Source organism: Hippoglossus stenolepis, chromosome 16 (assembly GCF_022539355.2).
Source record: "Hippoglossus stenolepis isolate QCI-W04-F060 chromosome 16, HSTE1.2, whole genome shotgun sequence".
Lineage (NCBI taxonomy): Eukaryota > Metazoa > Chordata > Actinopteri > Pleuronectiformes > Pleuronectidae > Hippoglossus > Hippoglossus stenolepis.
The window spans coordinates 19,422,523-19,493,815 of NC_061498.1; the positions used below are offsets into that span (position 1 = coordinate 19,422,523).

The window sequence follows — 71,293 nt, forward strand, 5'->3', positions numbered from 1 at the left end:
ATGTACGCAAATGTTGCAGTTGGCCTTCCGTTCACAAGAGAAATCGCAGCGTGTCTTTGCATGGAGTTCTACTTCAGTGAACTTTGACCCACGACATTTGCTTCACATTCACATATGCATCCCAGTTGTCTCAGTTTCTCAGTTTGGATGAAACAGGTTACAGATCGATATTTCTGTCCTAGCAAGTATCTGCAAATAAATTTTATCTCTGCAACAAATTGGGTAGTTAAAACGATATTAATAGAAATGATTGAAAAAGTGTCAGCATGCTAATGACCCGATTTTAAAATAGATGTGTGAAAAGGTATATCCTCAGTGATTGTATAATAGCACTCACTGGAGAACAGAACCAATGTGAGCTGCTTTCCTTCTGATGAAAATCCTCTCCTCCCCCCTCCCCTTATGGTCAAACGAGGGGAGGGGGCGCACTCTCACACACGCACACACACACATTCACGGCAGCATCCACTGCTGATGTCAGACTCCAGTCATGTCGACCCTCGTCAGCACCATCATCTCCATGGTTTTTCTACTGAGACGTAAGTAAACCGGCTTCGTCCGTCGTGTGTGTCCTTTCCTTCAACTTCGGACTGTGTGTGTGTGTGAGCGTGTATGTGTGTGTGTCTGTGTGCTCGCATGCTCTCTGCCACATTATAGGCAGGTTTGCCGGTGAGAATCAGATCTCAGTGTTTCTAAGCGGGTCAGGATGGGACTGTTTGCGCAGGGATGGATGGTGACGGGGAGAGAGGCTCGGCAGTGACGCTGTAATGAGCTGTTAAATCATTACAGTCATGACTGGCCTGTGAGCAGGGGACCACAGACAGAACCGACAGGGACACTGCACTGAGGACAAATTCCTCCGAGCTCCACGGGCTGGACGGGAACTCGTCAGTCCCACAGACGCGCTGTGTGGGGACATGCCAGGGAGGGATGGATGCGCAGCCTGGTTTCAGTGTGCGTGTTCTGGTTTGGGGACCTGACTGTAACACGCAGAATGAGGACATGTTGTTTTCCCTCAGTGCATCGACAGAAAGCATGGATGCACGTGTTGAGTTCAGGTGTTGTCGGATTTTTTGAACACGTCTGAGCAATACAGTGATTTTCTGGAGCCATTATAACTCCTTGTTTATTCCACACTGACAAAAATAAACCTTTGTTGTTCAGCAGAATATTATTTTCATTTTGTGGGTTAGAGGCATGTTTGAAGACTATAGTAACTGGTATGTTAAATGATCTTCACATACTGGTTTGCATGCTGGGCTGCTAGGGAAATAAAATAAAACAGCCATGTACAGTCTGCTGTGTGCACTGTGCTTAAAGGTGACAGGATACAGCCACAATACACTTACACAGAGAAAGAGCTGTATGTCCCAGTGCCCTCTAGTGGTAAACCCAGTCATTCTTATTTACTTGTGTTCCAGCTGACCCACTAATCCATTAACACCTTATCACCCAGGCTGTAACATGTAGAACATAATCAATAATTAATATATCAACAATATTAGTTTTATTTATTTGTTTATATGTTACACACCCAAGTGCTCAGATCAATAATAAGAATAATTTAACCTATACTGCTCTTGTGTATGGGACGTGACCTAACAACAGCATAACACAGCTCTCTCTTTTGCAGTGTTTAGCTCCGCCTGCAGTTAGAGTGATTTTTTTTTTCCTTCAAGTGATGAAGTAGAATATTCACAGTTTATATAATATGGTTGAAATAGCCTAATATGCCATTTGAAGTATATAAATGGATTTTCACCATTCATAGACTGTCAGTGGCAATTTGGGGTTTAGTATCTTGCCCAGACACTTCAGAATGCAGACTTGAGGTGCTGGGAATGGAACTACAGACCTTCAGGTTAGTCTTTACCCCCAAGGCCACAGCCACCCACCATCCAGCTGTAAAAAACAATGGAATGGTCAAAGTTTTATTCATATTTAAGGTGTATTGATTGATTTACAACATCAACTCATGCATTGCATATTGGGTGGCTGACACAAAGTTTTGCATGCAAGATAATTTGAACAATCATTAATTTGAAAATAACACAACGTATAATACAATCCCTTCATACTAAGCACTGGTGCATCACAGTGTGAAAATACCTCTGTTCTGAACACCGGGACTTTTCATCCACCAGTGATGTATTAGGGTTAGTAGGCCACCCATTTTATTTTTCACAATATGTGATTTTAGCTGGAACCCAGTGTCTTACTCTGTAGCCTACAATTAGTGTCGAACGTGACACACTGAAAGGATCAAAGATTTTAGCAGAGGGAAAAGTTGGTTAGGTATGTCTCAGAAATAAATCTCTAATTTCTATAGTTGCTCAAAAGTCAAGTGCTAATGTTGTTCATGCAATTTAACCTCAAACTAAAATCTTGTTTTGGTGCTACGCTGCCTTTAATATGAATTTTATAGACTTTCTCTCAGCACCTCCGACTCTGACTGACTTCCAGCGTCCCTGTACCGCAGGGGCGCATTTCACCAGACGATGTCCTATATCCCCCAACTGCATCAGCAATACCTTTGGTTTTCAAGAGGGTGACTGAAACTTATTTGGCCTTACCTGCTGTTTTTTCTCTGCACACCGCATCTGAAAAACTAAAACTAGCTGGTGGTGGGTGGTCCGCTCAGTCATTCTCTACAGCAGCTGGATAAGGTCCAACAGGGCCACGAGTATCACAGAGCTTTGCTTCACATGTGGTTGGCGGTAACAGCAGCGCTTTTTGTTTCAGAAGGTAGAGGGAGATCAAGGGGCTTGAAGAGCAAGTGCTTCAAGCTGGTATTTGTGTGTACATGTGTGGGAGGAGAGGGCAGAGGATGCCCTACACCGTTTGTATCCAGTACCTGACTACAAATACAGAAAGTACGGTAAGGAACAAAAATATGTCTGTTAGCCGTGATATAGTTTGGCTCATTCTTTTAGGAAGATGAGGGAAAGCATTTAATCAACTTTCTTAATGTTTATACAAACTAAAAGTTGAATGGAAACATTTCAACTGAAATCCAACAGCAGCTTCTGTTTCATGTCACTTAGCCTATATATGTATTTGAAGTTTGCTCACATCAGCCACAATAACTTCCTCCTAATTCCACAAATGTCTGTATATCTCTGTCCATGTGGAACGTATGTCTCACAAACCGTTCAACTTATCAGCTTCACACTTGGCATGTGTGTTGTTAACTGCCCCAGGTGCAGTGTCAAATTTGGTGCGATTTAGACACAATACGGTCAATATTTAAAATTTTGAATAAACAGACGAATAATTGCTTATTTGTCCGATTATTCAGATTTGAATAATCGCTGCCAGAAATTCTTTTTATTTGATTATTTTTATTTTACCTTAACAGACTGAGACACAGACACTGAGCAGAGGTTCTGATCCCGGTAATTGTAAAATTCATAGAATCACTACCTAAAAGTGAAAGCACAACAATTGTGTTGTTGCTGTAGTGCTTCATATCAAGCTGAATTACAGAGCTTTTATTTTGAAAAGTAATGAATTTGGGCCTGAAGATTATGTCGGTTCTTAACAGCCCTCTGAAATATCTGACATGGAATGTATGAAAAAAATAGCAGTTGAGTCAATCACTCAAGCTTAAATATAAGCCACACACATTAACAGTGATACGATAAATTCAGTTCCATTTGATGAAAAACACTGACTATAAATATTTATTGCAGATAAACCAGGTAGGATGACCTCAAAGTTTTCTAACTTCACTCTGAACTATAGACTGTTTATAAAAAGCTCTTCACTCAACATCCAGCTCACAAACAAAAAAAGTGACGTAAAAAAGTATATTGTAGAACTGTTTGAGGAGGATTCCCTAATGACAAGGAATCCTTCTGAAGTAGCTGCAGAGCTTTAACACAGGACAAGGAAACTGGCAGGTTTACAACGGGCTCTGCACTAGTACAACCAACGGCTCATGGTTCCTGCATGAGATGGTTCTAAGACAAAATACACATTAGTCTGTTCAAATAGGATAATGTTTAGAAGGTTTTCCATCACCAAACACATGTCAGATGTTTGACATGGACTTGTATCGCAAGGGGAAATTAATATAGTCAGTGTTATCACAATAAATGTGTGTGCACATTTTGTACATGTAGGAAACATCACGTGATCAGAGTAGTAGGACAGAAAGTTCTCCTAGCGACCTCATTTCCATTGACTCTCCCACTCTTCTCTCTCTCTCTCTCTCTCTCTCTCTCTCTCTCTTTCATGTCATATTATGTCATCATCCTAATGCCCTCTCTCATCTCTCTCTGTGTCTGAGCCTCTTATTTAATGTTGTCCTCTTTGTGGAGGGTAAGTTTACTCCATGATTTAAAAAAAGAAAACAGAAATTATTATTGTATTTATTCCTCAGGATAATAAGCCCATAGATAAATGTAAAAAGACTAAGGATATTGAAATGACTACTGTAAAATGACAATCTGAAAATGTGAAAAGGGTAATTTAAAAAACCGAAAAGTTCAAAAACAATGGGTTGGTCCTGCTGCAGTATGTGGACACCAGTAGTGTGGTGGGGTCAGTTTACAGTTCATGAGCACACCAGGAAGCAGAGTGATTTCCCTGTGCTTCTGCTTGGTTGAAGGGAAGTTCATGTGCTGTGGTTACTGTTGTCTGGATGTTGAGGAGCAGTATAATCCTTTGATGAAGACGTTTGTATAATTGCATCAATCTAAAAGGCTCATTCTAATTGACCTCATGTTGCACGTCGCATCATATCAAAGCTGTAGGGACAATCATAGCAACATAATTAATGATAATGCTACATAATCCATGACTTTAATGCTTTAACCACATAACGTTTTATATTTTCATGCAGATTTGAACCCATCAGGAGAGTTTGATTTAATGTACTTACTCTACTGTGTGTGTGTGTGTGTGTGTGTGTGTGTGTCCCCCACGCACACTGAATTAGCCCTTAGCTGTGCTCACAGATAAGGTGCCATGTCCTTAAGGACTGTCTGTTTTGTCATCTCTTCTCACTTTGCTTTTATCTTAACCAGGCAGCTTTTTTTCTTTCTTTAACTTAATTGGGCCTTGGTGTAGGTATACACACCATTGTCACTCTGTGACTGGGAGACAGTGGTGAATCATCAGATTCTCCCACGGTAACAAACAGGTCTGGATTCAGCCTCACTCCTCTCTTTCCTCCCCTGACCCAAATCCTCAATGAAGGTCATGAAGGAATAAAATGAGGCGCTCAGTGTGGTATGGTCCAGCTGACAGTTTATGTAACAGCAGAGCATCAGAGGATGTGACACCACTCTGAACTCGCCACTGTTGTTTCCATTGAGGTTTGTTTCTCATGTTTCAGGCAAGTTGAAATCAGCCTCATACACATAAATGATTATGTGAGCTGTTGTCCTGGCTCCAAGCTCTAAAATAAATCATAATGAAACATACGAAATAAACCATTACAGGAGGAGATGTCTAGTTCCTGAGTCCTGGTGAAGCAGGTCCTCTTACCTGGACAAACTGGTGCTGAGCTCCTCAACACATTCAGAGTTCGTTTCAGAGAGGACAGGCTATCACTCTGATTCGATGTTTGTTCAGTGGTTGTACTTTGAACATATCCAGATTCATCTGCAAACACTCTGTCCTACATTTCTGAGTTTTATTCTATTGTTGTTTATGTCCATATCAGTTTCCTGTCCAGCAGTTGAAGTCCGTCCATTTCCCTGAGTGGGAGGGAAGTGCTACCTCCTGAAGCACAAACACAAAATTGCACACAAATGTTCCATGTATAGTAAGCTACTACTAAAATATGTAGTATAATTATTGATTTTCTAGAAATTTCTGGCAACTGATAATTCTGTAGAATGTTGGAAGATTTGGCTGCAGACCAGCCTCTCTACCTGATAAACCATATGATGAACAACATGATCAGTTATAGTTCCTCTCTCATCAGGGACAATACCGCTCTGAGTCTTGCTCCTCTTAGACATATACCAGTCCTTTTACTGGTCACTCTCCGTCCTCTACCAGTCATCGCTATGTGCCTGACCATGTTAAATAGAAAAACTATTTCCAAAGAGTTGCCCATAATATGGATGGAATTATAATCAGCTAAAGTGGGATTTCTGCTGTGTTTGTCCTTTTCCAGTTTTTCCTGTTTTCTAGATGCACAGTTTAGTCCACACTGACTGCTGTTGTGCTGACTGTGTCACAAGGTTTAAAAACATATACTCAGTGTAAAGTAATGTGAGTTGGCAAATTCTGGGCGTAATGCATGTTTCATTCATGCTCTAACATGAATTTTGCTGAGCTCATGTGTGGTCTTGATTTCCCTAAATTGTGCACAAGCAGCAAATGAATGTTAAATTTAACGTGGCTTAAGAAACCCAAGCTGACAGCAGATGCTGTACTAGCAGCTTGAGATGCAGACAAACACATTCGATCTGCATATGTACATATACATATATGTACATATATGTACATTTAGTCCCTTGCATAGTTAACGCTGTAAATTGTTGGATTCTACATGTCCCACAATGACCCTGGATTGTGTCTTTCATCAGACCATCTCTAAACATCTAACTCCAAACCAGGCTTTATTTTTATTTTTAATATTTTATATATCAAATCCCCCCTGAGCTGTAAAGAAAATATTTTATAACACAAGCTGAGTATTACTCCTCGTGATGAGTTAGCTTTCAGTTAATGAGTAAAATTGGTGGAGTGCCCCTTTAATTCGTGAAGAAATTGTTGTTTTTCCCCTGAGTAGAATTCTTCTCCATTTCTTTTTTTTTTACCGGAATCCCTTTGATGGATTTTGAGAATTTCTGCTGTTGGACAGAATTATGAATCATGATCTACTAGAAACTTTTTGTTCGAAGTGGTAAACTATCTAACTAAGTATGGAAACACAATCTTAGCTGACGAACACAGTAAATTAAAGGAAATGCTAAATGTTGCATTGTGCATCAACAAAGATGTCATCACTTCACATGCTGATGATGAGGCAAATCACTGGGTTTTGTGTTTGACTGCCAGGGATTGTGGGTAATGCGAACCGTCAGTCCATTAATAAATGAAACAACCATATGATAAAGACATATGGCCCCGCTCTGATCTGCCCTTGGCTGACACACACAGTGTGTGCAAGGAAAAGGCAATCGAGCGAGTTCGAGTGAACCCAGTCGAAAACTGTGAGGGAGATGTAGGCTATGAGGTGGACACACAGACAATAGACACAAGTAGTATGTGGGCTGAATGTGTGAGTATGTGGGTGTGTGTGTGTGCTTGTATGTGTATGTGTGTGTGTGCTTGTGTGTGTGTGTGCTAGCATGCATGTGTGGGAGCCAGTGTGTGGGCTGTAAGAGGGGGAGTTAAGTAACTGTGGAGAGATGTGAGACCTCTCTTCCTCTCTGCTACTGCACATGTCTTTAGGCTCTGCACACACACACACACACACACGCACACGCACACGCACACGCACACAAGGACACTAGAAAGGGAGAGTTGCTGCAGTTGAATCACATCATCTTTTCTATTCTTTTATGTTGTACCATGCTGGGTTCTTACCTAGAACCTTGGGTGTCTGTCAGGATGTTTCAGATCATTTCAAAGGTTTTTTCCTTTTTTGTTGCATTGTAGCACCGACCGGTTTCCTGTTGACGAACACACCACAATGTGCACACGTCAGACTTGTAAAAATCACATTGCCTCTTTGTTAAGACAGCTTATTGTGCACATTTTCAGTATTCAGAAATGTTGCTGAAAGCCAGTCAAAACGCTAACACTATTCGAGTGTTAAGTAAAGTGTCACAAAACTGTTATCAGTTATTACTCACTCAAATGAGAAAAAGAAGGATTCCATTGTTTCTTGCTTTTCTTTTTTTATTTAAACAGCTCCTAATCCACCAAACTCACAAGCGACATCTTTTGTATTTGAACAGAAAAGAAGCGGTCAGCCATAGGCCTTTACTCGATCATCACTCCCATTAAGAGAGATGTGACTGCTAAATTTAGACATATGTGGCTGTACCCTTAAAACTAAAATGACCAAAATAGCATGCCCATAATAAACTGAAAAATTCTGCTATCAACTCCCAGCATCAGGAGAAATCCTACCTACGTAAGTACCTGGTGGCCATCCATAAAGATTTGACTGTTTTCGGCAGGCGGATGGGATTCAGCATAAACTCAGTAGATACCACTTTAAATGAGTGTGTAGAATACAGAAGAATGCAGTTCTCTACAAGGTTGTCGTCTCCCACACCCCCTGCTGACCACCTCCTTTAGTCAATATTAACAAATCGCCAACTGGGCTGTGGTTAATATTTCGGTCGAATCTGCCACCTACCCTGCACCTTAATCATATCCCAGACCAGTCTACCCACTGAGCACAGAGAGACCACCCTGATGTATAACCAAGTATTGTTTCAACCCAGAGCAATGTCATACAAACATCCCCTACAATCAGCTCTGGACAAAAACACATCACTCGTCGCTGCTCATTAGGATTATTATTGTTAGTGCACAATAATAACTTAAATGGACCCGAGAAGAACTTATCAAACTTTTACTCATCACAGATCTTCTCTGGACAACAAACACACACACACACACACACACACACACATACACACTTTCTGGCTGTCAGCTCTGGTCAGGACATGTGGATTGACAGAGTGAGCTTGTGATGAGTCTGTCCAAAGTCCAGTCCAATTCTTCACTGGATTTTCCAACTAGACCTCCTTCTTTTCCTCCCTTACAGCTAACTGATGATGGATCTATACGGCAGAGGAGAGCTGGGGCTGCTGGGAGGAGGGGAGAGCCTGAGAGATGACATGGGCGGATCTGGGATCACCTGGTCGGCTAATCGACTGTCAGAGGACATGTACCCATCATCAGGATTGGCCTTGGCCGCAGCCTATCACGACATTAAGACCCGGCTGGCCAGTCTGGAGAGGGAGAACAGCAGCATCAAGAGGAAGCTGAAACACTATGAGGTCAAGGTGGAGAGCGGCAGCAGAGAATACACACACAGCTTGCACACAGATTTAAATCTACAACAAAGAATACAAATTAAGAGCATGAAGAATTTTTTACAGTGTGAATGAATTCTTTCCTGAAAACTCCTCCTCTCCTCTTATCTCCTCCAGTTTCCCATGATCAGTGAATTTGGAGAGGAGAGGATAGTGTGTTGTTCCTGTGAGCCCATCATCAAGGATGCCAGTGTCATTCAATCAGAGACGACTAACCTACAACAGAGGATCAACTCTCTCACTCAGGAGGTACGTATTAATAATATCACTGCAACCACTAGTTATAGTGGATCTCATAGTTTCTCTCATAAATTGCTCAAGTTATATTAATACCCTTAGTTCAGTGACAGTTGCTTAGGTTAAAGGTCAAAGGTCAAGGTAACTGTGACCTAACATCCATGCCATTCTTGTGAATGTGATGTATCAGGGGCGGCTTGGGGATATTTCATTACATCTGGCACAAACGTTATCTTGGACTCAAAGACAAACTGATTAAATCTTGGTGGTTGAAGCATAAAGGTTTAATTCACTGTGCACTCACAAACCCCATTTTTGGCTCTAACTCAAGAATTCACATGCCAGTTGTGAAAAGATTTCACACAAATGTCGCTGCGCTCATACCAGAAGCAAAGCGAGGACATTACATACAAGGTCAATGCAAAGACACGGATAAAGTGCGTGAATCGCAACAATGGAAGGGTTAAGAAACACAAGCAGCCAGCTGATCGTTGTGAGAACTCAATTTCACAATTTCTGTAGGTCTTTTACTAAAGGGTGGATTTTTCAAAAGATAGTGGTAATTTTAGTGTGCATCTACTTTTTCTTTGATAACAGGGTTGACCAAAGTTGAGGTTGGTTTAGAAACTGTCTCCTGACTTTCTTGTCCTTTCTGATGTTTGACGCTGATGTTTTCATCGGTGGTGTTATGATTTGAGTCTGAAATAATGGCCAGAACTTGCACAGTGTAACCCCTCAAAGGGTCTATGGTGACTGTTTACCTCTCTCAGCTTCAGAAGAGTAAGGAGAGAGAGGAGAGGCTGGAGGAAGTCATCCAGGCGTATGAGAAGATTCACTTGGAGAAGAGCAATGTCCAGAGAGACCTAGACAAAATGGTACAGACACACACACACACACACACACCTACAGTCATGTTATTTGTTAGATAGAGCATTTTATGCCATTGTATAGCCGTTTTGGTTCCATGTGTGCATAAGTGTGTGTGTGTGTGTCCGTCAGACGACTCTAGCGGAGCAGCATGTAGAGAGGATCTGCAGCTTGGAGTCGGCTCTTAGACAGAGAGAGACGTCCCTTCAGAAAATCGGCACTCAACTCCGCAGCAAAGAGGCCCGTCAGTCTCAACTCCACGCCAGCCTGGACGTACCCAGAGGTGTGTTCTATCTGGACAGAGAGAACACTACACCCAATCAGATATAGAATAGTAGGAGGAGTAATGCAATTAAGTAGTACAACTCGTATAACTAAGTATAAGTATGAGAGAGCCAGTCATAATAGTCGGCGTATACCAGACAATTACTAGGTGCTCATATCACTAGTTAAAAAAGCAGGATGACCGAAACTAACCTCTTTCTACCACAAGACTTGATTCAACTGGTGCCTTGATTTCACCACTGCAGCTGTTTTGAGACTCCAGAGAATTGTGTCCAGACTTTCTCCAGAGGTTTCCTTTCACACATGAATAACGCAGCAGGAGATTCTCCTCTCAGCCGCGTTCACAACAACACAGAACTCTCCGGAGCCTTCAGGTGAGGGGTGGTGCAGCAGGCAGAGACAGGATGTAACATATAAATTCTGCTGTTGCGATCACTTGTTTGTGTTTACAGCACATCGGTTTTCAGCTTTCTTTGTCTTTTCGTCTTCTACATGTATGGCACCGCTTTGTCATGCAGACATATTTGTTTTCTTCATTTTTGCATTTGTTGCGTGTTAGAAGCGTCATCAACCCCCCCCCCTCACCTGCTAACGGTGAATCCTGTGGAGGATCTCCTGCTGTGTTCTAACATCAGCTCCTCCAGAGTTTCTGCAGACTTTCTCCGCCCGGCCCCCTATAAAGTCTTCAGGCTCTCACTGATTGAGTCTGCTGTCACTCTGGCAGATGTTATCCGCTACAACCAGCTTGCAAATTTAGCTAAAATCTCAATGAGGTGGTTCAAATTCTATCTCTGGTTTATACATTTCCTGTGACATTAAGTAAATAAAATAAGATATGACCCTAAATGTGGTAAAAGTTATCATTAGCTACAGTTCAGTCATAACTACTATTTAATATTGATTGCAAACTCCTCATATATAAAAATGCTGTACTCGTGATTGAGGTATTGAAGTCTCTTGCTCACTGGTGTCATTGTACTTGAGAGAAAAACAAGGAAACAGACCGAAGCTGTTTGGTTTTTATCAGAGGGCCGCGGGCCGACGCTGCAGAGCTCCCGCAGTCTGGACGCCTTGTCAGACCTGAAACTGCAGCGACTGGAGGCAGAGCTGGATGGGGCACGGCACCAGGCCGAGGGAGCCTGTCAGAGGGAGAAGGAAATGAGGGTTGAGCTTCAGAGGCTGCAGCAGGAGGCATCTCAGCTGCAGAAAGCACAAAGACAGGTACAGCTGATAGACGTGATACACGAGTCACTGTTTTCCATATCTCTGCAAATGGAATTTCATTGCCTGCAGAATTTGACTGATATCCAATTTGTTGAGCATATAGGTTCTCGATCCTGGAAGTACTGTCGTTCTTTGATTTAACACTCGGGGTTTAATGTTGGATATATTTTAGTTCATTAACCACATTTTAGATACATTTTACAAGAAGACAGAGCTGCCATCAGTAGATGGTTGCACAGTTGTCATAGAGGTGGATGAGCTGGCTGGCCATCACTGTGCTTAAGCATGCTAATTGTCCGGTTTGGGCTCCAAGATACAGATATAACAATTAATGTAATAGCTCTATGGAGAATTTAAAGCTGGCCCACATGTAGGAGACAAATAAGATTATCTTCATGTATTGTTCAGTGCTGCCGCCCTAACCACCGCTCTGGATCTGTCCCTCTGTCAGTCACAGGAGTTGGCCCCACACTGTGAGCACTGCGACGTAGAATGGATAAAGAAAGCTGGAGATGAACAGTGAGTCTTGCTTCAGACAAAAGCTTATTTTTGGAAGTGCTTGTTAGTCTGTCATTTACATGTATTTACTGTATTCATTCAGTCCCTCTCTCTGTGTGCTGCAGGGTGAACCTGGCGTTAGCCTACACCGAGCTAACAGAGGAGTTGGGTCGGGTTCGCAATCTGGCTGCAAAACAGAGTGACCTTCTACGACACGTCTCCCAGGAGCCTGGTAGGTCACCTGACTAGGTTACAGGTTCAGGGACTTCACTGTGCATTTTGCATACAGTTCAAGTGGGTCAAAACATATTTGGACCAAAATCGAACCTGAAATGTTCCATATTCAACTGTTGGTGTTGCTGGTTAAAACAAACTAATGTCAACACTGGTTGTGTCAAATGATAAACACATGGAGGGAGTTTGGAATAAGTCCGTATTTCTGTTTGGATTAGCTTCACCACAGCATGTAGCCAGCGAGGCCACGTCAAAGTCAAGTGTCACATCGTCTCTAGGATGCTGGATGTCAGTCAGACGGGCAGCCTACTGACAGAAAATACTATACTACTATACTATGTGCTGCTACTATGCAAAATTCATAATTTTTGCAGTAATTTGAAATGGTCATGATGATTTATGATGATCTAATAGATATCAACAACATTTTAAACTAAAACAGAGAAGATATGAGCCAAAACAGAGGAGGGACAGCAGCTGCTGCACAGGCGACAACACTGAAGTCAAGTATGAAAACTGAATGGATGGAATGAGACAGCGGACGTGGACGAGAGAGATGTAACCCATGACCAGTTGATCATAGCTGACAGTAATAAAGTCAATTGAGACTACAGCCATTTCATACAAGAGGAAGGTAAATACAGTGATCAGCCAATGTGATGGCTGTTAAACTTCTTTTACACCAAGCAGGTACATGTGGGTTATTGAAATGCAGTTAAACTCTGCGATTGACTCCTTTGCCATTGTAGAGGAGTTGTCCTCTCAGTTTTTTCCCGTGTCAGTCATGTTCAACGTCACAAACACACAAACAACTGAGGCAGTCTTTCACCTTGTCTTGCCAAATTAGCAGAGTGTCACCGGGGTGTCACATTCCCGTCCCTTCCAGTTGGAGCCAATAAAAATCCACGTCTACTGCAGAGACATTTGACCAGGGAGTGAACGTCAGATGTTTCCATTGCAGACATAAGCCAGATGTTAGTGGGTTTTTTGACCATGTGAAAAGGGGCTTTAGTAGAGACACCTATCTGCAGTGCACTGCACACACACATCACTGACAAGATTAGAGTTATGCAGACTTACATTAGTCACCCATTGCCATGTGTTGTAAGATATTGTGGAAATGAAGCAAGGCAGCTTCATTTCCACTTCTAACAAAGTGTTCATGTTACAAGGGATCTCTCATTGAGTCTTTCCCTCCCAGCCTTGCTTCGGAGAGATCTCTTATAACTGAGGGAAACTGAAACAGGGAGTGTGGTGCCAGTGGTGTGGTAATGAGATGAAAGCTTAATGTGTTTCCCATTCTCTCTTTCTCTCTTAATCCTTCAGGCTCTCGTCCTCCCGCAACTCCTCAGCGTCTCTCCCCCACCTCCCCCCAGCGCCCCTCACTCTCCCCTGAGAGGCTTCTGCCCACCCCCTCTCCTCCACTCTCCCTATGCGACAGCCCTGCCTCTTACTCTCAGCAGCCAACCAGCAGCCGCCTACGAGCAAAGTTCCAAGGTCGCCGCAGTTACTCGGAGGTGAGTCATTTGTGGGGTAATTGGACTTGGATTTATAATAACTTTGTAATGAAATGGATTATTGCATCGTGGAGTCATTTGAACATTTGACAATCTCCTGTTCCCAGGTGTCCGACCCATCAGCCATCCACAGGCCCCCAGCACGCTTGATGAGAGACCCGGTTTCCACTCTCCCCAAGCCCAGGCCACTCCTGGGCGAGACACAGGGCTACAGCCAAAACAAACATCAGCTCCGCACCGCCTTGTTGGGCCTTGTCAGACCAGCCTCAGCTCATGGAGGGGAGAGGGGGGGAGGAGGGGGAGGAAGAGAGAGAGCTGGGGGCAGCAGTTTGACCAGCAGTCCTCATCACTGTGCACTGGACCTGGGATTTCCAAGGGCTGCCGAGGTGAGACATTTGACTTTATTGAGTGAGTGACGCCCTTATTGTTACCAACCTTATACGGCCCCCATCATTACTTTTAGTAAATTACTTACTACAAGAAGGAAAGACTTCCGTGAAGTTGACATAGTTCAGAGTGAAAAATGAAGACAAGTAGATTTACTGCCAGGAATTGTGGTACAGATGTTGAGGTTCCTGTCAGGGTGAATTCTACTAACTTTGGTGCTCCTCAATATTTCCTTGAGCACTACCCTCCGCTCAAACGTTCGATCTGTCCAATATTTTAGTCTACTGGGGCAGCACGGTGATATAGTAATGTCTTCAAAAATGATCTTGGTTCGAATCCTGGTTCGGTTGGGTCGTTCTGTGTGGTGTTTGCATGTTCTCCATGTGTCTGTGTGTGTTTTCTCTGGATATTCTGGTGTCCTCCCACACGCCAAAGACATGCAGATAGAGGTTAGGTTGGACTGGAGACACTAATTTGAGCGAATGTATGAATGTGAGTGGTAGTTTGTCTCTGTATGTTGGCCCTGTGGCCTGTCCAGGGTGTACCCCGCCTCTCACCCAGTGTCAGCTGGGATTGGCACAAGGACTACCACAACCCTTAAAGGATTAGCAGTATAGATAATGGATAGATGGATGATTTTGGTCTATAACAAAATACCCTGAAAGTAATTCCTGGCTCTTTGTGGGAACTAGTGTGTTTCTTTTGTAATATTCTAAGCTCTTGACCTGATTTAAGTGCTTTAAGATAATGTATGTTGTGATTTGGGGTAGAGTTGAATTCACTTCGATCTGCTCTTTAAAGATTAGCAAATGTCAGCATGCTAACGTGCCATATTAAGATGGTGAAAATGGTAAACAGTATGTTTATAATGAAAGCAGCTTTGTTAGCAGAACAGAAGGAGCTCTTGTTCATGGTGCAGGTCAGGCTCCATGTTTCAGACTAAACCCAACCAGAGTCCCAGAGACTGACCAGAAGCCAACAGGCATTTTCTTAATTATGTTTGAACCTGACTAAAGTCTGACACAGTTGATGTAAGCTGAAGCATGTCCAGTTACCTTGTCACGCAGTTACCATTGTTTTAGAAAGGTGCTGGGTAGATAGCCTATCACCCAAATAGCCTTTCGAACGTTTGGTGCCTGTTGTTTTTTTAAATGATTTGTCTGAACCTGGTACGACCCATTGGTTTCCATCGTGCCCTGTCGGGTCTTGTTGGTCTGGAGTCAGGGATCCACCCACTACACCGTGTGTAGGATGAGCTTGGGCACAGTACTGAATGAAGCTTATCCACATTTACAAGGTGGTCATAGCCCAATACAAAGTTAATAGAGTGACGATGGTAATACAGAGGAAAATAAATCCGGAGCATACAAATACACTGAGGGTTACGTTAACTCGCATAGAGTGCAAATAAAATATAAAATTTGGTATCACCTCTTATGTAGATACATAGTTTGATTCTCCTCAGACCTAATTGTGGTGTATAGATTTGAATCTCATAGGGTAGGGTAAGAAAAGCAAAGTACCAGTACAGAAGCTGAATGCTGAATGTCCTATTTTCTGATAACTAATTACCTTTCTGTAAAACGATTTAACCTCGTATGTACAATACAATATGTGATCGTTTTTCGGGGCTGTTGAAAGCATCACACAAATTTCTGTAATGCAATAAAAAATATCGGAGTAATCATGCTGCTCTCTCTTACTTCTTCTTTCATTCAGGGGCATCACTTCTGTCGCCTTGATGACCCACCTGAACCCACCCCACTGGTGACACCTCCACAGTCCTCTGATGATGAAGAGGTGACAACCAATGATGTTTGTGACTTTTAAGCTGGGTTATTTATTGTTAAAACTGTGTGTGTTGTGTACCATTACAGGATGTTTGTGCATACCTGTCGCCGGCTGACAGCCCACCTCGGACTCTGGGTGCAATTGGGATTCTCTCATCATCACCAAGAGAACAGCCCCTACACCCCTCGTTCCCGTCTCCACGGAAACAGCCCCACCATCCCTCCTTCTCTGCCCCCGAGGGCCCTGCCACCCTCTCCTGCCATCTGCCTCCCTACATGAACACAGAACATGCTCAGTCATGGCCTTCTATTAACGTGAGTAGATACAAGGATTACATTTAGCTGCACCTTGTGGGGCAAATGGGCCATTGCCGCAGCCAAAGGGCAAAAATAACAGCAGTTCAGTAAATCATTCAAACTTATAGATATGACATGTGTGTCCAGTTATAAAGCAAATGAACAGGAAAGCATTAACACAAAGTTGTATGACTTCTCTCTGCACCTTAGACTGTCTATAACAAGCTCTGCACACAACTTCCAGCACACAAACAATAAGAAGTGACAGTAAAGAACAGTTGAAGGCGAACTCACTAATGACAAGGAATATTTCTGAAGCAGCTCCGGAGCTTTACCACAAACCAAGAAAACTGGCAGGTTTAGAACAGGCACTGCACAAGTTAATGTGAAAGTCACGTTGAGCCGTCGCTTTAACAGACAGATCAAACTAAGCAGAGTCACATTCTCCATGTTTGTTGATCCGATTTGGGGATTTCACTCTCTCTTCAGGATCAGTGGTTTCACACCTGTGTCTTCCTCTGTCTGCAGTTATGGATGGAGTCGGAGGAGAGTGCTGTTCGCAGCTGTCCTTTGTGTCAGCTGACCTTCCCAACTGGTTACCCTGATGACGCCCTCATAAAACACATCGACTCACACTTGGAGAACAGCAAGATCTGACTTGTTGTTTTTTTTTGCCTCCACCCGATTTCCCCAGAGCCAATCTTGACTGATTTGAACACGGTAAAGATTTAGCGAGCCTGCATGCTTCTTTCAGGGCTCCCAGTAAAACTTCTACATAGAGACAGAGCAAGTCTGTTTTTCTACACTCCAGACTCTTCATCTTTGTTCACCTGACATACCTGTATTGCCTAATCTCACACAAAGCACCCTATCAACAATTCTGTATCAAATGGTGTTTTGTCTCTCCTTTCAAAACCAAACTCTGCATTTGTACATATGTGAGTGCTGAGGAAATAGCAGACATAGAAAAGACAGTACTTTATATCTCAGATTCACCGACGCAGACAAAAGCTGCTGATGGTGTGAAAGACAAACTGTACGGTGGTCTGAGAGCAGCTGTGGAGACAGATGTGCTGAAGAACACCCGACACATGTAATGTCACCTGTTGCTTTCATGTCCCAGAATGCATCAGAGCACCCGGATGTCCCCTCTCCCGTTGTCTCGGAGGATTAAAAGGAAGATTTAGTGAAGGTTTCTGGACCCAGATTGAACTCTGAACTATCTCATGAGGTGAAGAGTTAGATAGTAAAAAGTTATTTGAGTTAGTTAAAGATGGGATAACAGAATATAAGCACCATGTGGTCTGGAAAAGACACAGTTTAAGGGCAGTTTAAACAAGTCTGGGGCTAAATAAATAAGGCTAAATAAGTCTGGACGCTGATGACAGTTCATGGGGCTATTGGCTGGTGAAGTTCCAAAGCAAAGTATATGTAAAGTTAACTGTGTGAAATGCTCCAAAGGTAAAAATGTGATCCATAGAAAAAACATCATGTACTGCCATCCTCTGGTCTGGTGTGGTGATGAAAGTGCCTTGCTCAAACCACATTTATTTTGAAAGGGCAGAAAACTGTGGAAGCAAATATCTGCGACTACAAAACAATTGACTCCTCATATACTGCTGACCTTACATTATTAGAAACATAATATTAAATATGTCATAACTACATTTTTCTAGGCAATAATTAAAAGAGATCGTAGCGCACACTTATTACTGCTTTTTAAAACTGTTGTAATGTTTCTCGCAGCTAAAGATGCTGAACATTTCATAATCAAGAGAAACTTTCCTGTCGTAGTTGTATTTGCAATCAAAAGAAACCTAGATTTATCATTAATGATTTATCAGATAATTATGACTAAATATCTTGAAGTTCATAATCATGATATAGCATGTCATAAGATCTCCTCACAATTATTGTATCAGGTAAATATGGAATCTGTAATTTTGTAATAATATCTGTTAATGGCTCATGAACATTTAGTTATAAATACAAGTTTATATATCATATAATTAGGCTTGATAAATCCATCCATCATCTATACCACTTATCCTTTAAGGGTTTTAGGAGTGGGGCCAATTCCACCTGACCTGATAAATCATAACTTTATACTTCCTTTCCTAGAATTATAGGAACATTTGCCATAATTATGAGATCATCAAATCCTTGTTATATTTTATCAATCATATCTAATCACATTATGCAATGATATCTTATATTCAGAATAATGAGTTGGTAGATCAACTCTAACTCATAATTATTTGTTGAATGATGAACGATAAGGCCTGTAAAGTTTCTCATGATTATTATGAACAGTCCAGAAATCCTGTTTATAATAATATAGTACAAGTAAGAATAATTCTTGTTTACATTTCTATAATAGCAAAGGGAGAAAAAAAAATAAGCGTGGTTTCCTGTTTTGAATCACATTTTTACACTAGAAATATTCCACATACGTGACTTTACCCACAGGGTTCCTGATGTACTGAGACTACAGAGCAGAGCGACGATGAGCCACCGGCAGTGACTGAACATGTCATCACGTATCATCACATGTGGGCTGCTGCGTTGGAATGACAAAAAAAATGCATCAAATCTTAATGAAGCAAACCAATAAAAAAAAAACGTTTCTCTTCATTTTGACACAGTGAGTCAATCCTGGGACAGCAGAGATTTTACATCTGGCTCTTGGTGGATTTACATTGTCATCGAGCAAGGGTTCACTGCCTTGCTTCAGGGCACTTCACCAGAGCTCGAATCCGTGGGTGGACGTCCACTGGCTGCTGGGAAATCAAGCTGGAGGGATTCTGAGTTCGCCCTCGCCCGCTGAGATTTTCAAAGCTAACAGAGAGCTATGGGAGAACAGAGCTGACTCCAGATCAGCCTCCTCTCATTTTATCCTAACCATCGCTCGGAAATCATCATCATCAAGCTGCCATGTTGATCTCTGAGTGTGTGGTGTTGTTAGCGTACATATAATACACTTTCACAAACCGTGTAGCTCAGATAATATCAACCTCGGCGTTATTCGACACCGTCACATGCAAAGCTCAAACTGCTGGCCACTCTCCCCTTTTCCAACGAGGGATCAATCCTTCAAGATGCTCGACCTGAGACTGTCAGGTTTGGTTCATCCAAAGAATAAATAAACCCCTGGTGGTATTAAGCCATGAAGATACAGTAGTTTTGGTTTATATAACGAAACAGTCCAACTTGAAGGTTTGTTTTTCCAGCTGCTACCTGAGCTTGTAACTGCATCACATGGCCTTCATTCAATGGCTCTGGCTAATTGTGCTAATGAAAACACTGTGATACAGCTGAAAGCTCCAGAAAACACTGGTAGGAGGAGTTCAGCAAGGATGGATTTTGTCAGATGTCTACTAAAGATCAAGAATAAACTTTCACGTTGGTTTAACTTGTTTTGACTTGTGTCATATTTTCCCTCTGCTCCATTATAAATGTGACTAGATGCCACTAGAGGTTGGTGAGAAAATGTAGCCGTGTGAATTTGCATGATCTCGGATTCTCTGCTCTGCTCCGTTTGAATGCTGCCATTAGCCTCAGTGTGCTGATCTACAACCTTCTGGATGCAGCCAGCCTGAGGACTCGGCCCAGGAAGCACTGGTTTTCTGTGTTGCACTCAAATCACATCTGTGGTTCATTTCAATACTAAAATTCAGTATATTAATGAGAAAACATACTGGAAAACCTTGCATTGAGACTTTTCTGTAACAGATGCACTGGTGTACAGAGTAACATATTGTGCAACATTACATTAATTGAATTAATATACAGTAATACTAGGTAGGGCTAAAACACGTTTTCAGGATACGTTTTTTACAGAGAGATGTCACTTTAGCCTCTCTTCATTACTTTTGTGTTAGTTTGCTTCTACTGTCCCAGCGGATTCTTAGCCATGTTATTATTGTACTGAACATAATTGGTGTTAAGGTTCTTGTCAACAAAGTGGTGTCCTTAACAGACCTACATCTCCACCCCTACAGCTGCTAGGAAGTATGGTCAGTCTCCATTTGATTTCCTTTTCACTTCCGTTTAAGTTTGACTAAACTGTGGTGGGTTTTCAACTTTTCCTATTGTGTGACTGCTCACATTTATTGTACAGACTATCTAGGTTTGGCTACCTAGGCTTGTGGGTGCACTTTATTTGTAAAACTTTCAGTAATGCTAAAGGAATAAAGGACGGTGTTATTGAAGTTTTCTGGAAGCTGGTGAAAGGAGAACTCAGGCAGCAGCTGATGTCTTACGAAGATTTTAATGTAGACTTGATGCATCAAGGAGACCAGAGGGTGGAACAATATACAAACGCTAACAGACTAACATGAGCAATTGTCACCTCCAAGTCTGAAGATGTCTCCCATAGCATCCACCTATATCTTCCTCTACTTGTGTCACCCATTCTAACAGCACATCCATGAATGACTAGAATTGCTGTCACCTTCTATGTTACATGTAGGTGTTCGCCTCCTATTGGATAGCTAAGTCTAAAGTATGCATAACTAAATCACATTGTGTCCTTATGTCTTGCCACTGGTGAAATAGCAAAAGAGTTGAAGTTGGTGCCTCTCTGTCTGGGTATCTGAATTAGATATGAAAGTCCCCAAGCGTAGACAATACAATGTGGATACTGTTTAGAGAGAAGGGAGTATCTCGCACACGCGCTTTTTGTTAGAACAAAAGTGTGCGTTGAGTCTATGACGGCCTTCTAAGACCCAAATCTTGAATATAAATATGTAGAAAGCGCATTTAAAAACCGTGTATATGGCCAGATGAAGTTTTTAATTGTGAAGCAGCAGGAAATATTGAGCGAGCATTAGCAGCAATTCAGAGATACAACTGTTTGAAAGTGAACAAACTGGAGAATACCAATGAACCGAGGAAGTATTTCTACTTTTACATTAGTAAATCATTTGAATGCATAATTCTTCTGACTGCCTTAGATAAAACTCCAGAAAGCCCCCAGGGTTCTTACGCTTTATCTTTAGACTGCTCTACTCTGCATGTACAACTTTCTTCAAGCATCTGGAACATAATCCATTTATTAATGAGACACTACTTAGTTACAGTAGGACAACTTAGTTGGAACAGGACACGTGTTATTCTTTTATTGAAGATTTATTAACACTATAGGATAATTGATCAACCTTTTTGGATTGCTTATTAGAAAGTGCAAAACTCATGTAAATGTACAGAATCTAATATATATATATATATAATAATCAGATTGCAATTCTATATATCACTACAACACAAATGTGTTGTAGTGATATATAGAATTTGTCCAGATTCTACTTAACGTTATTTACAGAAGATGAAGCTTATTTGAACAAGAAACTGTTGATTATGGAATTTTTTATTTGAAACAAAACCAAAGAAAAAAATATTTGATTAAACAGTAGTCTCTTTTCCTTATTAAAATCCATTGTTGAAACATCAATAAAAAAATATTTCATTGCATCAACTAAGAATAGTTAGCTGTCAAATTTATGTAACCGATGTGCCACAACTAAACATCAGAGAATACAATACGCACCATTTTTACAAATCAATAGGAGTTTACACATTAAGACTCACTGAAAAAAGAAGCAGGACAGCACCAGTTCACCTATAACATACACCACAAGCACCCGATTAGTCCTCCAATTGTTCTGGAGTCCTCAGCAGGAAAATATGCATCTGAATTTCTTTCTGAACTCTGTCATACGAAAAGAGCCCGACTACTATTTTTATAGAAATGTTAAAACGAATAAAATGGTGTAACAAACTATGGCATTTCCCCCACAAATATGATACAAGAACTTTACATGATGAGGCCTCAGTCCTGACAGGGAAACTCAACAATTCTAACAACATTTTTCTGGAGGGCAGTGATTCAATTTTAAAGTGGATTTTAAGTTAAGATTTGTGTTTGAATTGTGAATGATCATAGTTACTGTTATTGCTAGAGGTAGGCGAAAGGCTGCAAAGACATCCGGCAAAATCTGAATCAGTCTTCATTTGTTCAACTGCGGCACCTCACCTCGATGAGAGGTTGACGTATGCGTTCTTACATCCCTCTCCTCTACACCGTTCACTTTACAGTATATTCAGGCACTAACATGAACACAAATAGTCGTTTTTACCAATAGAGGGCTGCCTTCACATACTCATCTCATTTTAGCGGCTGGCTGGTTTGACTGAGTCTCACTTAACACCAGGTGCAGTGTCCTACCACAGGTCCAGGTTCTCCATGTTGGAGAAACCTGGGTCTTTGCGGAGCTTCCAGTATGTATCGTTGTGCAGCCACACTTCTCTGCCGGCCTCATCGAGAGTTTTCCTGAAAACATAAAAAAGAAAAGCACAACCGTTTGTTACTCAGCTGGTAAAAAAAATGTAATGTTAAACCTTTCAAAAGGAGTAGTTTGATTCATATCTGTACAGCAGGGGGGTTCAGTTAAATCCAGAGAGGTCCAGATAGAGAACTTTCCCTGAAGGTAAGGTCGGGAACATGATAAAGTCCAACTGGCGTGATGAATCAATGCAATATATATTGAAATATTAGATGTATCATCTTCTGTGTGTCATCAACAACTTAGAACATATAATGAAATAATATTTTGACATTATTTATTGTCAGTTTTCTTACTGAATTGGAGTTATAACAAAGTACTTTTCTCATGTTAAAAATAAATGCATAAAACGAATAAGTAAAGGTGTAATTTAAGTTTCCCTTTCTTATTTTGTTAACAAATTTTCAATTAAAAGTCTCAACCACACATGTTAACAAATGAAAATCATTTTCATCTTTTCCTCTTATGTCCAACCCACACTTTTCTTGTCCAGGATTTTAAATCTTACTTGGAATGGTGTAGTGTTGTATCACATTGCTGCTTTAATCAATTGCCAGTCACTGAAGATATGAGACTTACAGGTTTTGAACTCCCTGTCAGAAGAATGAACATAAGAGTCGGTCTAGTCTTGGTTTAAATCTGAGTTTTCACTGACTATTTTTCTCTTTTTAAGAAGCAGGTCATGTGAAGTCACTTTTCTTACATTTCTCTGACCAGTTTCTCACCATCTATTCTTCCTCCTGTTTCTTCCTAATGTGCACCTCTCACCACATCTGGCTGGAATGCTCATCAGAATTCACAGATTGGCTTAGTGACATCACACGAGTTGATTTAAAAACACATGCAATGGCTCTATGAGTTTCCTGGGCAGCTAAACCAGTGCCATAGAGGCTAGAAAAGCTGTGCAGGGCAAAATGTAAAGGCTTTGCCAGAATCTGACTCTTGATGTCTCAATTACTTATTGGTTATAGGCTGGGTAGGATGGCTGAAAAGAATAACACTGTATGAAAGCTATTGCCAGGTAGCTTAGAATTAAGACTGAAAATGAGGAGACATCTAGCCTAACCCTTTTGAATAAACCTTTAAAAACTACCCCATTACATCTCATCTGTGCAAAATAGCAAATAAATCAAGTGGTTGCTCATTCTTTTATAAACAGGCTCACTGACACAAGCGAAGTGTTTGAAATCACAAACCAGTTACACCTGGAGATGAAGACACTGTAGGAATCAAGCATTTCTGATAACAGACTTAACATTAGTGCTGATGATGAGGCACCTTTTAGTTGTGTCTAATGTATACGCATCTCATTTGAAATTTTCCATCCAAAGTGTTCAAAAGCATAGCGGCTCACCTGAAAAACTTGGGGATGTGCTCCTCCCCCATCTTGACCATTTCCTTCCTCCTCTCCCGCTGCTTCTCCTCCACCTCATCCTTCTTTTTATCTGCCTTTGCCACTTCGCCATTCTCCAGAAGCCTGATGAAGAGAAACAGGAGTTAAATGGTGAATGGACCGACTGCATTTATATTCTTAGCATTTACTCAGTGCTACACATCCAGTCACACACATGTTCATGCATCACTTCACTAACACACAGATAGTACAGCAATCGGGCAATTTGGGGTTCAGTACTTTGCCCAAGCATACTTCTACATGCAAACTGTAGGAGCTTCCAATTTAGTGTAATACCCACTCTACCTCCGGGGCAAAGACCTCCGCATAATTAAACTCTGCAACATGGAAGATAGGACAGCAAGACATTTCTCTTTTTAAACAAATACAAATTATTGTACCTCTGGTCTGGTCTGAAGCGTGCGTCAGTGGGTGGAAGAACAGCCTTCAGCTCAGGTGTCAGTTCGTTTAGCTCTCTGGCGTAATGTGAGAAGCCATAAAACTGGGCGTGATCATCAGGCTGCACGTCTAAACAGGAAAGAACTTTGTCAATATCAAGAACTCAACCGCTGGACAATGTGCAGAAAACCCACCAATTTGCAAACTATGTATTTGTCACTGTAATTCAACTAGTATTGGTAAATTATTTCTGTATCTTTGTAAGACAAGATGTTCTAAAAATGAATGGTTTTAGCAGCGTTACCGATAAAATTAGACGGTTTAGGGAGGAAAGGATGTGTCAGCTCAGTGTCTGTAGAGCTCTTATTTTGATCTTTGACATTAGATTTGGCTAGATTGATTCTGCACTTGAAGGTGTCCTTTAATTATATATCATGACTATAGCACCCATAGTCTAATTTATCATGACAAGTTTCATAATATAAGTTTTTACACTTCCCATGACAACCAAGGAGAAATCAGAAAGTCCACTCACTTATAAAAGTATTTTTCAAGCAGGCAGAAGTAGGCTTAATACATGCCAGTTTGTTTTTTTCTCTAAATCCTGCTCATTGTCAGTCAACCTTCCTCTCAACACATGATCAGACTCCACTGCACCAATGTGACTGGTGCTGCATGGGTTGGACACATCGTGTGACTACGTTTGTTATTTTTAAAAACTTTTTTGATGAATGTGGGTGTTACCACGTGAAAATCAAATGGTTTGATGCCTACAAAGAAAATTAAGTAGATGGTGTGGCCAGTGGGCGAATTTGGTAATCGGTGTGTGCCTGAACACTGTAAAACCGGTTATCCTGACAACCCTACCCAACACCTTACTAAGACTCTTTACATACATCACTGTAGATGAAGTCAAAAGCTGAATTTGTCAGGACATTTACATGTTCAAACAGGACTCTACTCACTGGGCTTCCAGATGCACTTTGGTGTAGGAAGGGTGTCGCAGAAGATGCCTTCATGCCAGAGGCCTCCAAAGCGATGGACCACCTCTCCAGCCCGGTCCAGAACCACACCCTGCACCTCGTTCTTACTGTTTTCTGAGCTCCAGTATCGAGACTAGAATATAAAAAGGGTCAGGGTGGTTAAACAGAAGCACAGGAAGAGTCCATGTGCAGGATTTTGACTTTTCACTGATTAAGCAGCAAGAGACAGCGGGTGGCCTGACCTTGACGAAGGTGATCTTGCAGGTGCAGACGTCGCTCTTTGTGTTTTTGATGACCACCTCACCATAGTGTTCCAACCAGCGCTGCTGACTCAGCACATTGTGGATACATGTCACTACCTTGTTCCATTCATAGTGATCCCCATACCTTCACACACACACAAAACAGGTCAATCAATCAATAATGTCTATTTTCATTTCTCTACTGTATTGTGTGACTGGTTTTGTTAAAGGAAGCAGTGGCTCACTTGGGCAGGGCAACGTTGACCAGTGCGCTAGAGAGGACCTCCATTGATTTCCCCCAAAACTTGTTCTTCCATCTCTGATCTAAGAGCAGACAGACCAACAGAAACTAACAGTGTTAGGTTTAACGGTGCTCATACAGAACAGGTGGATCAAGCACTTATAATCACACACACTGCTCATACCTTGCCAGAAAGCGAAGTTTTCTGACTCAGCATGGCAGGCAGAGATGGGTGGGTGATGGGAGACCTGTAAACAACACACATACATACATCTTGTTCCAATCCCAAATGGTAGAGATTTTGTCAACATATCTGTTCGTCCCTTCATGCTGGTTACCTGCTCGCTGATGAAATGGAAGCCTCGTTCTTCTCTGTGACTCTCATATGTTTCTCCTAGAACAGGATTGAAGGGTTTGTAATGATTCCTCCAGGACGCCCAGGCGTAGCCAGAGATGGAGAATGTTGCCACGTAAACCTGGTAACATACAGATTTAAAAAACAATTAATAAAGTTAGCAATGAGCTCAACTCCTTCACGGATCCAGCTGATTAGTGATCTTAGCAAACCAAACTCACCATTCGCTCATAAGGATCGTCAATGCTGTTGGCGATGTCTAGCAGCTCTGTGTACTCCAGCTCTTCACTGAGTCTCTGCAGCAGAGACAGTGGCTCATTTAGAGCAACCGGCATGGAGACTCTGGACAGGTCCTTGCCAATGTTGTTGTACAGGATGGTCATGATTCCAATTTGGCTGTTGTCTGCTCCTGGGGCAGGGATGGTGGTGCGACGACCTGGATAACACAAACCAGTACAATTCAAGGAAATTTAAGATCTTAAAATGCAAAGACCCACAACATGGCATTACATTTATAGCTATAAGCATATAGAAATAATAAAGACAAGTCTAAACATGATATTTTGTAGAGTGAATGGTAGGGAAAAGTGTGATGTTTACTTTAATGTTTCCATCAGGAAGCAGCATCTCTCATGACTAACAGTCAAAGTAAGTGAGTCATGCTTGCAAATTAAGGAAGTAATAGCATTTTGTCTTCCTCCAATTAATGTTTTCAACTTGAATCTGCAAACTTCACCAAAAAAAAGTAGTCTTTTATTACATTAACTAAGACATGAGAGTAGATCTGAACTGTAAATGATATGGTCCAAGTATGGTGTGAGTACTGAAGAGCCAGACATCACTGCTCTCAAATTAAATGAGTCAACAATAGAGGTGGCCTTACCAGTATCGGTGCGCGTTTGGCTTGGTCCGTTAGAAGCGTTGTTCAGACTGTCTCTGTAGTTGAGGGTGGCAGTGGCTGGAAAAGGAGAGGAGGAAAGTCATTCTTTCCATTCAATGGCCATCTTATGTCTTGCTGGTAAGAAAATGTTGTGGTTGTGCAGGATTATTTGACTGCTCCTGGTTACAGGCTGCTTGTGTTAAAGAGAACGTGAAACAGTCTATTTTTGATAAATTCTATACAGATTTAAGTGTGTAGTAATTTATAAAAATAAAAAAAACATGTATTGCTGTTACTGGCATGTGCGTTGGCTCTGCGCCATATTGATATTACGTCACTGGCCACATCATACGGTTGGTTGGTTGGAGAAGAGGCATAACGTCAACAGAAGAGAGGGCGTGTTACGACCGGTAATTAGTGGAAAATATGGCAGAAGACGAGACCGAGAGGGATTTTGAGGAGATAAGTAGAAACCCGATGGAGTATTCATTACAGCCTGTGAGGAGGAGGGAGAGAGTGCAGACGCCCAACTCCATTTTACTTGGAGCAGCAATCAGTGTCCACAGGAGCCTAGAGGGTGGGCAACACAACATGGAGCACGTGTGGTCACTGCACTGCAATGCAGACCGCAAGCAAGTCGATCTGTTGCAAAAAGGCAGATTTGCACCACCTGATGCTGTTGTGAGAGGGACGTATTGGAGGTGTCTATGATCTCCCTACGTGAAAGTCTGTGCAGAGACCCTGGAGCGGCCCATCAACAGCAGGTAATCTAACTAGCTCAAAACATTGCTAGCTTAGCTAGCATGTAAAACAGAAGAGATATTGTTTGAAATGTTGAAACAACGCACTTCTCCAAGTCACCATTTTAAATTAACTTTAAAATCCGCATTTGCAGTCTCAGTTTGGAAGCTAACATTAGTAGACTCATTAATTAGCAGGCTAGCAACAGACAGTTCACCAACGTTAGCTAGCAGGAGTCACATTAGGCAGCTAAGGCCGTTGGGTCATGTACCTGAGCTAATACAACCATGTAATGCCTTCAAAATTTCTCAACGTGATGCTACTCTTACATTTACTTTAAACCACCGATTTGGAGGCTATATCACTAAGAATGACACTGATTAAGGTGATTGTACCCTTTGTTTAACGTTAAGCTAATGCTAGTAGGCCCTGATGTTACCAAGCTCATAGACTTCTGCTTGGAAGAATACAAATTTAAAAACTAAGAGTTGTGGTTATGTAATACTTAAACTGGAGTACATTTTTTAATATTGGGTAATTATTAAATTATGTGTCATTTGGTAGACACTTTTTTCCAAATGACTTAAAATTAGTGCATTCAACATCTATGAGGGGCCATTTAGGGGTTCAGTATCTTGCCCAAGGACACTTCGGCATGCAGATGGGGAAGACTGAGGATTGAACCACCAAACCTTCTGGAGGACGACCACTCTATCCCTCAGCCGCCCCTATTAATAACTTTTAAAATGTTATATTCATATAATCAAAATACATGTTTAATAAATTGATATATTGTAGGTTAAGCTACACAGTAGTACATAAAGTAATTGATATTGTATCCAGCAACATAAAATGCATCAGTAATTATATTCCTGTAATATATATGATTCTGAAAGGTTTTTTTCTGTAAAATAAGTACATGTCCTGTACTTTAAGTACTCATCCAGTGCTAACAGAATATGCAGATATTCTTGTCGCTTCAGCTTTACTGTCAAAATCTGTAAGGATTTTTAAAGCAGGAATCCCTCTTTTAAATTATGCTAAATACATTAAGTGATTAATTTCCACTTTAACACTCACTGTGTCCCTCTTCCGGCTCAGAGTTGCTGGTGGTGGTGATGTCACTCAGGCCAGACTCATCCGAAGCCTCAGCCTCTGATGAGCTCTCGCACACGATCACTTCACTGGCGTCAAAATACTCTGCCATAGAATCGGCCACTGAGGGCGCACGTTGAACTTGACGACCCATAGATGGTGTCCTCTGTTGGGGGGAGAGCAAAGATGGGAAGAGGATCAACACACTTATTTTTCTGCAGTGTGCAAAGTACAAAGAGGAGACAGATCACTAGCCAACAGGCATGTGAGGAGACCCGTCATCAGACACAATCAACTCTCACACAATCAGATGTGAGGTTCAATTCTTACCGGTACAACCCACCAAACGTCCACACACTTTAGTGTAAGTGTGTAAATTGCTAACCTAATAATACGAACCACATGACAACACTCATTCACTTGAATTGGCTTGTAGCAGATTGTGCTCTGTTGTGATAGCAACTGGGATCATGTCAACACTTTGCCCATAATTTTGAGACAAACGTCACACATGTAAGGTAAGGATGAATGCAAATGGCCGACAGCAAGGTCAGGGAATTGCCATACACAAAGGGACAAACTGACTTTCACATACACAAGCACAATGCAGTACACACCTGGTCTGGACGGACTGTGCAGAAGGATTCGTCAGTAGAGTCAGAGGACAGGGAAAGCGAGTGGACTTTGGTCAGACGTGACTGTATGTCAAGCTACAGACGAGCATGGACATGCACACATACAGAGAAGCCATGCAGGACACAAGAGGAAGCACAGAAAGTCAAAAACATGGAGACTCCACATCACGTAGTGTAGAGCAACGTGTCACTATTCTAAATGTCTATGTGGCCAGAGGATGAAACTACATCCTTTTATGTAATTCAATTAAATTTTTTCGTGTAATCCTCCCCATCTAATAAACACTAATATCTTTAACTACAAGCTCAGTGCAGAGAAGAGAACAGGAATTTAAGTGACTTGTTAAATGTTGCTCACAGTGATAATGCAGGTCGACAGGCTGCTGCCAAGCAACAAACAACGAAGCAAAGATCAGTCACATCAACACTCGTTAAAACATACAGAGCTATGCAGCACAGTAAGAAAGGAGACAGGCAGTCGAGATGAAACCTCACGTAACAGCAAACTACAACTGTTACCGAGCAGCGTCAGTTTGACAGCAGGTATTAACACGCCCATCAACTCATGCAACTGCTCAGTTTCAGTATGTGAAAACGATTCTTCTACTTGAGTCTTTGTGTGTGGAAAGAGGGAGAGAAAGACTTGAGGTGTGTTCTGTCAGGTCACACCTGTGACAACTTGTGCCTATCCTGTCTAGAAACAGCCCAAACCTGACAAACAGTTTCACACAGCACCTCTCCTACACACCGCGAGGGCTTGGCAAAAGACAGCAAGGGCTTGGCCCTCGCTGTCTTTTGCAGGCCGATACTAATATTTTGCACAGGTAATCTGCGTTTCCACTCTGGGATTCCAGCAGGGTAAGTGAACAGAAGTAAAGAGGGATGAACACTAATTAATTCATGTCATCATCCGATTTTAAATGAATGAGGATGGTTTGAGTTTTGTTTCTAGGTATCCCAGTTTTGTCCCTGTGTGTTTGTTAGTGTTACCTCTGACAGTGTGCTGCACAGTGTAGCAAGCTGGTGGGAGGTGTTCTGCCTCAGGTCAGGGCTGTTCCAAGCCTGCCTCAGTCTCTCTCTTTCCAAGGATAAAACCTCATGAACGGTCCTGAGAGAAGAATGAACTGCAACAAAGATAAACCATTTTAGAAAAAAACAGCAGAATATTACAACTTTATTGTCAATCTCAGATTTTTTCTTACATTGTAATTTTACTCTTCCCTAAAGATTGTGGTGCATTAAAACGATTTAAAACAATTACTATGAAGATCAAATAGAAATGTGGAGCCCATTAAGCTCATTCTTTCCCAATAACAGATTTTGTCAGCCACTTAATGCAAATCGGTGGGAAACTTTGGTCATTTACAGGTTGTGAAAATTAATTAAGTTAACTTACTGAATGTTCATGGGTATTTATTTCATAGCTACCACTAAAAACTAGTATTTCTACTTTCTTGGCCAGAAAGTGATCACAGATCTAGACGACAAATTTTTTATTGGAACTTAAATTACTTGCAAATACTAATAATGAGATTCAATAAAGGTATTGACAGAGCCGTACCTGATCAGTGTCTAAAGTTGACTGATGTTTCTCTTAATCAAATTTGTTTTATGGATTTCAGAACAATCAAAAACCATCAAACACTAACTCAAACCTATTCAGAGAAATAGAGTTGTTAGAAGTCTGTACCTCTCTGGGAGACAGTGCAGATGTCCTGGTGGAGTTTCTTGGCCTCGGGTGAAGTGACCTGAGGGTTGGACAGCTGAGAGTAGACGTGGTTCGGGATAGACTGAACAGATGCTCCCAAACCAGAGCTGGGATTGGTGCTCAGGTGGCTGGAAGTGAACTGAGAGCACAAGACGAAGAAGAGGTGGACTCAACGTATTAACAAAAACATTGACATGACTCAATCATAACAAGAGCACATAAGGTTAAAGTAGTGAAGTCAGTCTTACCATTCCCCCCATGGCTTCAACACGGGACAAAGTCCTGGAGTGACCAAACCCCTTCCCACTCTTCTTCTTGGGTTTTTCCAGGGAAATATTCTGAAACGAGAGGCCAAGACTGTTAAAGCCTCTTTAAAAAAATATAAAATAAACCCCAGTTATTCTGTTGCTGAATATGTATTTGTAGTCTGACGAATTACAGATCATCTACAGTATCTTGAATGCAATCAGTTGGTTCACTTAGCTTAATATCCCCCTTGAAGATCAGTGATGTATTATCTTATTCAGGGCATTATTGTCAGCTGTTTCATAAACATCTTGGGTGAGACATGCGTCAAATAATCTGACCCCGCTGTTACTTTTCCAGTGAAGTAGTCTGAGGAACCACAACACTCACCTGCATGCTGATTCGCATCTCCAGGTCTGAGTTAGTGATTGGCAGGCCTCCTTCCAGCCAATGGAGTCGCTGGATTAGCTGAGCCAGTTCTGTCAGCTCTGTCTGACAGCGAGCCAGGTCTAACAGAGAGAAGGTCAGAATGTCAAAGATTAGAGATCAAGCGAAAGCGCATACAAAGATTTGCTTCTGTTACGTTCATCCGTCACTAAGAAAAGCTTCCATCTGAGGATCAGGATTTCTGGTGGCTCTCACCGTTAGTGGTTGAATCAATGTTGTGGGTCTGCTCCAGCCATGCCGACACCTTGTTGGTCACTGCGGGGTGGGAGGCGATAGCAGGTGCGGGGCTTCCCATCTCTGTTTGGTACACTGAGGCTGAGCTGGCATAGTGAGGAGGCTGGAAAATTAAACCCATCACAATTTCAGCTACAATAAAAACCAATGACTGCTGTCTAGATTCTTAAATGTGTGACGAATGAGTTACTTTGTGTATTAAGAACGCAAATCTCTTTACCTAATGAACTGCGACACTGGCACGTGTGTACAAGGTATAATAAAATTGGTAACATCTTATGATTGATGATTGCGTTTTGAATTGAAATAAGGGAGATAAACTTTGAACATTGAAATACAGTCCCTTAAAAGTAGGGTTGTTAAGTTGTATGTTGTTTCTGAAACACTGTAGTTGAAATCCTCTTCACGTCCTGATAGCCATCAATAAATAGTCATCTGAAAACAGAGTATCTTCAGCCCTCACAGAACTGTAATAAACATTCAGTCCAAATGAAATGATTGGTTAGTGTACCCATCTGTCACTAACCGACCTGCCTGCCTGCACCCCGTTTGTGTTTTCACCTCACACAGGTCTTCACAAGCCAGAGACACATACACCAATGAAGCAGAGATGATAGCCAGAAGCTAGTGATTGAGTCACAGAAAAGTCGGCCTCTAGCTGTTGTCAGACAGAACATGTTCATTTGTTTTGGGGGAGTAACTTTGACGAAGGGGCCGATGGGAGGGGGTGGGATGACAAACACGATCCACTTGTGTTTTTCCATCGTCATAATAGTGACTGTGAAACTGAAGTGTTCCCACACAGCGGACTTAAATGATGAGGGAGGGTCTTCACACTCCTGTTTGTCTGTTGTCGCTTAACCACGAGCCTGCAGCACATCCAGTCCTTCGCCAACGTTGTCCCTCAATTTGAGACCCAGGTGCACAAATATAAGTTCTGCACGTGGACTCGCTGCATTCGTTCGGTAAACGTGCGTGCTGAACATAAAGGCCGGTTACATGTACCGTTACACCCCTAGTATCCACATGTTAAGAGACTACGAAAACAGAGTGAAACGTCAAAGGCAGTGGAAGCACTAATGTTTTCGCCTGTTTGTTTCTTTGTTGATTGATTTGTTTGTTAGCAGGATTAGGCAAAAACTACTTGATGGATCATCACAAAACTTGGAAGGACGTGGTGTGGGTCAGGGAAGAGCTTTGGGCTTGATCCGGATCAGATCGAGAATTTTTTTTAACTGTCTTTAACATTGTGAGATATGATTTTTTTTATCTTAAGGCACTTTTAGGGAAATAATATCGGAGTGTGTGAAAGTTGTTGCAGCTTGATAAAATTTATGGGGACTGTTGGGCCTTAGGGGAGGTAACATCCTTGCCCTGAGTTGTAAACATTTAGGATGTACTCTGTTTAAACAGTTTCACTGGAACCTCGTTTTCTCGTAAGTTAGAAAAAGACATTTCATATGAAAATCCTAGACCTAAACTTACACATCTAAAATCTTACCATAAGAGGAATAATCATGAGGAATGTGTTTTGTTAAATTTTGCATGAACTGCAGCAGGAATCTCTACTTACTGTTGCTCTGCTTTTCTGGGCAAAGGTGGCCATGGCTGGGAGGGTACTCTGGCCCATGGAGAGAGCATGAAGAACGCCATGATGGACACTCATCGCCTCGTTTTTCCTAAATACACGATGGGCACACAGCTTGGTCAACCAGATATAGAAGATATCGTGGGTCTTTGCCTAACAGAAAGGAGGAAGAGAGAATAAAGGAGGTTATACATGAACTAAAAAAGACAGGAACAAGCAGAAAGTAATACACTTTACATCAGTAATACACGTTTACATCAGAAGAAAAAAGGTACTGAACATATAATTTCTTCATTTGGATCTTTTAATACAACATATGCGTATATATACCATCAAGACCAGCTGCAAAATTTGCATGCTTTTCCCTTTAGAGCTAGATTAGACAAAGACATTGTCATTCGCTGAAATATTTGCTGGAACGGCGATATATGGTTTGTTTTTTAAGTGCAGCCTCCCAAAAAGTTTTTGAAGTAGGTTTCAGATGACACTGAAGTGACAAGATGTGCATGGTGTTTTAGCATTGTGATAACTACACATTGTTTAATACTTCAGGCTTCTTCAGTTCAGTTTGCTTTCACTGGGTTTGCTATTTTGCAGAGGCGCAGTCAGAAAATGAAAAAAATGCAGTTTGAGGAATTGACTCGCGTTTCTGCTTCAACTGTGCGAGAGGATGAAGTAACCGCTGCCCGCTCCACAGTAAAAGATGCACAACGAAGCTGAAAATCATATGACTCCTCTCAGAGATTGGGGCAAAAACTGGACTAAATTGTACAGTGTAAGCCAAGCTTAAGAGGGTTAGGTTAACTATATGTACTCTGAGCTTGCCGGCTTTCATGAAGTTTGGGGCAAAGGCAAGGATTTACAATGAAAACTAAATGTTTAAGCTATCAAATGTTATTTTCTTCATGATTGCCTCAGAGGATAAGAAATAAAATATATTTTAACTTGGCAATTCTGACCGCTCTTCAAGGTGGTCATATTCTTGCTTAGGTAAAAGAGTGCGTTTATATTTGGCGGCTTAGGTCTTAATTGTTTAACTTATGAGGCTCATGTGATCTTCAAACAATGTTTTGGAAATTGCATTAAACTGCTTTGTGTCCCTAAACATAGTTTAACCATGTCTGCAGTGTGTAGGTTACCTTGACATGGTAAAGGTTGTCTCCAGCATCCAGGTCTATGCGTTTGGACTTCTTGTTAATGGACATAACAGCCAGACTGACGTCAAGGGAGCCATGGAGCTTCCCTCTTTGAATCTAAAACACAACAATGCTTTTTTTATACATTCCCTTTTTATCTATCAAACTAATTTACATTAATCTGAGGCCACACTGGAATCAATTTATTAACACAAGAGCTCAAGTTTGTGGGCCAGGAAGGTGCAGCTCTGTTTACTTACATCTTGCTGTGTTTTTGAGTACTTGAGAATTCCTTTCTCTAAAAGGAAGTATCTCTGAAAAGGGCAATCACAGTGAGATGTTAGAAAATAAAAGAGCAGGCATGATTCAGTGCAATATTGACTTAACAGAACAGAAACATGCACATGCTATGCTAACCTTGTGCCAGCCTTTGAGCGGGTACTTCCTCCTCTTCATCAAGTAGCCCTCACAGATCCCAGGGATAGCAAGGTCCAGAGAGGAGCTGGAAACTAGACCCAGATCCAGTTGCTGCATATCTTCCAGCACCTCCCAGTTACGAGCCTAACAGACAGAAATCACAAAATAAACCACGTTTAGGAAATACAAAAGAATTTTGTATTTAATCTTTTTGACACTTAGTGTGTGAACGTATTCTGAGACAAAGGAATTTGATGAATCATATTTAACTAATCAGAGCCGGGCTGACGGACAACCTGTATGGACGAACATTAATGCCAAGCAAAGTAATATTGTAAAGACAAAAAACTCTGTCACTAAAACTCTAACACCATCAGAATTTTCATAGCCACAGTTTTCACTATTTTCAATTTCATCCAATGCCTGGAAAAATCTACAGGTAGGGCTGGGATGACACATCGACGTCATCAATAACAATACGTCAATTATCACAACGTGTGTCGACGCGTCGTAAGGAAGGTGGTTTTGCTCTTCACCTGAAGAGCAAGCTGAAGCGAAAAATATCGCCCACGATCATCTATAGCAAAGGGCGCCAATAGGCAGACCGCGGTCCGGACCCAGACGCCTTTCTATATGGACCCAGACCTGTTATAAAATGTTGACGGAGCGTTTCTATTGTAACCCGCGAACTTTTCTTGCATTTACGGCAGTTTTTTAACCGGCGCAGCTTTTTCGTCTTTACGGTAGTAAATCCTGGCAGCACAGTGTACAGTTTACTTCTCTCACTAAATAAGAGCAAGTGGGGAACAAAGAGAAGTGTTAAAGCTGTTTAATTAATATTTGTTGATTGTTTATTTGTGTAATGAAGTTATATATTAAGAAAAAGAAAAGGGGGAACTCACTCTACATCTTTTGTTTTTCTTAAATTAAGCACTTTATTTTAAGATGCCTTTTTCAAAAGCTCTTTATTTATTTATTTTTAAATGGAAAACTTATTTGACTTGAAAAGAGAAAACATTATTAGTGAGATGAAGTATTCCTGTGAAAAAAGTTCTGTGTCAGTTAGTTTTTTTTAAATTTATTTTGATAAATTCATTATTATAATGAGTGTTAAAAAAAATCGAAGAATTAATAATAAGATGAATCGATAGGTGTAGCCCTATCGATGGGTGAACAATATTGAGGTAATATTAGATGTGAGCCAGTCTATTATAATCTGTTACATTTTAAGAACAAAAGACAACTCAAATACAGGAAACAATGAATGAGTAAGTAGCCAAAATAGTGCAAAATACAATAGACAGGTAAATATAGGCTTTAGAAAGTTCTACTAAAATGTTTGTTTTCCTTCTTTAGACTGGTTACCTGCTTTGAATGTTTGGAGGAGCCAGTGCTGCTGCTCCGTGAGTGGCCAGGTTTAAAAGTGCTGGCGGGGGACTTGTCGAGGCTGATCACAGACTGGCTACTGTCCATACGGAGGGGGCACACCTGAGGGTCCATTGCTGTAACGTGATAAGGAAGTCGTTGCATTGAATCGAAGGATCTTCAGGGCAGGACGCGTCTCATGGCAAAGTACATGGGTCTGCACAGAACAACAAGAACAGTACAGTGATGAATCACTCATGAAGGCAAAGACAATAAAACAAATGTACAGTAAAACAATCCCACAATGATCTTTAACTATTATGAGACTATGCTGATAATGTTATTAGCCATCTTGTTTAAACAGTACATATACAGAGTTAAATATAAATAAATTAAGATACGACTGAGCTCAACGGTTCCAGAAGTTACAATTTTATATAGAAGCCACAAGTCGTACGATATCAACTGTGTTCTAACAAAAACGTGTTGTATTCGTCAAAGAGAACAACTACACTACCCACAAGCCCAATGTCGGGCTAAGACTGGATCATCAGCGTTACATAATGTTTACCAAAGAACAACCGTGCTACAGTTTTTAGAGACGATGGCGAGTCCAAAGGGGTGAAAATCACAACAAGTCGTATACTGGAGAGTAGTGTTACTGAGGGCCATCTTATGGGTTGGCAATGGTTAATGATAGGTAGTTTAATAACTTATCACAGTTTTCTTACCTTCGGCTTTTTTCACTTTTCTAATATTTTTTTCCTCGTAATTCATCTCATTCATAACCTCATCCTTAGTAGCAAGCTGAATGGAAAAAATGTATTAAATAAAAATATAAAATCGGCCACGATCATTTAAAGCAGGGGTCACTAACAGGCGGACCGCGGTCCGGACCCAGAAGCCGTCCCGTACGGACCCGGACCTACAGCCAAAACAGAAGGTTATGATTTAAAACCTGACGGGGCGCTTCTATTTGTAACCGGCGCAGCTTTTGTAGTCTTCACGGTAGTGGTTTAGCGGATGAGGAAACGCACAGACCAATTGCATGCGAGTTAAGCCATCCCACGTGATACTACTCAGCCAATCAAGTCTGTGCATTCCAGGCGGTAAACATTGCGACTCTACAGTGCAGACAGATGAGAGAGTTAGAGGCAAGTTACACATGAAAAGACGGTAGAAAGAAAAAGAAAGATAGCGATACAGGTAGAGAAAACAAAGGGAGAGATACAGAGGAGTGAGACGGAGAAAGGGAGAGAAACAGGAGTGAGACGGAGAAAGGGAGAGAAACAAGAGTGAGGCAGAGGAAAACAGGAGTGAGACTGAGAAAGGAGAGAAACAGACGAACAAAGTGGGGGAGTGGGATATAAGAGGGGAAGAAAGTGATTCTAAAACTGTTCAATTGTTAAGATGTGTTGAGATTTAGTATCTGTAAAATTGGTTGAGACTTTTGAGTCAAGATGTGAAACAGAAAAAGGGAAATTCAAGCTTTTGCCATTCTATACGGACCCAGAAATATTATAAAATGAACCTGCGCAACTTTTCAAGCATTTACAGTAGTCTTATTTTAACCTGGCCTTCTTTTGTCTTTACCGTAGTAAAGACTGGCAGCTACTAACCTTAGAGTTACTTCTCTCACTGAACAGTGACAGAGAAAAGATTGTTAAAGCTGTATAGTTAATATTTGTTGAGATTGTTCATATGTGCAATGTAGTTATATATTAAAGGGACATAGCATACCCATTTTACCACAAGTTGATATGGTTCCTTGGGGTCTTAATAAAATGTCTGTAACATACTTTGGTCAAATACCACAAGGATCATTTAACAGCACCCTTTACCCTGTATAAAACAGCCCTCCACAGCGACCTGTTTTGACTGCCTGTTCTTTAAATGCAATGAGCAGTCCCCCCCATGATTTTAAACGATATAAATTACATATTTTATATGATATAAATTATCAAATATGCATCCCATACTTGTATTTCCTTGTTGTCCTGGGTTTAATTTTCAATCATTAGGCGAGACCTTTTACCCGGACCCGAATTCCAACAGCCAGGCCAGCGGCACTCCGTCTGTACCGGGAACTACTGTAACGCGGAACTACTGTAACGCATACAGTAGAGCTGAACACTGCGGGTCGAAGCGCTTCGAGCCGCCTGCTGACGGACATTTCTCAGCTGGCAGCCCCATAGATGTATATAAGGTCCCGCGATTCTGCTTTCTCAGCTTGTTATTTACGTTGAATTGTGAATACACTGGAGTCCTCCAATGGCGTGGGACATTCTCACACCTCCAAAAACATGAGTGAATCGGGACCGCGGATTCTGAAGTAACAGTGTGGGGACGGACGGGACGGGAGCCAAGACATGTGGGAGCTTCGTGTATTGTTCGATTGATTAGAGAACTATAACAAGCAGTGTTTCAGATTTTTGGTTGGTAGACATGCCAGATACCCACATTAACTGTAGAAGCATAACAAAGTGGAATTTGTTATATCCTTTAAGAAAAAAGGGGAAACTCAAACTACATCTTTGTTTTCCTTCTAAAATTAAGCACGTTATTTTAAGAGCTCTGTACTTAGTTTTTAAAGCCAAACCTTATTTTACTTAAATAGAAAAGAACAATTATTTTATTATTATATTATTAGATGGATGAAGTTTTCCTGTTAAAAAAAGTTCAGTGTGACTTCAGTTCAAAGTTTCAGTGTTACTCAAATTTTACCCGAGGATTATTTTTTGATAGACTGCTAAACTTTTATTTACAGCGTTTTGATATTCTGCCAGAAAGATAGACATTTTTTTGTTTTCATTTATTTTGTTGTAGCTTAATGTAGATTGATATATTCCTTTTACTTGAATGGAACAAGCCCTTGCACCAATTTTATTTTGGAGAGATTTTGTAAGGGACTGTAAAAGGCAGATTAGCAGTTCAGACTGGGCTAGTATTTGTTGTGGAATAATGACTTGCAATTCATACTTTGTTTTGTCATATTTGTTTGTATTTAAGGTAAGATTATTCAATAAATATAAATGACAAGTTTTTTTAATTTTATTTTTGATAAATATAAATTATATTTATAGAGTAAAAAAATGTGATTAATCGAAAAAAATTATCATTAGAGTAATAGATAAAAAAAAGAATCAATAGGTGCAGCACTATTTAGGACAATTCACTGTAAACAAAAAAATTAATTTAAAAAAAAAAGCGTAATCTTGTGAATACTTTTTGGTGTGCTCCACTTTGTTGGTACAGTCACGTGTTTTTTTTGTACTTCAATTTTCACAGGCCATTTTCAGTGCATGAGGGCCTTCACCGTGACAGATATGGCAACACGTGGGACTAAGAGCACCTCGATGGTGCACTTGAGTCTTAACAATCGACATCATAGCTATGCAGCAGCATGGGACGTTCCAACACTTTCAAATCTGTGAAAATGGTGAGAGAACGAAAAATACGTCATAATTTCTATGTTGCATGGCATAGAGGGCGCACACGTGAAAGTAAAACGTCAATTTATAGGTCTTGAAATTTCAGGGCCAAGTGAGCCAAGCAGCCGGCAGATATTTTGGCAGCCACATGTTGCGAAAGTCATTTCCGTTGAGTGCTCAACAGTTTTTGAACAGCACTACCCCATTGGAATTCAGGCAGTGTGCTGATGAGTACACAGTGTACTACACGTGAATGCAATGAGTGCTGGGAGATACAGTAACAAGAAAATCCATTCTAAAAATATTTTGACTGTCATTTCTCTGTACATCTTGCACTCTGCCATAAATGTCACCTTTATTATATTCCCTTCATCTGTTTTAATCAAATTGTTCTTTTGCATCTTGTCCTACCCAGCTTAACGCTGTTAAATAAAAATATATATTTCAATCGATGCAAATGTGAAGGTATTAAACCATTCCATTTGTCAGACAACTGAGACCCTTTCACTTGTAAACCTTATTCAGCTTGTATTGGGTTTTATGATTGAAACAAAGTCCGTTAAACTGAAAGGATAATTGAGTATACAAGATGAGGCTTGTAACTTCAAATGTAAAAGACACATTTCTAAAAGTAAAATAAACAACTACCTAAAATCTTCGTGGTGATGTAGGAAGTCACCAAACAAACGACACAATTACATGCAAAATAATGAACCAATAGGAGAAGCATTGCTCATTGCAAATCTAGTGGCTCTTCCTGCTCCACTGGAAAAATAAATAAGCAACACGCCACCCCCTCAACTGCTGTTATTCACGTGTCTCATTCAGCAGGTGACAATGGCCTGTAAGAGGAAAAGTTTGCAGTTGACAATCCAGTGCAAAGTTTTGAGCAGCCTGACCAGATTGTGGAAGCGGTTTGATGTTGATGGCAGGAGGCAGTTATCACACAATCACAGGTTGTGTTCACAGAAAACTGCGATGCTCCACTTCCGTTTAGCTGCTACTCCTGAACCAAACATCAACTGGGTTCTTCATTTCCTACTTGATGATAATTGGTTAACTTATCACTGCATTATCAAATGTCTTCCAGAGTGCAGAAACTGAACTGCAGCCCTGAGCTACAATTGAACAAATGTGTACATTACAAATATATACAAATACAATTGCATACATTTGTCCACCTTCAGAGATTTTACTATAGCATAAATAATTTAGTGTCAAAGTAAATGTCATTCTGGTCAACCTAGGTTAAAACTTAAAAAAAATGTACTGACGTTTTAACATTTCATTTATCATGTGCCATATAACCAACCCTTACTCTGAGTATGAATGAAAAAGTGCACAAGAGCAAGTAGTAATAATGAAGACAGTATGTACACCACTAGCACATGAATCCAAGCCATAAAAGGCATCAGCAGTTGAAATCAGTTAAGTCTTCGTAGCACAGTAACAAAAGAAACACACCTCTGATGGCCTGATGTCTCAACACGCCACTTCCCCAATGGTTCACATGAGATCACTTCAGCTTTTGCTCAAGAATTGTAAAGCTGTAGAATTCCTCTCAAAGTTCCTCGTAAGAGAAAATACTCCTCAGATTGTTTTTTTCCTTTTACGTCTCCTTCAGTATCTTAGTGTCCTTTGTCAAACTCCGCTCCGCTCCTCTCCGTGTTAGACAGAGCAATGCCACACCTGACTGAGGACATGCTCGTCAGATAAGTGCATTTCAGAACCTGCAGGTATCTGGGCGGGGCTGAAAGTAGAGCAACACTCTACCTAACCAGACAGGCCGGCTCTGTCATCACGAGGTGTACAGCAGATCTGTTGTCCCATTGGATGCACATTCGAAACTTTAGCTTAAATTTGTATTTCATTATTAATACTACTTGCATATTGCTGCGTTCACTTTAAAAAAAACAAGAAAAAAAGAAAATAAATTTTCACTCAACTGCCAGAAATAAGCACAATTGCACAAATTGTGGATTAATCCACCACTTAAAAAACAGTTCAAAAAAGTTGCACTATTACCTCTTAATACAGTAAAGTTTGTTCAATACTACAGTTTGCAAATGAACGTTACTTTTTGAGGCATTTAAAAAAAGAAATGTCTCTCCTCAGTAGGAACCCAAGTAAGCTAATGACAATGAGAAATTGGAGAATAAAAGGACTCATCCTTTTAAGTGCACTTAGTTTATGGTTCTGCGTGGGGTTTTTAAAAAGTAAAAATGTACAATCCCAATAACGCCATGTATTCAGGTATTGTAATGCTACAGGTGGAGGGGAAAATAAGGTTTACAAGCTGCCTCGTGGGCTTCATTTCAAAATACAAAGCATTCAGAAAAAGTAAAACATCTTAATCTACAGTGGCTCTATTGATGATATTTTTATATCTACCTATAACTATCGTCACATCCTTTGTTATGCTAAGGAGCATCCTGTTTGCTTTAATATTGAATTGATTGACAAGACCAACTGTGTATAGAATGTCCCAAAATTGACATTCCATCAGTATTATTGTGCATTATGACAGCCGAGGGATGCTGTGAGCTGAAGGCAACAACATTCCCTGCATACTATGCACTAAACACCATTATCGGATTTTTACATTCCTTCGTTACAGAGACAATGTGAAACTTTCGAAACATGGAATGATAAGTACTGAAAAATTACCTTTAGGGCAGTGTGATGCATAACCCCATGAGAAACATGATATGGATGTCCAGAAAACATGATATGAAAGCATGTTGTTTACTATGCAGATGGAGGGGGAGGTGAAGTGTTTGAGTCCAGAAAACACACCGAGTCTCAGAGGTAAACAGCATGGAAGCCAAATCCAGTAAAATGTAAGTAAACAGAATAACATCCCTCCATACTGCCCCTGGGGTGTCACTTAAGTGTCCGCAAGCCGCGACATTCATATTCGACTAGAAACACGTTATTTACACTGCGTTTTAAGCCTTAAAGTGCACTGGAAGTGGCTAGGCTAGTTGACGTATCACCACAATGGTGTGTCCCAAGGCGCTGTTTTGAGACGTGAAGGGTCAGAATACTTACTGAATGCACTGTGGAACTCAGGAGTCTACGATGCTAAAGCATAAACATGATGCACCACTTTAAGGAATTTCAATTGCAGGGGGAGACTGTGGGAATTTATTGTGATACACCTACAGTATATTGAAGACAACTACAAGGCTGCTATCTACAACTCAAATCTCACAAGTGATCATCTTATCTGCTATTTGGCAGGTATTTCAGAAATCACCTCTCAGCGATCCCAGATCCCCTTAAGCTGTAACTAATAAACATTGCCCACTAATTAAATAATTTGGTTAAAAATACCTTACAACCGTTGTTGTAACCCAGGTATGACAGAGAACATGAGTTATGTGGTTTCACCAGAGAACCAGATAATAAGCATGGGTGAGATTCATCCCTGACAGAGTCATTAACACAACCTTAACATTACATAAGGTCTGGTGACAGTTCAGTCAAGAATTGTATGAAGTCATCGAGGCATCGCGTTGCTCACTGTTGGTTTAAATGCACTGTCATATGTAACAACCTTGCTTTTCAAATCAATTGGATTGCAACACAGTGGCTGGGCAATAAACCAAAAATGTATCGATACCAAATATAACCTCTAACAGACTTAATCTTGCTCATGTAGGCTAATACTTTCCCCAATGCGTGCATTCACGAACTGTCAGGTTTCTTCTACGTATATATTTTACAGCGGCGGCCTGGGTCCCTTGTACCATATTAAATTACCCTGCCGAATGTCCTCACTGCTCGCTCCCCCTGCTTGCCTGCGCTCACTTCACACGTTAACAGTAAACACCATTACTAATGAGAAGTTATTAGGACCTGAACTGTAATGAAGTTTACTTTGGGTTTGTTTGCCCCTTACGCACACAAATAAGTTCAACATGCGTACTCGCTGCATTCGTTTGGTACATGTGCATTCCGAACCGAAAGGCCTGTACCCCAAATATTCGGTTGGGATACATGTACTGTTACACCCCTACATGTCAGTAAGTGAATATTGAAAACATGGGAAAATAATCGGAACTATGTGGTACTGAATTGTTAAGTTTGACTGTTTAACAGGTATCATTGGTTCTTTGGATACTGAAGTATCACAATATTTCTCATCATGAATACATTTTTTTCTTCCTGGATAAATATATTTCAAATACAGTCTGTAACTCAATTTGTGCAGAAGACCTTTAAACGTTCAAGGGGTATTCACCATATTGTCCTTGTTTACACCCAGGGCATGCGCAGTAGGTAACTGCCGTATGTCAATATCGCAAAATGCTGTGAATACTCCTAGAGGATGTTATACTGTGATTAAGACGTATACATGGGTACATAATGCCACTAAGGACAGAAAACTCCACATCTTAATTTGATTATTGACCTTTCTGGGTTAAGGTAATCAGAAAATGCTGTTTATATGGCAGTGTCTTATACATATTTGTCTTAATCTGGTTAATATTATGGTTGTCCACTTGGGATGTCACGATATGAAATTTTGGTGCCACGATTATTGTCAGAGGAATTATCACGGTTTCACGATTATCAATACTCTAGAAGGAAAAGTACACGACAAGCAATATATAGCTAATAATATAGCTAATGAACTAAAACATTTATTATCATCGACTATATCAATTTAGTTTTTATAGTGCAACGTTTGGCTATTTAAAAACTATTTATGCAAGCTATATTATTTAGTTGCCTTATTGTGGAAGGCTGGTCAGTGAATTTGTGTTTCCTCTCATCATAAGCAGTGTATCTGTATGGGACCTTTGTTGTGAAGGGTCACCAATGGAAGTTGTTCTGTTTCGGGAACAAGGTGTTAACTAGTTGTGTAAACAGTCATACTGTCCTGGTTCAAGCTCACATTCTTCGTGTCCTTATTTTACCATTACCTCTCAGTATAGGTGAATTACACTCCGGCAACATTTATAATGGTTGAGAGAAGAGAGAGAGAGGGGTGTGTGCGTGTGTGTGTCTCAGCATGTCAGCTGCTCCTTCCGAGCAGGTCAGCAACTCCAGCGTTGGTGGAGATGAGGCTGTTACTTCAGTTCCCTCTTGTCAACTAACGTTTCAGTAAAGGGGCTCACACAAACAAGCGCACGCACACAAAACATGACTCGTGAGAGGCAGGACACCATAGTTACATATCTTAGTTTTTACAATTCTTACGGTTATGAAACCGTGACGTTATGAAGATGCAGCTATCTTAAAAATCCGTTAATCCCGACCTCCCTAATGTCCATATATTCGTAGTATGTGCTTCAGAAGTTACCATAAATAGTAATGTTTTCTGACTTAACACTTTGACAGGTCACCTCATTTCTGTCTCTCAGACCGGCCAAGACAAAACAAGGAGCTCATATCTAAAACAGGGATACTTCTGTAACATTTAAATGGTTTGGGTATGAAAACCACAATGGTAGCTATGGTAACTGAATGTCAGATGCACAAACACTGTATCAAGGATTTGTTATTAAAGAGAAGTACTGTCTGGAACAATATGTGCCATCATGTACATGCCTTTGTGATGTCACAGACAAGCCTGAGACCTGAACAGACTGGTTCTCTCGCCTCTCGGCCTCCCTTCTTCCAGGAATGTGCCAGAGCAACATGTCCACAGGCGACTGATAGAAATTCTCTCAACAAGGTTCACAACCAAAGAGAAGAGCTCTGGTTGCAGCTTTGTACTACAAGATAGGAGGGGAAAGTCAAGTGCTTTATCTGGAAGTTGCATAACAAACTCTGTTTAGGATTGTCAATATTTTCAAAAGTCCTTAAGCTTGAAGAAAAATATTTTTTTATAACAAAGTCTTTAATTTATGTAGACCTCATTTGTTTTGAACTTGCTGGCTCTGATTACAGCTGTTAAGCCAAAAGACTTGTTGTATCACTTTGCATTTCACACAATAAGACTTGCTGTCTTGTGATCTGAAGTTTTGTAATTGTAACTAAGGGAGGGTCACTTACACTATGCGATCTTTCATCAGGAGAAACTCCCGACTGGGCCTCAAACTATTTGTAATCACATAAACACGAGTTTACACATAGCGATTGGCGCCTGTTGATCAAGCCCGAATCGGGAGCTTTTGTTGGCGACTTGCAAAACTCGTCAAATCGGGTTGAATTGTGGAGTTCAAGCTGATAATTAACTCCGCCCCTTCTCATGGGGAATCGTTCCCACCCGCACACTATGTAAATGTAAGTTACATAGTGTGAGAGAGAAAAGTGAGTAAGCAGAGTTGGGATGGACTGAATAAATTAAATATATATAACTTAAAATGAGTTAATATAATTAAAAAGCAGTCAATTGTCCCTTTAATTTCCTCATGATTTCTACAGTAACATCCTGTGGGGGGGGGGTCATCCTGAACAATTGTGAGGTGAGAATTTTTTGTCACCTCATAAGGGTTAAAAAAAAAAAAATTCCAATATGAGAAAGTTATGAGTGATATAATGAAAAAGTAGCAAACTTTCCCTGTAACTTTCTAATAATTTCTACAGTAGAATCTTCTGAAACTCCACATACTGACCGTGGGGTCACCATGAATAAGACAGAGCTTAAATTTATTGGTTACCTCATTAGGATTTTTTGAGAGAATATTTGTTTCAACCCAAGCAGCTGTTCCGTCAGAGCACAGGTATTTCACAAACGCTGGACCACGTGCCTGCAGCCTCAGGACGGTTCGAGAAGAACAAGTAAGTGCGTGTTTCGAGTTGTATTCACCTCGTAGCATCATTAAATTACAGCAAACACCACCTACCACACAATATAAACAAAATAAAGATATGTCGGGTTGTTAATAACCGACACACTCAATTAAATAGTCAGCAAAGGCTTAATTCACGAGGCAAATTAAAGACGTAATTTGCGAGATATTCACTTTGAAAAATACAAAGCGCGCATCGAAACAATTTATTTTCCCACCGCAAACCAACTGTGAAGTCACAGGCCCCGGACCCAACAAACATTTCCAAACAGTGGTGGAGTGAAGGGACGGAGAACTGACCTGAGATGCTCCGGAGGTGAAGCAGCGTGAGGCCGACAGGAGCAAACACCTGAAGGAGCGAAGAGCGGAGCCTCCTGCAGCCTCTGCTACCTGCTAACTGCTACCTCTGCGTGCGCGTGCCACACATGGCAGTTCAGCAGGTGGACCAGGTGCATCATGGGAGCATCGTTAGTTCGTCGACTTTTTACAATTTAAATATTCATTAAAATTGGTCATTGCAGAGATTAAAACGAGATGTTTTGATCAAACACACTTTTATAACTATGCGCATAACAACAAATACGCAAATACAAAATAATCTAAATGCACAAGAGGGCTGGGACGACGCGAGGTAATTGACGTCATAGATTACGTAAAATACGTCGATTTGCTCAACGTGTGTCCGACGCGTCGTCAGGACAGTGGCTGCGCACAGTCAAAGAATAGATTCACCTGAAGAGCGAGCTGACGCCAAAGAAATCGCCCATGATCATCTAAAGCATAGGTCCCCAATAGGTGGACCGCGGTCTGGACCGGACACGCCGTTCTATACGTACCCAGGCTTATTATTAGATTTTGAAGGAGCATTTCTATTTTAACTTTTCTTGCATTTACGGTGGTCAAATTTTAACCTGCGCCGCTTTTGGTCTTTACGGTAGTAAATCCTGACAGTACAAGGTCGAGTTTACTTCTCTCACTGATCAAGAGAAAGTGGGGAACAAAGAGAAAAGAAGTGTTAAAGCTCTATAGTTGTTAATATTTGTTGAGATTGTTTATATGTGAAATGAAGTTATATACTAAGAAAAAAGAACAAAAGGGGAAACTCAAACTACATCTTTTTTATTTATGTTTTCTAAAATTGAGCACTTTATTTTAAGATGCCTTTTTCATACGCTCTTTATTTTGTTTTTAAATGCAAACTTTATGTTACTTGAAACGAGAAAAGAATATTTCTTATGTTATCTTTTTAGAGTACCCTCCAGTTCAATGTAAAAATTATACTACAATACTATTGAATTGTACTTTCTTTATTTTGATTTTGTATGGTACTGTAAAAGGCAGATTAGCAGTTCAGACTGGGCTATTTTTTGTTGTGGAATAATGACTTGCAATGCATACTTGGTTTTTTGTCATATTATTTTGTTGATAAATTCATTATTATATTAATAGAGTAATAAAACATATCTTTAGATTAATCAAAAATGCTGTAAACAAGACTTTGTGAAACACATGAAAGACATGAAAAACCCCACTTTGCTGTAATGTATTTGTGGAACTAAAATGTAGTTTTAAAATAATGTTAAAATTTCAATGTTTCATTTTCATCCTCAACCAGTGGACATTAATGAGCAGAACCAAGTCAGCACTAAAAATGAAGACAAAGAGGTGCTGGTATTGAAGGTAAAGGTGAGTTCTTTGTGAGCTTCTATCTCACAGCTTCTGTTGCTGACTTTTTTATATATTATATGGATGTAGCGATATAGAGATAATGCTGGAGAAGAAGAATATATTTTTCATAACAATATGATTTATATTAATAATAATAATCGAAGCAGCAGAGACTATCAGGTGCTTGTCAGATGACAGACAGTGGACTTCAGAGGAGATAAAGACATTGGACATAGTGCAAACATGATGTTAAAAATCTGACGTGTTGAGATCAACCTATAGTCTCCATAAGGATAATCCTCCTCAATGTTTAACTAGAGTGATACAATCACCCCCTAGTGGCTGGCAGCGGTACAGGTCATTAACCATGTCCTCTTCATGTTAGTGGAGGGGACATAGTACTCAGAAAATCAAAGTTCTCAATGATGGTTTCCGAGTTGATAGCATTCCAGTTGCACAGGAAAAATGTTTTACGTTAGCCAGCTGGCCATTCTGATTTCTTTCGTTTTTCTCGTTCATAAAAGTTGTGACTTTGTTGTTGTCTGAACTTGTTTCTGTCCATCATCAGTTAAACATCTGAATGTTTGAGTCATTAAATTCAAAATTTAAAATGTTTTTACAGACAAAATTTAAATTAAATTAAAGCAAAGCTTATAATAATTCAATATGCGGCTAACGCCGTAGTAACACGTCCGCATAGAGTTTATGAACAGTACTATCTGTACAACTAATTTAATGAGAGCTTTTCTTTTACTATGGGGGTCGATAATTCCGAGCTCCGAGGTATAATGGAACGGGGCAGCTGGTTGTTACATACTTTGTTGATTGTGGTTAAGGTATTCCCTTTGGGATCTGGGAATTATTGATGGCTGGTGGATTATCCTGGTGAAGTAGAAATTGAGTTGCAACTAAAATGAAGCTCTGCCTGTGAGTCTATAGTCAGGGTTCTAAATTCCTGGAGCAGGAATCTAGGGGAGTGCAGGACGCTGCGTGTTAGACAAGCAGAGGATAGTTCACCACCTGGTGGACAAAATGTAAAACTACATCGGATCTGTAATTTACCTGAGCTCAGTCTGTCAGGTGACACTCCCTCCATTCTGTGTACTGCAGTCAGCAAGATAGTGATTGCAAATATAAACACTTACATAAAAAATAACGTATCAGATTGTTCAAACTAAGGTTTGGATAACGACAGTGTTAGAATACTTGCCTTTCACACGCAATGTAGAGAGACTTGGATGTAAAGACATTTTGCCTGGGAGACTTATTTCGGGGAAGTAATACCCCCAAGACAATCCCTCCACCTCAGACTTGCGCAGCTCACACCAGCGTCTCCACACTGTCACGGGAGAGGCTTCTCACATGTGACAGCAAACATCAAGAGCAATGAGGCACAGAGGACTGAGGCACGAACGTCAATACTTACTCTGTGCTTCTTACACAGAGGAACAATGACAATCTCTTCATTTGGATGTAAGTTATTCATGTTTGACAAATATATCATTGACCTTTATTCTACAGTTACGTAGAGGATGAGAGCCAGGGTAGCCTTCTATCTGAGTATCCACTTTAGGTTAATGCAGTGACTCTGGGACCAAAATGGAGCTTCTTTAACAACATTTTACATGTTATTGTTGTTACTCTGAAGTTGCAACATGTTGTATTTGACAAAATAGCAGAACTAGTCTGCCAGGTCAGGTTCTTTTGACTGAAGGAGATTTTTGATATCGTCACTGATATTTCATTCATGGTTCAACTCAGTTCTCCTATGCAAAGTTTAGAGTTAATCTAAATACAAACACTTCCACATTGTCATAGTAGAAAAGTACATACAACAGCAAATGCATAAGATCAGAGCTAACAGTCAAATGTTTGATAGAATCTTTTATTAATCTCTTATCTATTCTCCTTATAGTATAAGTGTCGCAGAAGAATATTTTATTTAAAAATTGAAAACCTTGTCTAAGCTTGTGTTGCATATGTGAAATCTACTAGGAGTGACGCCAAAGCCTTTGGTTCCTGTTATTTGACTTCCCTTTTAAGTAACTTCTACTGACATACTGTCAAACTGGACTGTTACAAACAGGTTATGTACAACACTGACAAATCACTGTGTTAACTACTCACCAAGACCTGACAGTTTTAAGGAACATAGCTTTCCTGCTTGTACTTGAACTCACAGTTTGGAACAGGCTTTTTGCTTGGCCTGTGGTGATGCTGTGGTTGCAGTTCTCTCTGAAACTGTAAAAAGTAAAGTAAAGCAGTCCCAGAACGCTAGCCACACCTTGTGCGCACCACCTTGAACTGGAGAATCCATTCTCATGGAGGACGAGGCCCTTGTCATGAAAGCACTGTTGTCATAGTCAAAGATGTCACTTATGTTAATGAGTCCCAGCCATCGTTGCTACAGAGCACTTGTCGCCTCAAAGTTTATTATTATTGAACTTATCTTGAGACCAAATCATACCAAATTCAACACTGCACTTCCATGGCACCATAACAATGCACATGCCAAGTGTGAAGCTGATAAGATAAAGGGTTCTCAAGATATGGATCCACATATAGACTGACATTTCTGGAATATAGATTAAAATGTATTCTTATTTTCTACCATCTTCAAACTTTAACAACAATTTTTCTTCAATTCTGATGACTTGTTTGTTTTTTTGCCTTGTCAATCACTTTGTAATCAGAGATTTGAAAAGCACTCTCTAAACAATAGACAGAGCCCACTGTACGGGGAACACTGATCATCTGATACTGTGATATGATCTTTTTTTTATTTTATTTTTTATCATGTCCTTGTTAGAGGCAAAACATCCTCTGATTTATTAGGAACCAATGATGGCGGCAGTTACAGAGCTGCTCCTAGGAACACTGGAGGATCTGGCAGATGAAGAACTGAAAAGCTTCAAATGGTTCCTGCAGCAGGCTGAAATCCCGGAAGGCTTCCCAGCCATTCCAAAGAGCCATTTAGAGAAGGCAGACAGGCTGGACACACTGGACCTCATTGTGCACACGTATCAGGAGCACTCTATGGAGGTGACCATGAAAGTGTTGACAAAGATCAGCAGGAACGATCTTGTGCAGAGGTTGTCCTGCATCAGCTCAGGATCCAAATGTAAGTAATAAAATATATCATGGGGTTTTTAATATAAAATGAAGGTCTTAGGGCATTTATTTGTCTCTTTATCTCTCAGTACATGTGCATGATGTTGGAGAGATTTCCGAAAGCAGCAATGCGTCTTCAATCCGAGCACAGGCTGCATGTCTTCCTCACCCTCCCACCAAAAGCAGTCAGACTGGAGGTAAAGCTATACTCTCTTCTTTAGCTCTTAAACATATGAAAGAGGAATTAACAATGAAACATTGATAACATCCAAAAGCAATCAAGACGTCCCACAGCCATTTGCAAATGTGAAATGGTCTGGAGATGCCAGGCTAAGCTTTGGTTCTTAATTATCAGCAACTGCTACAGAAAAGAGTAATTAGCCAAGGTTACCATGAAGAAATGAAGCAGGGGGAAATAGCCCAGTTTTTACCAAAGTTAAAAAGTACAATAAACAACATATCTATATCTCAATAAAGCCTGTTTTCTACTGGTCACAAAAATGCTAACATCTGCTAACATCTGGCTTTTGTCTGCAGTTGGAATGGAGAAAATCAGCATTCACTCACAGGTCAAATGATTCTGCAGTAGACACTCCTCTACTGGAAATGGCAAAGGAGTCAATCACCTTTTTAGAGGGTTTACCCATCTTTAAAAAACCTTTAATACAATTTTGGTGTGAGGGGTATAATTGACACATGACTTCTTTTTAAAAAATCCATATACACATAAAAAGGTAAAGCAACTAGTTCCGTGCGGGATCTCTTTTAGTGAACATCAGCCAGGCTCAGCAACTTCCAGGAGTCTGTCACAGTAAAGTTATATAGATGCTGAGGCAGAGTTAACACAGTGGTGGTAAAGAAGAGAAGTACCCAGGAAGATAACATTTTGGCAACTGAAAGTTCTGAAGTCATGGTTTTAAACAACAGACTTACTACAGATGGTACAGACAATTGGTAGGAAAAACACACAAAAACTGGAAGTAGAATAACAAAAAAATTCAAATACTAAACAGGAAATAATTGAGTCATGTCAGGAAGTGGTGACACCAGTATCTGGCATCCCACTTTGTTGCCAGAGATGCTACTCAGAAGTACCAGGGTGTGCTAAATTGACTCTACTTACATAAAAATACTTTTTTTTTACATCAATAAACCACGAGTTCTTGCTCAGGGATACATTAACATTTGGATAAGATTAAACCCTGCAATTAATGGTCAACCCACTTTCCCTCCTAGACCACAGCTGCTCCTCTAAAATATGGTCTTGGAGAGAAACAGGCCATCTGTTTTGCTTCCAGTTTTTGCTTCCAGTTTATATACTATATATATATATCGTATATAATGGAATATGATCGTTTTTTATACACAAAGCTTGATATTTGTTTTGATATTTATTTTCTCTGTATGTGAAATAGATTTCCTGCAGCCACAACCTAAACCTCCACAACCCATGGCATTGTACCAGCACTCACTCCAATCACACCTCCACAACAGATTTATGTGTGCACAAGAAGGATGGACTCAAAGAATGGATAAAAAACAGTTAGATGACATCTACATAGAGCTCTACATCACATATGGGAGCGTTGTGAATATCAACACGCAGCATGAAGTCAGGAAAGTTGAGATGGCATTAAGAGAACCAGGGCAAATAGAGGAAGCGGTCAAACTCAAAAATATATTCAAACACCCCTCTGGAAAATCCACACCTGTAAGAACAGTGCTGACCAATGGGATTGCAGGAATTGGCAAAACATTCCTTGTACACAAGTTCATTCTAGACTGGGCGGAAAGAAGAGCAAGTCAAGATGTGCACCTCATGTTCCCCCTCACATTCCGCCAGCTGAATTTGCTAAAGGGGAGGATCATTTGTTTTGCGAAGCTTATTCACAAGTGTATCAGGGAAACCAAAGACATGAGGAAGGAGGATCTTAATGAGATCTTCACAACCCTACAGGCTTCAGGAAACACCAACTACGACAAGAGTAAATTGAAACTTCTCTTTATTCTCGATGGTCTGGACGAAAGTCGACTTGAGCTCGACTTCACTGCTGACAAAAACCCCTGCATTGATGTGACACAGTCAGTGAAAGTAGAAGTCCTGCTGACAAGCCTCATCAAGGGGGAACTGCTGCCTTCAGCTCGCCTTTGGATAACCACACGCCCGGCAGCAGCCAATCAGATCCCTCCTGACTTTGTGGACATCGTGACAGAGGTGAGAGGGTTCACTGACCCACAGAAAGAGGAGTACTTTAGGAAAAGGTTCAGGGAAGAGGAGCTGTGTGGCAGAATCATCTCCCACGTCAAAGCATCCCGCAGCCTCCACATCATGTGTCACATTCCAGTCTTCTGCTGGATCACTGCTACAGTTCTGGAGGACTTGTTGAAAACCAGTGTGGGAGGAGAGCTGCCCAAGACCCTGACGGAGTTGTACACAGATTTCTTGATGTTTCAGATCAGACAGACAAAGAAGAAGTATGGCACAGAGCAGAGCATTGCACACATACATTCACTTGCAAAACTGGCTTTTCACCAGCTGGAGAAGGGAAACCTCATCTTTTACGGAAAAGATCTGAAAGAGAGCGGCATTGATTTTGAAAAAGCCTCAGTTTACTCTGGGGTGTTCACAGAGATCTTTAAAAAAGAGCGGCGGGGGAGGAAGGACAAGGATGGGGATAAGATGTTCAGCTTTGTGCATCTGAGTATTCAGGAGTTTTTGGCGGCAGTTTATGTCGTGCAGTCACTCATTAACAGGAAGAAAAATGTAATGGCGAAACAACAGCTTAAGTTCCAAAACATGCAGATGATTTTTAGCAAACCGTCCATTGCCTCAATCCAAAAAATGGCAGTTGACAAAGCTTTAGAGAGTCCAGATGGACACCTGGACTTGTTCCTCCGCTTCCTTCTGGGTCTCTTCATGGAGGCCAATCAGAATAACCTGCAAGAGCTGCTAAAACACTCAATAAGTACTTCAGAGGCCAATCAGGAAACAGTGCAGTACATTAAAGAAAAGATCGGAGAGAATCCATCTCCAGAGAGGTGCATCAACCTGTTTCACTGTCTGAATGAACTACATGACCATTCTTTAGTGGAGGAGATCCAACAGTACCTGAGCTCGGGAAGGCTCTCCAGTAAAGATCTGTCTCCTGCTCAGTGGTCAGCTCTGGTCTTCATCCTTCAGTCATCAGAAGAAGATAGAGATGAGTTTGACCTCAGGAAGTACTCTGCTTCAGAGGAAGGTCTCCTGAGGCTGCTGCCAGTGGTCAGGAACTCTGTTGTGTTCTTGTAGGTGTAATGATATACATTTTAATTAAATCAATTTCTGATTATAGAGAGTGATTTTTCAAAATAATTGTATTTGTTTTTTTGTACTTCTGTCAGTTGAGGTTATGTTATGTTTTCACAAACTATTCTTCAGGCTGAGTGGCTGTAACCTGTCAGAGAGAAGCTGTGCAGCTCTGTCCTTAGTCCTCAGCTCCCACTCCTCCAGTCTGAGAGAGCTGGACCTGAGTAACAACAACCTGCAGGATTCAGGAGTGAAGCTGCTCTCTGGTGGACTGGAGAGTCCACACTGCAAACTGGAAACTCTCAGGTCAGCTCACTTCAATTTTACAACAACTTGAATGTCACTTTTACATACTTTTACAACTTCAGTCTCTTTTGCAGCAATAGCTAAACAGTTAGATACCCCACGCCATCATAGGGTAACTGTCTGTCTGTGTGTCTGTCTGTCTGTGTGTGCGTGTGTTTGTGTGTCTGAACAAAATAACTCAACAACAAATGGATGAATTTTCACCACACGTGGTGGAACTAACTGTAGGTCAAGCTCCAACAAATACGGTCTGAAAAAACAGATTCTCCAAGACATTCCTGCAAATAATAGCGAAACAATAGATTATATTGATCAGAACATGATTCACCGTCATATGGTGTCAAATAATAAGCAACATGAATAAGTCACCAGAAAGACAGAAAATTAAGATAATAATTCAAAAATATATTTTTCAAGGTAACTGTAAGTCTATAGAAAAAACCTAAAGCTTATATAGATTACGAAATGATTTATGATATTATAGGAATGACATCATCATGATGTCAGAGTGAAATCAGAAAATTACATATAATATACATATAATGCAGTATTGCATTAACTTTTACAGCCAATAATTATATAGATTAACCAATTATTCATTATTATATGGTTTAAAACAGCATTATTACAATAAAAAAAATAGCATTGTCTGATTGGGGTATATATATACAGTGTGCACACACAGAATGTGTCGCCCCTCTGATGCTTTTCATTTTAACATAGAAAATGATACACAAAGTGTGTATTTCTTTGTCCGCTCAAAGGGATGTCAAGTTAAACTTTTGTGAGCTAATCTTGTTTGTGACTTGTCTGCAGGCTGAGTGGCTGTAACCTGTCAGAGAGAAGCTGTGCAGCTCTGTCCTCGGCCCTCAGCTCCCACTCCTCCAGTCTGAGAGAGCTGGACCTGAGTAACAACAACCTGCAGGATTCAGGAGTGAAGCTGCTCTCTGGTGGACTGATAAGCTGCTGCTGTAAAATAGAAATGATCAGGTTGAGATCAATGTAACTGCGAGTTAAAATTTTCCTTGTGGTCCAGCACATGACATTATTCAAATTGACCAACAGCTTGACTAATTGCATGTCCAATTAACCTAATGATCAGCACATTAACCTAAGAAATAAAAATGTTGGATGACTCCAGTGAGCACAGCACTGCTCATTTGGCTGTCATGACAATCAGAGGCAGTCTGTGGTAAAATTATAGCATGACAACAAATCTGATTCTGGAAGGTGGCTTTGCTGAACCCGAACTACCAGAAGCAGACAGATTTGGATTAAGTGTTGATTTTCATCAGGAAATATATAATTCATTCAGGACGTAAGAATATGAGTGACACTACATTTCATATCTTTATCCCTGTTATACGTTAAACTGCCTTTCTGGATAAATATATAGCATTTTCATTTTTCATTTTTTTTATGATGAATGATTCAGGTTGGATGTATGTAACCTGTCAGAGAGAAGCTGTGCAGCTCTGTCCTCAGTCCTCAGCTCCCACTCCTCCAGTCTGAGAGAGCTGGACCTGAGTAACAACGACCTGCAGGATTCAGGAGTGAAGCTGCTCACTGGTGGACTGGAGAGTCCCCACTGCAAACTGGAAACTCTCAGGTCAGGAATCCTATCTTTGACTTTTAACGCTTTATAATGCTTTATATGCATCTTTCTATACATATGTGGATTTTCCATATAAATTACAATTTTCAATCAAACTTTCCTCACAAAGTTCTCCCATCTAAATTGCATTTTACAATTTATAAATATTTGTGGGCCAAGGTTAGGACCGTCATGGTTGTTTGTGCCATTCTTAGCAAGGCAAGGAGGTTCTGGGTTTGAATCTGCCAGTCGACCTGGGCAGGTTTGCATGTTCTCCTTGTGTCTGTTTGGGCTCAGCTCCTTCCCACAGTCCACAGACATGCAGCGTAGATTAACTGGGGATTGTTAGTCGCTGTATGTCAGCACTGTGATGGACTGGCGACCGCACCTCTCTCACCCAGTGTAAACTGGGATTGGTTCCACCCCCCTGCGACCCTGAAGGGATAAATAAGATAAAATAGACTTAATTAATCCAATTATTAATCAAAAAGTGTATTCAGAGTAAATGCAGAAGCAGTGCCTGGTAGAAATAACAAGAAAGAAAATATAGAAAATATGTTACATGAGATATTAAAACTACTAGTGGCAGAGTCTTCATGACAATGATAATAGGAATAAGTAAAATGGATGTAATATTGCACATAGTGTTGGTATAATTTTCTGTGTTAATTTATTAGTGGTCCTCCCTGACATATATTTGGTAAGACTATGACTCTCTTGTGTATGTGTGCCTGTTTGTGCATGTTGGAATCAATGTATGACATGAAGCTACAACAGATGTGATCATCGCTGAGGATTGTTGAAGCCTGTTCATCCTGATCTTCATGTTTTCATTTATTTACATGCACGTTCAATCTTTAGGTGCGATTTAATTCCAAGCACAATGTTTGTGTGTAGGTTGTCAGGCTGCCTGGTCACAGAGGAAGGTTGTGCTTCTCTGGCCTCCGCTCTGAGCTCGGACCCGTCCCATCTGAGAGAGCTGGACCTGAGATACAATCACCCCGGAGACTCAGGGCTGACGCAGCTCTTTGCTGGAGTGAAGGACCCACAGTGGAGACTGGACACTCTCAGGTTTGTGGAGCCAAAGGCTGCTCGAAGGCTGGAAAGAACTGATATTGCTTGTAAAAAGAAAATACGATAAGTCTGCTCATTGTGTTTGTTTACCTAGTGTGGATCATACTGGCGAGCACTGGTTGAAATCTGGACTAGAGAAGTGTAAGTGTGTATTTGACTCACGAATGTAAAGATCTTTTTTAATTAAATCTATTCGATAATGATTCACTGCATGAAATCTCTGGGGAAACAGAGCTCGAGTCAACAGAGTCAAATGTCATCTATTTGCAGGACAGGATGCAGCGCGCTAAATACATGTTCGTTCTGATTTGTTCCTCCTGCCTCATTGCCTGCATCTGAACAGTTTCTTGTTTACTCTCTCAGACGCATGTGCAATCACCCTGGACCCAAACACGGCAAACGCATACCTCTCTCTGTCCGAGGACAACAGGACGGTGACACTAAAGAGGGAGAAGCAGCCGTATCCTGATCACCCAGAGAGATTCCACCACTGGAAGCAGCTGCTGTGCACCAATGCTCTGACTGGCCGCTGTTACTGGGAGGTGGAGAGGAAAGGGTGGGTGTCCGTCGGAGTGACTTACAGAGGCATCAGACGAAAAGGAATAGGTTCCAACTGCTGCCTCGGTCTCAGTGACAAGTCATGGAGCGTGTGCTGCTCTCGAGGCCGCTTCTCTGCCTTCACTAACAACAAAATCCATGCGAATGTATGCATATGTGATCCTAGCTCTGTTTTGGAGAAAGTGGCAGTGTATTTGGACTGGTCTGCTGGCTCTGTGTCCTTCTACAGAGTCTCCTCTGACAGACTGCTCCACCTCCACACCTTCAACTGCACATTCACTGAACCGCTCTACCCTGCGTTCGGGTTTGAGCATGTGATCAGGCTGGACTCCACAGTGTCTCTGTGTCAGAAGGAGTGAAGGAGGGAGAGTCACCTCCTGCGGACAGACAAGATCCCACAGGACAAGCAGAACCTTTACAAGAACAGGGAGTTTCAAATATGTTATTAAATAGAAATCATGTTGTAAATATTCAAGATTGTGTAAGATTCCTAGCGGTGATATTGTATCTTGCAACCAACCACCTCACCCTAGTACTGTATGTAGGGGAACCAAAACTTGTAACATGGTGGACTCCACTCCTGATGTAGATTAACATTCATTCTAATGCAACAAAAACACAACAATTTCAGGTAATTGTACACAAATGAAATCACCATCATAAAAATCATGCTTCATTTCTGCCGATAAATCACTGGACCTTTAAAAGATAACGCTGACATTGTTCCAGCACCCCGTTTACCTCATTTATCTGTTTGTGTAATGTTTTTTATCCTCTCTAACTTAATAAAAAAAATATTTTCTCAAGAAGATCTAGTTCAACATTGCTTCCTGTTTCCCTTGTCAATAAATACATTTTTACACCTCATAAATACAGTAAAGACGGTACTTTCATAAAACTGGTCAATGTCATTTTACCACTGGAAGAGGTTATGTGTTTGACTGTGTTGGTTTGTTTAGGATTATGCATAAACTACTGGAGAGATAAGCACAGAATTAGCTGGAAGGATGTTGTATGAGTCAGGGAAGAACCTTCATTTTCGGTGTGGATGCAGATCAGGCGGTGTATCGTGGATTTGTTTCACTATTGTGAGGTAGGATGTTTTTCAATATTTTCAATGATTTTTTAATTCATGGATCCAAATGAATACAAAAATCTGGCATGTTTAAGAGACTGATATTTATGAGTGTGAGCAATTTGATGCAGATCCAAATAAGAATCTGGGTCTAATGAATTTTAATGTGGTTTAATAAGGGGACTGTTGGGCTTTGGTGGAGGAACATGCTCTCGGCCATTCTAGAAAACAACTCATCAACAACAACCTGGTCTGAAGTCAGCGGTCCAGTATTTTAATCCCTTGAAAAACATTATCAAGATAGTCACATGCACCTATATAAGGAAGTACACACCACACTGACACTTTGGCTTGTTACACAAATGATCTTCTTGTGCACAAAGGGAAATATTTCCTCTGCAGAGAATTGTTCTCTACCTGGCAAGTCCATCATTATTATAGCATTCTGCTTAAGTGCAAGCTCACTTGAAGGGACAGCAATCTGATTGATTCATGTCCACACACCCAGGATTAATTAAGACAAAGAAGTATAAAACTTCTGACCCATGCAAAGATGCATTTTAACAGAAGAAAATGTGATGGAATCTGGTTCCCAGGCCATTTCTGTGCTTGGGATCTCACTGGTTTTAGTTTCCTTAGCAGCAGTGGATGGGTAGCTCTTTCCAGTGACAAAGCCCTGGTAGTGTGGGATCCCTGCCTTGCAGTAAAGAAAGTTAGTATCCAACTGTTGAACAAAGAGAGCTGGATATTTCCTTGAGGAGTTGGTAGAGGCCAAAAAACAGGTAGAAGAAATGTTTTACAATCAACATTTAAAATTTGATGACCCTGAATTTTTACAAAGGCAAAGTTATTTTATTAGCAGCTGCAGCTTCTATGGTAATTGTATCTTGTTTACAGTTAGATACCGACTATTCTGTGTCATATTTTCAACAAGAGCCATGAAATAAACTCTATGGAGGGTGGGTTTACTCATGAAAAACATTTAAATTGACAGTGGGCAGACAAAAGGATTGACTTTCATTACAAGTATCAGGACTTAACATTTTATTCTGTACTTTTTCAGAATTTCTGTACAATAACCAACACAATCAAGACCTGGAAATGATCACTTTTCTAAGTAATCCAGCTGTTTTAGAGCCACAGAAGAACCCTGCTTCGAGCACAACACAACACAAACAAACAGGAATATGGACTCTTCTTTTCAGAAAGTCTGATGCAATCCACACTTTGGCAGTCAGATAATTCTGCTAGGAGCTGCTTCTCATATTATTTTTCTAGAAAACTATAAGAGAAAGAAACAGAAATGCCCTATATTAGTAAACCAATTTGAATGTTCACCAACCTCTGCCAGAAGCCTGTTTGACAAACACACTGACAGCAGAGGCAGACTGCTTCTCTTCACCAACATGAAGCATGTGGAGAGCCACACTGGAGGGGCAACGAAATACGAGAAGAAGCTACAACAAGCACAACAGGTGTTCATGCATCTGACCCATATGTCTCATGTTGACGAGCTTCTTTAAAAGAGTTTGAGAGGCTGAAGATGAACGCGGAGTTTGGCCTCAAAAGAATTTTGGAAAACACCGTTATTCTTTTTATGGTGGAGTCAGATTAGAGTCTGATAAACAAACGTACCACTGATTAGCAGGATGAAGACACTCGATTGCTTTTGGGGGACGGAGATGGCTGAAGCATCATTAGCTTCGGCTCAGCTGGAATGTGGCCGTTAGATTTTCTTCCACCTTTAACAGTCGAGTTAGAAAAGAGGGAGATCTGTTTATAACCAGAATGATAAGTTGGAATGATTACGTACAAATGGACCTGTGAGTACTCAATTAAGATAGACTGTAAAAAATGAGCATCACTGGAGGCTGTCCAAACTCTGCCAGATCTGATTCTCACTGTTTTCCGAGAGGACACCTCTCCACTGTGTTAAGACTGCAAGCAATGCTGCCTGATAGCAACATTTCATTTCCTGTAGTGTTGTTGCATGGACCAAATAATAAGTCAGCTGTGGAAAGTGGATAATCAAAGGCTGACAGCATTATTTCCCCGTTATACGAGATTCTGTAACACTAGACGTGATCGGAGTCGAGTCTGATATCTAGTGGTGAAAAGGATGCTACTGAAATCACTGCTGTTGTTTGTTGGGAGTTTATCTTCAACAAAAATCATTCGCGTAAAATAATTCTGTGTACCTTTGCACAGATGCAACCGAGGCCTTATTCAGACAGAGCAGAGCAACTCGAGTTACCCGCAGTGTAAAAAACAACAGAAAGGTCCCCTCGTCTCGCCTTCATTAGTTCCTCCACTTTACCGTTACAAATAAACCGACACATAGAAAGTTAGAAGATGTATTTCAATGAAAAATACATTTCTTTAACAGCTTCTTTTTTCTGCTAAACAGAGTCATTAACTGAAAGCTAAGCAGAACTGCATAATACACAGGAATCATTGTTATGTAGAGTCCAGGGCTGCTGATTCAATGCGGCCTGCCGTGACGGCAGCTGAAGTCCAGCCTGAAGAGGTGAGGTGTGGTTTCACCCTGGCCAGAGGAGACAAGGCACATGACTCACAAAGCATCAGCTAGTCTGAGAATTCACAGATGAAAAAGCCGTTAGGTTTTGGAGGGTGGGTAGACCATGAGGAATAAAATTAGCTGATGAGTTTTGTTGTGCAAAAAAATGACATGATTGGAAGTATTGAAATCCATCCATCATCTATACTGCTGATTCTTTGAGGTCCGCATGGGGAGCTGGAGCCGATCCTAGCTGACATTGGGCGAGAGGCGGGATACACCCTGAACAGGTCGCAGGCGTATCACAGACCCAAAACAAACAACCATTCACGATCTCACCTATGGCCAATTTAGAGTCTCTAATTCATCTAAGCCCAATCTGCATGTCTTTGGACTGTGGCAGGAAGCTGGAGTATACAAAGAAAACCCATGCAGACACATTACCACCCAAGTAATTCGATCATTGAATGAAATGTGTCTTTCAAAGACTGCCAATTTTTGCTCTTCTCAAATCAATTCAGGCAGGGGGAGCTAATGATTTTAGATGGCAGCGTAGAATAGAGAGTGATGTGCTGTTAAGAGCGAATGACCTCAGCAGGTACGTGTGCTGGTGATCTCAAACAGTCATGCACATTGGACCGCATGCTGAATATTAGCCGACGCCGTTCAGCTACCCTGCCTGTTGGGATGAATCCCATCTCTTTTGAAGAGCAAAGCCCGATCAGCAACAGTCTATAAAATCCATGTGGATTGGAGGCAGGTTTGCACTCCTTGACCAAGGGTAGGAATGGGGCTAGAGACATGAAAACTAATTTTCCACAATCATTTAACACCATAACGATTCATTTAGTTTTTTATTGGGCTCAGACTCCTGACGAGATGTGTTGTTCAGCCCAACATGCAGCGCTATTCTTGTGATGGAGGTCAGAAGTACGTTTGTCCAGGGGACGTGTGAGATTGTGTTAGGGCAGGGAGGAGATGTGTGCAAGCTGCCTGGACTGAGTAACAGGCACTCTGACTATGATGAGGACGGCAGGTTGAGGTTGGAGGGTCTGTGTAGGTGGGCGGCCAGAAGGCTTCGGCTGAGGAAGACCTCTTTAGCATCTGTTGACAGCTTCTTGCAGCATACTACGCTGCTTGGTTCCAGTCAAGGAGTAGCAAGCAGTCTGATCTACTGCGGAAACGGGTGGTTGAAACGCAGAGGTGAAATGAGGAGCTATAGCTTGAGTGGAGTCTGCTCAATCAAGGGGAAGTGGGATGGCAGTGGCATCACCGGGATGGACCAGAGCCTCATTAGTGACATGAAGCGGTGAGAGAGAACTAAAAGGTGGAGGGGAGGGAATGGAGGGAGGCTCTCCCCCCAACTAGATGCCTCTTTCAGACAAAATGTGTGACCTCTGACCATAATGGGTGGGAAGCTAGTTCAGTGCCGGTGTGCATCGAGGCTGGCCACTGGAGGGCGCAGAGGCAAAGACCAGCGGTGACACCAGGGTGGAGGGCGACAGGCCCACCGCGGCAGCAAGGCTGGAGAATTGCATATAAGAAGTATGCTTTTGTCTGGGCTGCCTTAAACATAGGTGTTGCGATCTCTTCTGTGATTTTGTTCCTCGACTGTAAATAAAAATAAAAAAAAGAAGGTCCCTTTGTCTTTAGTTATCGGCCTGGCATTGAGTCCAGAACCGCCCTGAGAGTCAGGGCTGGGTGCTGCCCTGGCTGTCAGGGTCTGTCCCTGAGGAGCTGGTGTCTGAGTCCGAGTCATCTTTGTTGGGGTCACCCTCTGCCAGGTTCTTCTCCCGTATTTGCCTGTGGGTGGTGCTGAGGCGAGCCAGCAGGCCCTGGTAGTTGAAACGACCACGCTTCTCACCAAATGGGTCCTGGGTAGAGGAGACAGGGAAGTAAGCCAACAGAGAGAGGTGGAACAGACAAAAACACCAGGTGCAGATGTTGAACCACAGCTGCTTACATCTGGCCACAGGTATGCAAATTGTGTAACACAAATTGTGTCTATTGCAGGACTTGATGTACAGTTGGTATCAGTCTATGTAAACGAGCTCCTGCTCGTTTACATAGACTGCTGGAGATATTTTAGAATTTGTTTACAGAGATTAAAAATTATTTAAATTTACTTTAAACACAAGAATTTCACTTGTAAAGACCACTTGCTGTAATTGTTGATCAATCATTATAGTTAGTTTTTTTTCATTTACTATCATCTATTGAAATATACAGGTCTTTTGTAATAAGGAAAAACATCTCAATATTTAATGTGCCGTAATCTTTTAAGAAAGCATTGTAACAAAAGTGTCACCATCGTAAAATATTTCAAAATAAAAGACAATGATCTTCTATTGAACTTTTGTGTCTGTCTGCATTTTCATTCGTACTGACTCAGAATGGTTTAGCACAGTCAAAGCAGTGATATACATCCATCCAACATTTCTGCTTGGATTTAATGGCTGATAGCATCAAATAAATTCCCACACTATTTGTATTTTTGAGATATAAGAAACAAATGCAGTCACCTGCATGTTCTGTCCCTGTAGATGCAGTCTCTCTTTGCAGACTCCCTCATAGAAATCGTAGTATTCAAGGAAGGACTTCTCCATCACACTCCTAAAAACACACATGCATGCACCATTTCAGTTTTTTTTCCAGGCAAGAACTCTAGAAAATGTGTTTAAAATAAAAAATAAAAAATACAGGCGCTTCTCCGGTGAGGCTGGCTCATAACAGGAAAATGTCTGGAACATGTGGCGTCTGGGTAAAACATTCAGAGGGCAGGACATGACTGTAAATTCCACAGTGGAAATCATGTTTTGTATTTCCAGCACATTGACACCAACGTTAGCCCTTAGAATCTCAGTGTTTTTGCAAGCTGAAATCTTCATGAACTGCATACTGTATATGGCACCTCTTATTCATCCTGAGATACAAGTAATCTTTCTGGGTTTTTTTCAGTTTTGGGCCATCGCAAGTCAACACACCAGCTTGCTCACTGAAAATTCTACAGACATAATCCTTCTGTATTTTTACATGGGCTCACTCGGACATTATCCAGAGTTATTATTTGAAGGCTCACAGGAGAAACTCCCAATATTGTCCAGAGCCACTAACTTGGACATTTTTGCATTGTCACATACAGCCCCTCCAGATAATTGAATATCTGGAGTTCAGTGCATGTCTAAAAGCAGCTTTAGTTAATAAGCACAAAGAAGAGAGGAGTGACGATGAAATATAGTTAAAAATATAGAAGAAATAAAAACATTACACAAATAAAAACATATTACAGGCAGAAGGAAAAAAGGATGAATCAGACATTTATGTTAGGTCCTTTTCAGACTTGGTATTAACATCACATCTTGAGTGATCCGATTACAAATCGAAGTTCGTTTGTTCACACTTGGCATTAGAATGTTTCTTAACGAGTCTCCAGTGAGCACTTGGCTCTTGTTGCTCTTTTTAGCCAGTTTGAAAGTAGGTGTCTGTGTCGTGGTAGGAGGGAGAGAGAGGAGCCAGGATGTCAAAGTTGATAATGTGGCAGTGGCCAAAAAACAATCAATGTATTTAGGTGGTCCATCAGTTCGGCCCAGGACACATGGGTGCATTCACATCTTTCCCTAGAGCTGTTCACTTGGGATCGGATCACTCAGGATGGATATTTATATGAGGTCTGTTCAGGGGTGTAAGTCTCACCACAGAGCTTTTGGACAGGAGACTTTGCCTTCCAGCATGTCACACACTGCCACCCTCATGGTTTCATGGCGGATACACTCGTTGTAGTTCTTACTGTCTCCTGGGTGGTGCTCCTGAGACACACACACACACACATATATCAATAACAAATAAACAAATATATATATATATATATATATATATAAGACATTTCCCACTCATCAATTAAACCCTCTCCCATTTTAAAACAATGTGCATCAACTCTATCTTAGGACACACACACACACACACACACAGTACCTGTTCAAAGCCAGGTTCGTTGTGATAGGGGTTCTCTGTCATCAGAGACTGGATAGAGATGAGGACAGATGAGATGCTCTGAGCTGGACTCCATGCTGGGCCAGTCCATGTCCTACACACAAACATACACCTTACAGCACTATATAAAAGGTTACAGTGAAGTAACTTATTTCTCATCATGATGGACAATCCTTGATGGATCCTGGTGAGAAAAAAGAATCCAGACTTTGAAAGGAATGACCACTACTTACCCCAAGATGCTGAGGCAAACCTTGCCATTGCGGTAGAAGTTGGGGTTGAAGCGGACTGTGTTGTGTCCCGTGGTGATGAGCTTGACCCGGGGTGGGTGGATGGGGTAGTCAGGTGGGCAGCGGAACAGGAAGAGAAAGAAGCCGCCCTCATATGGAGTGTCAAATGGCCCTGTGATAAGTGCGTGGATCTGTAGGGAATAAAAGAAATTGTAAGGTTAGTTAGGTCGAGAAGTTGGTTTAATGGACAGAAGATAGGAAGAATGTTAGGAGAAGAGATGGTGGGTTGAATAATAGACCATGAGAAATGTACATAGGCAGAGAGGGATGCTGGGGACAAAGAGATCATGGGGCAGAAAATTTGACCTAGAAAAACACTGACAATATCCACATCATACAACTCTGAGAGAAACGAGGGTACAAATAAAGACATTGACAAGAGTCAGTGATCTCCAGACCTAAAAATATCACTCCTACCACATTATTTAATGAGGATTTCCAATCTGGTTTCAACACAAGTTGAACTGGAAAAACCCATTGTGCCAGTAAAAGTGTGACACATGCTGGAAAGCACCCTTTCACTGCTCAACAAACAAACATAAAGCAATCTATGAGGAATTTAACGTAAATTAAATAAAGGCCTAAAAAAAAATGGAAACGTGAAACTTGGGTGTGATTTCATTATCAAATCAACGGTTCACTTCACTTACAACCTTTTTCATGGAGCTTTCACATGCCATTCTTGGTCTTTGTTGGCATAAGGATGGAGTTTGTTCTATTGTCATGGAAAATGCTTGGTGATGTGCCAGGCAGTATGCCAGCTGACCCGTCTCCATGACAATAGGGCAAACTCCATCTGGCAACAAACACAGGGAGATGTAGTAATTCTGTGAAATTCATCTTTGTATTTTTTCATACAGAAGAAAAGGTTATTATTGCTGCAGGGTTTTGATTCAGGCTGCAAATGAAGAGACAAGGACACTGTTGGCCATTTATGTAACTGTAAAGGATTTTTTTCCTGAAACTTAAATTTAACAGAAGATGACCAATCCCCCCAGGACCCACCCAGGCCTTTGATGTAGTTATTTCCACATTTCAATTCTGCTTGTTTTATTTTTATTTTCAACAATATTTCATTTGTTGTGTCTCCCTGACTTTGAATCATAAATTATATTTACAATTTGAAATCCAGTGGGTGTCATTAAGATTATGTCTATAAACCCCCTCACTCTCTGGCCCAGCATTATGTTTCCTTTAAATTGTCTCCTATTTTTTGCCTTCAAATACTCATAAATCCCCTTGTTACCAGTGCTTCATGTGAGCAGCTGCACCAGTCTCTCTCTCTCTCTCTTACTTGTCCTCTCTTACAGAAGTGAGCGTCTGTGTTGAGTCTATGCTGACTAGTTTCCAGAACCTTTCAAAGTCTTTTGGCACCAAATTCATTGTACGGTGTTGGTCAACTGTCCTCAGGTTATAATACTCTGTAAGACATAATTTATGGATGTCTTTATAGTTTCTTGCTCTTTTTCAGCTGCTGGTTCAGTGAGTTTTGGTTCTAGAAAGAGAATAATGATATCTTTGGAATCTGTGGAGTAGGCTGTCATATGAAATAATTGAGTTACTAGCATGATCTTCAGTACTGGCTTTGTGGATATGTATAGTTTTTGTGTTTTGTTGAAATGCTGATTTAGTTACTTTAGGGTTTCAGTTGTTTGTGGTTTAGATGAAAATTGTTTGCACAGCGCTACCTGCTTGTTACAGTTACATCTGCATCTCCCACATGTGAATTAGGACACGTACACCGTCTGTGGCTCTGGTTGTGTCTGACAGCACAACACAATTTGATGACATTGAATCAGTGGCTAAACTTACATGGTGACTCCCTGATTTGGGTGAAAATGTTGTTACGGGCATTTAGCAGAGCTTCTGACCATTACGCGCTAATGCAGCATGACTATGTTGCTTCATATTTAGCATGCTCTTTTGAAAACAGAGTTACAGATACCACTCAGGATTAAGGATTAAGGACACGATTAATAAGGCCAACTAAACGTTTTTAACCATTACTCAAAAATGTAATAATCCATACAATACTCAATAACTAAGATGATCAATAGCTGCAGCCCTTAATTAAGTTTATATTTATTATTATTATTATTATTATTATTATTATTATTATTATTATTATTATATACAAATTGTTTAGATCAGTTATTTACAATTCAGGTCTTGGTAGTGTAGGTTGCTGACGTGAGACCACATTGCTACACCAAACTCTGATAAACGCTGATCAGTTGTGATCGTATATATCTGAGGACGGATGTTAATACCAGGTCTGAACAGGCCCATAGTGTGAATGCTCTGTCAGACAGGACATGTTACCTTGGTCATGTCTTGAGGATCAGGGACGACAAACATCCCTGGGGGAGGTTCCTTGTAGATTGACATGATGTCCCTGCAGATACAAAGAGAGAACGCGAGGCAGACGGATGAAGTTCCCATTATGGCAGAGTGATCAGATATATACATCACTGAAGCTTTTGGTAATAACAAATACTTTCCCACAAACAACTTGCTGTCAACGTTTTTCATAGGGACTAGTTCTTCAGTTGAAGAAGTCGCACTTAGTTCAAACTTTCCACACGATTCTCCTGAGTAACTTCCACACAACTTGTGATACCTGAGTAGATACTACAAAGAGGAAGTGAAACATGTCTCTTTGTAATTTGGGTGAACTGACCCTTTAATAACTTTGTAGTCTTGTTTAATTAAGATCTGACATAACACATGTTGAATGTAAGTGTAAATGAAAGCAGCAGGTTTTCCTGATATGAGGCTAATGTGGCATGTGTATTACTGTATTAGGCTAATTGATTCAAGTACGTGATCACAGAAACTTTAGAGAACGCTTTCACTTTCGCTTTTACTCGCATCGTTGAGTTTCCAGGCGTCTATACGCACCTGAAAATTGCTAAATGTTTGTTTTCGAAACCATTGCGCTTGTGGTTATTACCTCTTTATCCTCAAGATGCACTGCTGGGAAGCCTTCTCGTTGTCCCAGTCCGTACTGAGGGACGGGTCCCAGGGCGTGGCGTGGATCTGGGACAGGAGGCCCGCTCCTGCCACCCCGCCGACACCCAGCGCGATACCGGGGAGAGGCGAGGAGGTGTGTACGGCTGGAGACATGGCCACGACCGGTGGCAGGGTACCGGGGCTGAATGTGGTCCCGAACCCGGCAGCGGTAGCAGTGACAGCGGACATGGGAGACACTACAGTGGTTAGGCCACTGTGCGCGACCGCAGCGGGAGGGGGGAAGGCCGGGCTGGAGCTTGGGTGATCACCGGGGACTACCGAGGCCCCCCCGGGGAGAGAGTTGGCCAGAGTCGGAAGCAGCGAGGCTCCGCTGCCATGTCCGGTGACGCCTGGGCCAAGGGCACCGCCACTGGACTTCTCTCCGAAGCTGTCCGCCATGGCTCTGAAGCTAGCAGGCTAAAGCACACGCTACGGTGTTGAGAGCCAGACAGTGCTGATGGCTAGCTAACGTTAGCTTAGTTGACAGCTGAGTTACCGCTGCTAGTTTTCTTGTCCGATGGGATCAGAGAGCAGTCTGCCGGGGCAGGGGTGAGGCCACAAAACACGGCATTTCTTCCCACGACATGGTGGCTACTTGTCGTTAGCTGAACTGCATTTGTCCCCAGGCCTCCAAAAAGTAAGAGGTGGTCAGAGAAATGACTCAGGCTGCCTCGCTCCGCCTCGTCAGCCACTCCAGGGCCCGGTTGTTGTCGGTTTACCGGGATGTGGTGTCAGAATAAAGGGTTTTCAACCGACCACATCCTCTGAAGTCCGTAAACACAACGTAACTTCAGGATCCGACTCTCACCAAACTACTGTCAATGATAATACACTCGACATCCGGTGTGAACTTTCAAATCAAAGGTCCCCTTTGGCTGTGTCGACTGTTGAAAGTGCTACGTGACTATCAAAGTAAAATATTAAATCAAATTATTAGTGAAAAATTGTTATATAGCTCGACTGAAATCATTTCATATTGTAGCGATCGGTGAGCCGGTCGCTACAATATGAAACAATATGGCTTTGAACGTCACCACATGTCATCAACACAAGCCTCGATACGCGCTTCACAAAAATCTTCCTGGATTACTCGACACACGCTTCAAAGCCTCGACACGGAAGGACACATCACCAGTTCAGACGAGCTTTCATGTTGGTTTTGTGTGTTTCTTGGTTGTTTAGTGTTGTGTTCATTTGAGTTCACTGGTGCAGCCACTGGGACTATGGGATGTAGGGTCTGTGGTGGGGCCCATTCACTGTTCATGTGAGAAGTGCTCACATTTATGTTTAATTAATTGTCCCCTGCTGTCTGCAGATATGGGATGCGTGGAAAGTGTTGGATGAAAGTTCTCTGTGCAAGCCCCACATGAGCTCAGCAATATTGTGAAGTCTATTGCACACCTGCAGATGAGACAATATTGTGGGTGACATCTAGGCCCTACAGTGGTGAATCTGAGGTTCAGGAAAGGCTCATCAGGCAAGTCAAAATAATATTGAACAATCAAGAAATAATACTGAGGGGTAAATGATAAAACAAATGACTAAAGAAAAATAAACAAAGCGTATCTGTTTCTGTAACCTCCTATCTAGAGGACTAATGGTCCACTCAGTTTTGAGACTGCAGTCGGGCTAGGCAGGGCTTTGTTTCACTCGAGTGCATCAGTTCAGATCACATGGTGCATTAAAATCACCACAGGAGAAAAGAGCTTGTTTTGATTCCCACCATGCACATAGATCATACCAATCCATCCATCGGCTACCGCTCATACTTTTGAGGGTCACGGTGGGAGCTGGAACAAATCCCAGTGGGCGAGAGGCAGGATACACCCTGG

The 71,293-nt window shown here is 41.1% G+C and overlaps 4 protein-coding genes across 6 annotated transcripts; 2 read left to right on the forward strand and 2 right to left on the reverse strand.

Annotated features, from left to right (window-relative positions):
* Window positions 1–385: 385 nt before the first annotated feature.
* LOC118123865 (TANK-binding kinase 1-binding protein 1) lies at window positions 386–19,765 on the forward strand. Of its 2 annotated transcripts, none has more exons than XM_035181507.2 (13): window positions 386–539; window positions 8,747–8,987; window positions 9,135–9,266; window positions 10,025–10,129; window positions 10,254–10,404; window positions 11,434–11,627; window positions 12,082–12,149; window positions 12,254–12,360; window positions 13,689–13,879; window positions 13,987–14,265; window positions 15,986–16,066; window positions 16,144–16,371; window positions 16,882–19,765. In XM_035181507.2, the coding sequence occupies exons 2-13, from the start codon at window positions 8,754–8,756 to the stop codon at window positions 17,008–17,010; spliced, it is 1,899 nt and encodes a 632-aa protein (XP_035037398.1). In that variant the 5' UTR covers window positions 386–539; window positions 8,747–8,753; the 3' UTR covers window positions 17,011–19,765. The 2 variants fall into 2 exon arrangements, with proteins under 2 accessions (XP_035037398.1, XP_035037399.1); XM_035181508.2 differs by having other exon boundaries at window positions 8,747–8,981.
* A 1,940-nt stretch (window positions 19,766–21,705) lies between these two features.
* LOC118123777 (oxysterol-binding protein-related protein 7) lies at window positions 21,706–47,419 on the reverse strand. Its single transcript, XM_035181364.2, has 23 exons — window positions 47,280–47,419; window positions 36,803–37,019; window positions 35,438–35,581; window positions 35,281–35,334; window positions 35,024–35,137; window positions 33,870–34,037; window positions 32,258–32,399; window positions 32,006–32,124; window positions 31,618–31,707; window positions 31,352–31,508; window positions 30,652–30,785; window positions 29,644–29,736; window positions 29,012–29,192; window positions 27,194–27,268; window positions 26,532–26,746; window positions 26,294–26,431; window positions 26,140–26,203; window positions 25,960–26,038; window positions 25,715–25,859; window positions 25,455–25,605; window positions 24,492–24,618; window positions 24,052–24,174; window positions 21,706–22,684 (listed from the first exon to the last, which is right to left on the reverse strand). The coding sequence occupies exons 2-23, from the start codon at window positions 36,965–36,967 to the stop codon at window positions 22,576–22,578; spliced, it is 2,787 nt and encodes a 928-aa protein (XP_035037255.1). The 5' UTR covers window positions 36,968–37,019; window positions 47,280–47,419; the 3' UTR covers window positions 21,706–22,575.
* A 2,562-nt stretch (window positions 47,420–49,981) lies between these two features.
* On the forward strand, window positions 49,982–59,443 carry LOC118123138 (NACHT, LRR and PYD domains-containing protein 12). 2 transcript variants are annotated; one of them, XM_035180300.2, is made up of 10 exons: window positions 49,982–50,120; window positions 51,457–51,768; window positions 51,848–51,955; window positions 53,174–55,043; window positions 55,177–55,350; window positions 56,167–56,340; window positions 56,786–56,959; window positions 57,842–58,015; window positions 58,113–58,159; window positions 58,382–59,443. In XM_035180300.2, exons 2-10 carry the CDS (start codon window positions 51,489–51,491, stop codon window positions 58,933–58,935), a joined length of 3,555 nt encoding a protein of 1,184 aa, XP_035036191.2. In that variant the 5' UTR covers window positions 49,982–50,120; window positions 51,457–51,488; the 3' UTR covers window positions 58,936–59,443. The 2 variants fall into 2 exon arrangements, with proteins under 2 accessions (XP_035036191.2, XP_035036192.2); XM_035180301.2 differs by having other exon boundaries at window positions 49,988–50,120; window positions 51,483–51,768.
* A 461-nt stretch (window positions 59,444–59,904) lies between these two features.
* Window positions 59,905–70,328, reverse strand: ube2z (ubiquitin-conjugating enzyme E2Z). The gene is made up of 7 exons (XM_047343729.1): window positions 69,403–70,328; window positions 68,772–68,844; window positions 66,393–66,580; window positions 66,142–66,253; window positions 65,863–65,975; window positions 64,692–64,782; window positions 59,905–64,043 (listed from the first exon to the last, which is right to left on the reverse strand). The coding sequence occupies exons 1-7, from the start codon at window positions 69,858–69,860 to the stop codon at window positions 63,861–63,863; spliced, it is 1,218 nt and encodes a 405-aa protein (XP_047199685.1). The 5' UTR covers window positions 69,861–70,328; the 3' UTR covers window positions 59,905–63,860.
* Window positions 70,329–71,293: the final 965 nt, after the last annotated feature.

Bases quoted from the DNA above. Each gene is read 5' to 3' on its own strand.
- LOC118123777 (XM_035181364.2), bottom strand. From the start codon at position 36,967: ATGCAACGACTTCCTTATCACGTTACAGCAATGGACCCTCAGGTGTGC. The intron at 35,335-35,437 runs GTTAGCATAGCA...TGCCCTTTTCAG, and splicing joins CGCTCAAAGGCTGGCACAAG to AGATACTTCCTTTTAGAGAA. The intron at 30,786-31,351 runs GTACAGACTTCT...TCTTTGTTGCAG, and splicing joins CTGCACTGTCTCCCAGAGAG to TTCATTCTTCTCTCAGGACC.
- LOC118123865 (XM_035181507.2), top strand. From the start codon at position 8,754: ATGATGGATCTATACGGCAGAGGAGAGCTGGGGCTGCTGGGAGGAGGG. The intron at 10,405-11,433 runs GTGTGTTCTATC...GGTTTTTATCAG, and splicing joins CAGCCTGGACGTACCCAGAG to AGGGCCGCGGGCCGACGCTG. The intron at 16,067-16,143 runs GTGACAACCAAT...GTACCATTACAG, and splicing joins AGTCCTCTGATGATGAAGAG to GATGTTTGTGCATACCTGTC.
- LOC118123138 (XM_035180300.2), top strand. From the start codon at position 51,489: ATGATGGCGGCAGTTACAGAGCTGCTCCTAGGAACACTGGAGGATCTG. The intron at 51,769-51,847 runs GTAAGTAATAAA...TTTATCTCTCAG, and splicing joins CATCAGCTCAGGATCCAAAT to TACATGTGCATGATGTTGGA. The intron at 56,960-57,841 runs GTCAGGAATCCT...GTTTGTGTGTAG, and splicing joins TGCAAACTGGAAACTCTCAG to GTTGTCAGGCTGCCTGGTCA.
- ube2z (XM_047343729.1), bottom strand. From the start codon at position 69,860: ATGGCGGACAGCTTCGGAGAGAAGTCCAGTGGCGGTGCCCTTGGCCCA. The intron at 66,254-66,392 runs GTAAGTAGTGGT...GTTTGTGTGTAG, and splicing joins GTTTGCCTCAGCATCTTGGG to GACATGGACTGGCCCAGCAT. The intron at 65,976-66,141 runs GTACTGTGTGTG...TGTGTGTCTCAG, and splicing joins ACGAACCTGGCTTTGAACAG to GAGCACCACCCAGGAGACAG.